At 43.4% G+C, this 70,000-nt stretch overlaps 2 protein-coding genes and 1 long non-coding RNA gene across 14 annotated transcripts in view; 2 read left to right on the top strand and 1 right to left on the bottom strand.

Annotated features, from left to right (window-relative positions):
* The window catches only part of LOC110519104 (myotubularin-related protein 4), a 112,415-nt gene extending 91,066 nt beyond the window's left edge, over positions 1-21,349 (top strand). For 9 of the 11 annotated variants that reach the window (XM_036989589.1, XM_036989583.1, XM_036989584.1 and 6 more), the window contains 7 exons: positions 254-439; positions 11,229-11,399; positions 13,397-13,551; positions 14,466-16,047; positions 17,457-17,594; positions 17,928-18,016; positions 20,646-21,349. In XM_036989589.1, coding sequence (XP_036845484.1) covers positions 254-439; positions 11,229-11,399; positions 13,397-13,551; positions 14,466-16,047; positions 17,457-17,594; positions 17,928-18,016; positions 20,646-20,823 — 2,499 coding nt within the window. In that variant the 3' untranslated portion in view covers positions 20,824-21,349. The remainder of the gene's footprint in view (positions 1-253; positions 440-11,228; positions 11,400-13,396; positions 13,552-14,465; positions 16,048-17,456; positions 17,595-17,927; positions 18,017-20,645) is intronic. The other 2 variants (XM_036989587.1, XM_036989592.1) reach the window with 1 other exon arrangement.
* Positions 21,350-31,828: 10,479 nt separating this feature from the next.
* On the top strand, positions 31,829-48,413 carry LOC110534837 (carbonic anhydrase 4). Of its 2 annotated transcripts, none has more exons than XM_036989581.1 (8): positions 31,829-31,986; positions 40,819-40,863; positions 41,413-41,577; positions 41,869-42,014; positions 42,500-42,592; positions 44,324-44,390; positions 45,227-45,390; positions 46,162-48,413. In XM_036989581.1, exons 1-8 carry the CDS (start codon positions 31,923-31,925, stop codon positions 46,339-46,341), a joined length of 924 nt encoding a protein of 307 aa, XP_036845476.1. In that variant the 5' UTR covers positions 31,829-31,922; the 3' UTR covers positions 46,342-48,413. The 2 variants fall into 2 exon arrangements, with proteins under 2 accessions (XP_036845476.1, XP_036845475.1); XM_036989580.1 differs by lacking the exon at positions 31,829-31,986 and adding an exon at positions 32,903-33,331.
* LOC118966697 lies at positions 44,109-45,228 on the bottom strand. Its single transcript, XR_005053554.1, has 2 exons — positions 44,733-45,228; positions 44,109-44,678 (listed from the first exon to the last, which is right to left on the bottom strand). It is a non-coding gene; the product is annotated as an uncharacterized LOC118966697 (long non-coding RNA).
* Positions 48,414-70,000: the final 21,587 nt, after the last annotated feature.

The raw sequence follows: 70,000 nt of genomic DNA, 5'->3' as shown, positions 1-70,000 counted from the left end.
TACTGTGATGCAATGATGAAAACGGTGTGCTTGACTTTAACACTGATGAAGCAGGTTGTCAGGTTTTCTGTTCTGATAGTATGTTGACGGTATAACCAGTTTCACACATCCCATTTGAATTTACCAACAACAAACAGTGGTTTTATTTACACATGTTACAATGGAGCACTTTGTCAGTTTACAATAAAAGAGGGAGGGAGGGAGGGAGGGAGCTGTATAGTGTTGAATCCGACTTGTCCTCCCTCCTCTTCAGGGTTTCCAGGTACTGGTGGAGACGGAGTGGTTGGACTACGGTCATAAGTTTGGCGACCGCTGTGGTCACCAGGAGAATGCTGCCGACGTGAGTGAGCAGTGCCCGGTCTTCCTCCAGTGGCTGGACTGTGTTCATCAGCTGTTCAAACAGTTCCCATGCCTCTTCGAGTTCAACGAAGCCTTCCTGGTACGTACACTACACCTTGACTTTACCATCTCTCTCTCTCTCTCTCTCTCTATATATCTCTTTATTTGTCAATCTCTCTTTTCTTCACACATTCACACTCTCTCTCTCTCTCCCTCTCTCTCGTTCTCTTTCCCCCTCTCTCTCTCTCGTTCTTTCCCTCTCTCTTTCGTTCTCTTTGCTCTTGCCTAATCTCTCTTTCTCTCCTACACACGGTCTGTTTGGAGAGGCAGCCACAATTTACTAGTCTTTTGTTGGCATATAAGACCTTTCTTAAAGATCATTTAAGGTTTCTACATGAAATAGATATGACTGTAACCTTTGAACACAGTGTTTGTGTGTGGTATGTAATGAATTTGACAATTGTAAAGACCTATCTGTGTGTGACTGTTCTGTGTAGTAGTTTAGTACTGTTACTGTGTAGTAGTTTAGGAGTGTTACTGTTACTGTGTAGTAGTTTAGGAGTGTTACTGTTACTGTGTAGTAGTTTAGGAGCGTACTGTTACTGTGTAGTAGTTTAGGAGTGTTACTGTGTTCTGTGTAGTAGTTTAGGAGTGTTACTGTGTTCTGTGTAGTAGTTTAGGAGCGTACTGTTACTGTGTAGTAGTTTAGGAGCGTACTGTTACTGTGTTGTAGTTTAGGAGCGTACTGTTACTGTGTAGTAGTTTAGGAGTGTTACTGTGTAGTAGTTTAGGAGTGTTACTGTGTAGTAGTTTAGGAGTGTTACTGTGTAGTAGTTTAGGAGTGTTACTGTGTAGTAGTTTAGGAGTGTTACTGTGTAGTAGTTTAGTAGTGTTACTGTGTAGTAGGTTAGGAGTGTTACTGTGTAGTAGTTTAGGAGCGTACTGTGTTCTGTGTAGTAGTTTAGGAGTGTTACTGTGTTCTGTGTAGTAGTTTAGGAGTGTTACTGTGTTCTGTGTAGTAGTTTAGGAGCGTGCTGTGTTCTGTGTAGTAGTTTAGGAGTGTTACTGTGTAGTAGTTTAGGAGTGTTACTGTGTAGTAGTTTAGGAGTGTTACTGTGTAGTAGTTTAGGAGTGTTACTGTGTAGTAGTTTAGGAGTGTTACTGTGTAGTAGTTTAGGAGTGTTACTGTGTAGTAGTTTAGGAGTGTTACTGTGTAGTAGTTTAGAATTGTTACTGTGTAGTAGTTTAGGAGCGTTACTGTGTTCTGTGTAGTAGTTTAGGAGCGTTACTGTGTTCTGTGTAGTAGTTTAGGAGCGTTACTGTGTTCTGTGTAGTAGTTTAGGAGTGTTACTGTGTAGTAGTTTAGGAGTGTTACTGTGTAGTAGTTTAGGAGTGTTACTGTGTAGTAGTTTAGGAGTGTTACTGTGTAGTAGTTTAGGAGTGTTACTGTGTAGTAGTTTAGTAGTGTTACTGTGTAGTAGTTTAGGAGTGTTACTGTGTAGTAGTTTAGGAGTGTTACTGTGTAGTAGTTTAGGAGCGTTACTGTGTTCTGTGTAGTAGTTTAGGAGTGTTACTGTGTTCTGTGTAGTAGTTTAGGAGTGTTACTGTGTATATTAAGGAATGTATAAAGGCCTACCGTGTGTTTAGTTTAGGAGTGTTACTGTGTAGTAGTTTAGGAGTGTTACTGTGTAGTAGTTTAGGAGTGTTACTGTGTAGTAGTTTAGGAGTGTTACTGTGTAGTAGTTTAGGAGTGTTACTGTGTAGTAGTTTAGGAGTGTTACTGTGTAGTAGTTTAGGAGCGTTACTGTGTTCTGTGTAGTAGTTTAGGAGCGTTACTGTGTTCTGTGTAGTAGTTTAGGAGTGTTACTGTGTTCTTTGTAGTAGTTTAGGAGCGTTACTGTGTTCTGTGTAGTAGTTTAGGAGTGTTACTGTGTTCTTTGTAGTAGTTTAGGAGCGTGCTGTGTTCTGTGTAGTAGTTTAGGAGCGTTACTGTGTTCTGTGTAGTAGTTTAGGAGTGTTACTGTGTTCTGTGTAGTAGTTTAGGAGTGTTACTGTGTATATTAAGGAATGTATAAAGGCCTACCGTGTGTTTAGTTTAGGAGTGTTACTGTGTAGTAGTTTAGGAGTGTTACTGTGTAGTAGTTTAGGAGTGTTACTGTGTAGTAGTTTAGGAGTGTTACTGTGTAGTAGTTTAGGAGTGTTACTGTGTAGTAGTTTAGGAGTGTTACTGTGTAGTAGTTTAGAATTGTTACTGTGTAGTAGTTTAGGAGCGTTACTGTGTTCTGTGTAGTAGTTTAGGAGCGTTACTGTGTTCTGTGTAGTAGTTTAGGAGTGTTACTGTGTTCTGTGTAGTAGTTTAGGAGTGTTACTGTGTAGTAGTTTAGGAGTGTTACTGTGTAGTAGTTTAGGAGTGTTACTGTGTAGTAGTTTAGGAGTGTTACTGTGTAGTAGTTTAGGAGTGTTACTGTGTAGTAGTTTAGTAGTGTTACTGTGTAGTAGTTTAGGAGTGTTACTGTGTAGTAGTTTAGGAGCGTACTGTGTTCTGTGTTCTGTGTAGTAGTTTAGGAGTGTTACTGTGTTCTGTGTAGTAGTTTAGGAGTGTTACTGTGTTCTGTGTAGTAGTTTAGGAGTGTGCTGTGTTCTGTGTAGTAGTTTAGGAGTGTTACTGTGTAGTAGTTTAGGAGTGTTACTGTGTAGTAGTTTAGGAGTGTTACTGTGTAGTAGTTTAGGAGTGTTTACTGTGTAGTAGTTTAGGATTGTTACTGTGTAGTAGTTTAGGAGTGTTACTGTTTAGTAGTTTAGGAGTGTTACTGTGTTCTGTGTAGTAGTTTAGGAGCGTTACCGTGTTCTGTGTAGTAGTTTAGGAGTGTTACTGTGTTCTGTGTAGTAGTTTAGGAGTGTTACTGTGTTCTGTGTAGTAGTTTAGGAGTGTTACTGTGTTCTGTGTAGTAGTTTAGGAGTGTTACTGTGTAGTAGTTTAGGAGTGTTACTGTGTAGTAGTTTAGTAGTGTTACTGTGTAGTAGTTTAGGAGTGTTACTGTGTAGTAGTTTAGGAGTGTTACTGTGTAGTAGTTTAGGAGCGTTACTGTGTTCTGTGTAGTAGTTTAGGAGTGTTACTGTGTTCTGTGTAGTAGTTTAGGAGTGTTACTGTGTATATTAAGGAATGTATAAAGGCCTACCGTGTGTTTAGTTTAGGAGTGTTACTGTGTAGTAGTTTAGGAGTGTTACTGTGTAGTAGTTTAGGAGTGTTACTGTGTAGTAGTTTAGGAGTGTTACTGTGTAGTAGTTTAGGAGTGTTACTGTGTAGTAGTTTAGAATTGTTACTGTGTAGTAGTTTAGGAGTGTTACTGTGTTCTTTGTAGTAGTTTAGGAGTGTTACTGTGTTCTGTGTAGTAGTTTAGGAGCGTTCTGTGTAGTAGTTTAGGAGTGTTACTGTGTAGTAGTTTAGGAGTGTTACTGTGTAGTAGTTTAGGAGTGTTACTGTGTAGTAGTTTAGGAGTGTTACTGTGTAGTAGTTTAGGAGTGTTACTGTGTAGTAGTTTAGGAGTGTTACTGTGTAGTAGTTTAGGAGTGTTACTGTGTAGTAGTTTAGGAGTGTTACTGTGTAGTAGTTTAGTAGTGTTACTGTGTAGTAGTTTAGGAGTGTTACTGTGTAGTAGTTTAGGAGCGTTACTGTGTTCTGTGTAGTAGTTTAGGAGTGTTACTGTGTTCTGTGTAGTAGTTTAGGAGTGTTACTGTGTATATTAAGGAATGTATAAAGGCCTACCGTGTGTTTAGTTTAGGAGTGTTACTGTGTAGTAGTTTAGGAGTGTTATTGTGTAGTAGTTTAGGAGTGTTACTGTGTAGTAGTTTAGAATTGTTACTGTGTAGTAGTTTAGGAGCGTACTGTGTTCTGTGTTCTGTGTAGTAGTTTAGGAGTGTTACTGTGTTCTGTGTAGTAGTTTAGGAGCGTGCTGTGTTCTGTGTAGTAGTTTAGGAGTGTTACTGTGTAGTAGTTTAGGAGTGTTACTGTGTAGTAGTTTAGGAGTGTTACTGTGTAGTAGTTTAGGAGTGTTACTGTGTAGTAGTTTAGGAGTGTTACTGTGTAGTAGTTTAGGAGTGTTACTGTGTAGTAGTTTAGGAGTGTTACTGTGTAGTAGTTTAGGAGTGTTTACTGTGTAGTAGTTTAGGGTTGTTACTGTGTAGTAGTTTAGGAGTGTTACTGTTTAGTAGTTTAGGAGTGTTACTGTGTTCTGTGTAGTAGTTTAGGAGCGTTACCGTGTTCTGTGTAGTAGTTTAGGAGTGTTACTGTGTTCTGTGTAGTAGTTTAGGAGTGTTACTGTGTTCTGTGTAGTAGTTTAGGAGTGTTACTGTGTTCTGTGTAGTAGTTTAGGAGTGTTACTGTGTAGTAGTTTAGGAGTGTTACTGTGTAGTAGTTTAGTAGTGTTACTGTGTAGTAGTTTAGTAGTGTTACTGTGTAGTAGTTTAGGAGTGTTACTGTGTAGTAGTTTAGGAGTGTTACTGTGTAGTAGTTTAGGAGCGTTACTGTGTTCTGTGTAGTAGTTTAGGAGTGTTACTGTGTTCTGTGTAGTAGTTTAGGAGTGTTACTGTGTATATTAAGGAATGTATAAAGGCCTACCGTGTGTTTAGTTTAGGAGTGTTACTGTGTAGTAGTTTAGGAGTGTTACTGTGTAGTAGTTTAGGAGTGTTACTATGTAGTAGTTTAGGAGTGTTACTGTGTAGTAGTTTAGGAGTGTTACTGTGTAGTAGTTTAGGAGTGTTACTGTGTAGTAGTTTAGGAGCGTTACTGTGTTCTGTGTAGTAGTTTAGGAGCGTTACTGTGTTCTGTGTAGTAGTTTAGGAGTGTTACTGTGTTCTTTGTAGTAGTTTAGGAGTGTTACTGTGTTCTGTGTAGTAGTTTAGGAGCGTGCTGTGTTCTGTGTAGTAGTTTAGGAGTGTTACTGTGTAGTAGTTTAGGAGTGTTACTGTGTAGTAGTTTAGGAGTGTTACTGTGTAGTAGTTTAGGAGTGTTACTGTGTAGTAGTTTAGGAGTGTTACTGTGTAGTAGTTTTCGAGTGTTACTGTGTAGTAGTTTTCGAGTGTTACTGTGTAGTAGTTTTCGAGTGTTACTGTGTAGTAGTTTAGGAGTGTTACTGTGTAGTAGTTTAGGAGTGTTACTGTGTAGTAGTTTTCGAGTGTTACTGTGTAGTAGTTTTCGAGTGTTACTGTGTAGTAGTTTAGGAGTGTTACTGTGTAGTAGTTTAGGAGCGTTACTGTGTTCTGTGTAGTAGTTTAGGAGTGTTACTGTGTTCTGTGTAGTAGTTTAGGAGTGTTACTGTGTATATTAAGGAATGTATAAAGGCCTACCGTGTGTTTAGTTTAGGAGTGTTACTGTGTAGTAGTTTAGAAGTGTTACTGTGTAGTAGTTTAGGAGTGTTACTGTGTAGTAGTTTAGGAGTGTTACTGTGTAGTAGTTTAGGAGTGTTACTGTGTAGTAGTTTAGGAGTGTCACTGTGTAGTAGTTTAGGAGTGTTACTGTGTAGTAGTTTAGGAGTGTTACTGTGTAGTAGTTTAGGAGTGTTACTGTGTAGTAGTTTAGGAGTGTTACTGTGTAGTAGTTTAGGAGTGTTACTGTGTAGTAGTTTAGAATTGTTACTGTGTAGTAGTTTAGGAGCGTTACTGTGTTCTGTGTAGTAGTTTAGGAGCGTTACTGTGTTCTGTGTAGTAGTTTAGGAGTGTTACTGTGTTCTGTGTAGTAGTTTAGGAGTGTTACTGTGTAGTAGTTTAGGAGTGTTACTGTGTAGTAGTTTAGGAGTGTTACTGTGTAGTAGTTTAGGAGTGTTACTGTGTAGTAGTTTAGGAGTGTTACTGTGTAGTAGTTTAGGAGTGTTACTGTGTAGTAGTTTAGGAGTGTTACTGTGTAGTAGTTTAGGAGTGTTACTGTGTAGTAGTTTAGGAGTGTTACTGTGTAGTAGTTTAGGAGTGTTACTGTGTAGTAGTTTAGGAGTGTTACTGTGTAGTAGTTTAGGAGTGTTACTGTGTAGTAGTTTAGGAGTGTTACTGTGTAGTAGTTTAGGAGTGTTACTGTGTAGTAGTTTAGGAGTGTTACTGTGTAGTAGTTTAGGAGTGTTACTGTGTAGTAGTTCAGGAGTGTTACTGTGTAGTAGTTTAGGAGTGTTACTGTGTAGTAGTTTAGGAGTGTTACTGTGTAGTAGTTTAGGAGTGTTACTGTGTAGTAGTTTAGGAGTGTTTACTGTGTAGTAGTTTAGGAGTGTTACTGTGTAGTAGTTTAGGAGTGTTACTGTGTTCTGTGTAGTAGTTTAGGAGCGTTACCGTGTTCTGTGTAGTAGTTTAGGAGTGTTACTGTGTTCTGTGTAGTAGTTTAGGAGTGTTACTGTGTTCTGTGTAGTAATTTAGGAGTGTTACTGTGTTCTGTGTAGTAGTTTAGGAGTGTTACTGTGTAGTCGTTTAGGAGCGTTACTGTGTTCTGTGTAGTAGTTTAGGAGTGTTACTGTGTTCTGTGTAGTAGTTTAGGAGTGTTACTGTGTAGTAGTTTAGGAGTGTTACTGTGTTCTGTGTAGTAGTTTAGGAGTGTTACTGTGTTCTGTGTAGTAGTTTAGGAGCATACTGTTAATGTGTAGTAGTTTAGGAGTGTTACTGTGTATATTAAGGAATGTATAAAGGCCTACCGTGTGTTTAGTTTAGGAGTGTTACTGTGTAGTAGTTTAGGAGTGTTACTGTGTAGTAGTTTAGGAGTGTTACTGTGTAGTAGTTTAGGAGTGTTACTGTGTTCTGTGTAGTAGTTTAGGAGCGTTACCGTGTTCTGTGTAGTAGTTTAGGAGTGTTACTGTGTTCTGTGTAGTAGTTTAGGAGTGTTACTGTGTTCTGTTTAGTAGTTTAGGAGTGTTACTGTGTTCTGTGTAGTAGTTTAGGAGTGTTACTGTGTAGTAGTTTAGGAGCGTTACTGTGTTCTGTGTAGTAGTTTAGGAGTGTTACTGTGTTCTGTGTAGTAGTTTAGGAGTGTTACTGTGTAGTAGTTTAGGAGTGTTACTATGTAGTAGTTTAGGAGTGTTACTGTGTTCTGTGTAGTAGTTTAGGAGCGTACTGTTAATGTGTAGTAGTTTAGCAGTGTTACTGTTAATGTGTAGTAGTTTAGGAGTGTTACTGTGTTCTGTGTAGTAGTTTAGGAGTGTTACTGTGTTCTGTGTAGTAGTTTAGGAGTGTTACTGTGTTCTGTGTAGTAGTTTAGGAGCGTTACTGTGTAGTAGTTTAGGAGTGTTACTGTGTTCTGTGTAGTAGTTTAGGAGTGTTACTGTGTTCTGTGTAGTAGTTTAGGAGTGTTACTGTGTTCTGTGTAGTAGTTTAGGAGTGTTACTGTGTTCTGTGTAGTAGTTTAGGAGCGTTACTGTGTAGTAGTTTAGGAGTGTTACTGTGTTCTGTGTAGTAGTTTAGGAGTGTTACTGTGTTCTGTGTAGTAGTTTAGGAGTGTTACTGTGTTCTGTGTAGTAGTTTAGGAGTGTTACTGTGTAGTAGTTTAGGAGTGTTACTGTGTTCTGTGTAGTAGTTTAGGAGTGTTACTGTGTAGTAGTTTAGGAGTGTTACTGTGTAGTAGTTTAGGAGTGTTACTGTGTTCTGTGTAGTAGTTTAGGAGTGTTACTGTGTTCTGTGTAGTAGTTTAGGAGTGTTACTGTGTATATTAAGGAATGTATAAAGGCCTACCGTGTGTTTAGTTTAGGAGTGTTACTGTGTAGTAGTTTAGGAGTGTTACTGTGTAGTAGTTTAGGAGCGTACTGTGTTCTGTGTAGTAGTTTAGGAGTGTTACTGTGTAGTAGTTTAGGAGTGTTACTGTGTAGTAGTTTAGGAGTGTTACTGTGTAGTAGTTTAGGAGTGTTACTGTGTAGTAGTTTAGGAGTGTTACTGTGTAGTAGTTTAGGAGTGTTACTGTGTAGTAGTTTAGGAGTGTTACTGTGTAGTAGTTTAGGAGTGTTACTGTGTAGTAGTTTAGGAGTGTTACTGTGTAGTAGTTTAGGAGTGTTACTGTGTAGTAGTTTAGGAGTGTTACTGTGTAGTAGTTTAGGAGTGTTACTGTGTAGTAGTTTAGGAGTGTTACTGTGTAGTAGTTTAGGAGTTTCACTGTGTAGTAGTTTAGGAGTTTCACTGTGTAGTAGTTTAGGAGTGTTACTGTTACTGTGTAGTAGTTTAGGAGTGTTACTGTGTTCTGTGTAGTAGTTTAGGAGTGTTACTGTGTTCTGTGTAGTAGTTTAGGAGTGTTACTGTGTTCTGTGTAGTAGTTTAGGAGTGTTACTGTGTAGTAGTTTAGGAGTGTTACTGTGTAGTAGTTTAGGAGTGTTACTGTGTAGTAGTTTAGGAGTGTTACTGTGTTACTGTGTAGTAGTTTAGGAGCGTTACTGTGTAGTAGTTTAGGAGCGTTACTGTGTAGTAGTTTAGGAGTGTTACTGTGTTCTGTGTAGTAGTTTAGGAGTGTTATTGTGTTCTGTGTAGTAGTTTAGGAGTGTTACTGTGTTCTGTGTAGTAGGTTAGGAGCGTACTGTGTTCTGTGTAGTAGTTTAGGAGTGTTACTGTGTTCTGTGTAGTAGTTTAGGAGTGTTACTGTGTTCTGTGTAGTAGTTTAGGAGTGTTACTGTGTTCTGTGTAGTAGTTTAGGAGTGTTACTGTGTAGTAGTTTAGGAGTGTTACTGTGTAGTAGTTTAGGAGTGTTACTGTGTAGTAGTTTAGGAGTGTTACTGTGTAGTAGTTTAGGAGTGTTACTGTGTAGTAGTTTAGGAGTGTTACTGTGTTACTGTGTAGTAGTTTAGGAGTGTTACTGTGTAGTAGTTTAGGAGTGTTACTGTGTAGTAGTTTAGGAGCGTTACTGTGTAGTAGTTTAGGAGCGTTACTGTGTAGTAGTTTAGGAGTGTTACTGTGTTCTGTGTAGTAGTTTAGGAGTGTTATTGTGTTCTGTGTAGTAGTTTAGGAGTGTTACTGTGTTCTGTGTAGTAGGTTAGGAGCGTACTGTGTTCTGTGTAGTAGTTTAGGAGTGTTACTGTGTTCTGTGTAGTAGTTTAGGAGTGTTACTGTGTTCTGTGTAGTAGTTTAGGAGTGTTACTGTGTTCTGTGTAGTAGTTTAGGAGTGTTACTGTGTAGTAGTTTAGGAGTGTTACTGTGTAGTAGTTTAGGAGTGTTACTGTGTAGTAGTTTAGGAGTGTTACTGTGTAGTAGTTTAGGAGTGTTACTGTGTTACTGTGTAGTAGTTTAGGAGTGTTACTGTGTAGTAGTTTAGGAGTGTTACTGTGTAGTAGTTTAGGAGTGTTACTGTGTAGTAGTTTAGGAGTGTTACTGTGTAGTAGTTTAGGAGTGTTACTGTGTAGTAGTTTAGGAGTGTTACTGTGTAGTAGTTTAGGAGTGTTACTGTGTAGTAGTTTAGGAGTGTTACTGTGTAGTAGTTTAGGAGTTTCACTGTGTAGTAGTTTAGGAGTTTCACTGTGTAGTAGTTTAGGAGTGTTACTGTTACTGTGTAGTAGTTTAGGAGTGTTACTGTGTTCTGTGTAGTAGTTTAGGAGTGTTACTGTGTTCTGTGTAGTAGTTTAGGAGTGTTACTGTGTTCTGTGTAGTAGTTTAGGAGTGTTACTGTGTAGTAGTTTAGGAGTGTTACTGTGTAGTAGTTTAGGAGTGTTACTGTGTAGTAGTTTAGGAGTGTTACTGTGTAGTAGTTTAGGAGTGTTACTGTGTTACTGTGTAGTAGTTTAGGAGTGTTACTGTGTAGTAGTTTAGGAGTGTTACTGTGTAGTAGTTTAGGAGTGTTACTGTGTTCTGTGTAGTAGTTTAGGAGTGTTACTGTGTTCTGTGTAGTAGTTTAGGAGTGTTACTGTGTATATTAAGGAATGTATAAAGGCCTACCGTGTGTTTAGTTTAGGAGTGTTACTGTGTAGTAGTTTAGGAGTGTTACTGTGTAGTAGTTTAGGAGCGTACTGTGTTCTGTGTAGTAGTTTAGGAGTGTTACTGTGTAGTAGTTTAGGAGTGTTACTGTGTAGTAGTTTAGGAGTGTTACTGTGTAGTAGTTTAGGAGTGTTACTGTGTAGTAGTTTAGGAGTGTTACTGTGTAGTAGTTTAGGAGTGTTACTGTGTAGTAGTTTAGGAGTGTTACTGTGTAGTAGTTTAGGAGTGTTACTGTGTAGTAGTTTAGGAGTGTTACTGTGTAGTAGTTTAGGAGTGTTACTGTGTAGTAGTTTAGGAGTGTTACTGTGTAGTAGTTTAGGAGTGTTACTGTGTTACTGTGTAGTTGTTTAGGAGCGTTACTGTGTTCTGTATAGTAGTTTAGGAGTGTTACTGTGTAGTAGTTTAGGAGTGTTACTGTGTAGTAGTTTAGGAGTGTTACTGTGTTCTGTGTAGTAGTTTAGGAGTGTTACTGTGTAGTAGTTTAGGAGTGTTACTGTGTTCTGTGTAGTAGTTTAGGAGTGTTACTGTGTTCTGTGAAGTAGTTTAGGAGTGTTCTGTGTAGTAGTTTAGGAGTGTTCTGTGTAGTAGTTTAGGAGTGTTACTGTGTAGTAGTTTAGGAGTGTTACTGTGTAGTAGTTTAGGAGTGTTACTGTGTAGTAGTTTAGGAGTGTTACTGTGTTCTGTGTAGTAGTTTAGGAGTGTTACTGTGTTCTGTGAAGTAGTTTAGGAGTGTTCTGTGTAGTAGTTTAGGAGTGTTCTGTGTAGTAGTTTAGGAGTGTTACTGTGTAGTAGTTTAGGAGTGTTACTGTGTAGTAGTTTAGGAGTGTTACTGTGTAGTAGTTTAGGAGTGTTACTGTGTTCTGTGTAGTAGTTTAGGAGCGTGCTGTGTTCTGTGTAGTAGTTTAGGAGTGTTGCTGTGTATATTAAGGAATGTATAAAGACCTACCGTGTGTGTTTTTGTTCCTCTCCCCCAGGTCAAGCTGGTGCAGCACACGTACTCGTGTCTGTACGGGACGTTCCTGTGTAACAACGGGCGGGAGAGAGAGGTCCGCAACATCCACAACCGCACCTGCTCCGTCTGGTCTCTGCTCCGCTCCGGCAACAAGAACTTCCAGAACTTCCTCTTTATCCCCGGTCATGATATGGTACCCACTACTGTCCCTTCTCCTCTCCTCTCTTCTCCTCTCTTCTCTTCTCCTCTCCTCTCTTCTCCTCTCCTCTCTTCTCTTCTCCTCTCCTCTTCTCCTCTCCTCTCCTCTCTTCTGTCTTCTCTCCTCTCCTCTCTCCTGTCTTCTCCTCTCCTCTTCTCCTCTCCTCTCCTCTCCTCTGTCTTCTCTCCTCTCCTCTCTCCTGTCTTCTCCTCTCCTCTCTTCTCTTCTCTCCTCTCCTCTCTTCTCTCCTCTCCTGTCTTCTCCTCTCCTCTCTTCTCTCCTCTCCTGTCTTCTCCTCTCCTCTCTTCTCTCCTCTCCTGTCTTCTCCTCTCCTCTCTTCTCCTCTCTTTTCCTCTCTTCTCCTGTCAAATTCTCTCTTTTCCTCTCTTCTCCTGTCCTGGTTATTAACAGAGGGATCAGGTGTGCTTCACATGTCACAGTAGCAAAAAAATAGGACCCCTCTGTGGAAAGGTGAGACTCTCTCCACCACGTTTTGCTCTAGGAACGCCGAACAGGCCTCACAAGGACTCTTCTGAAGGTCCCCCGGTACTAGTTGAAAACATGAATGGAAGTATATATGGAGACTGTTTAGTAGCAAAAAAATTAAGGGTTTAAATACATATTAATAAGAAATATTTCCTGTTTCTTCTTACATCTCTCAGATATAGGACAGACACTTCAGAAACAAACTTCCTTTACTTTACATTTCTTTGGGGGGGGGGCGGGTCTGTTGTTCCATGTAGTGAATCTGTTACTCAATGTGTTTGTATAGGCTAGTAGCAGTGAGGACCCCAAAAATATATATATTTATGATGCTTCAAGGGATCAAATATTTTAATTGTCCTTGGTATGACCTTTTTCAAACAATTCCATTTAGTTTAGTATAACCCCTCGTCCAGTTTTATCTGCTAAGGGTTAATAAAGAAGGAAAGATGTACTCATCCAATATATTCAGTGGATGAGCACCAATAGCTCATATGTATGTATGTATGTATGTATGTATGTGTGTGTGTGTATATATATATATATATATATATATATATATATATATATATATATATATATATATATATATATATATATATATATATATATATATATATATATATATATATATATATATATTTAATAGCATACATATATTATTAGTACTATTTTCATTTTTATTTATTTATTATTTACTATACGGGTGCATTGTCATGCTGAAACAGGGAAGAACCTTCCCCAAACTGTTGCCACAAAGTTGGAAGCACAGAATCTTCTAGAGTGTCATTGAATGTTGTAACGTTAAGATTTCCCTTCAATGGAATTATTCTTCCTCCGCCAAACTTTACAGTTGGCACTAATGCATTCGGGCAGGTAACGTTCTCCCGGCATCGGCCAAACCCAGATTCGTTTGTCGGACTGCCAGATGGTGATGCGTGATTCATCACTCCAGAGAATGCGTTTCCAACTGCTCCGGAGTCCAATGGCGGCGAGCTTTACACCGCTATAGCCGGCTGCTCGGCCATGTAAACCCATTTCATGAAGCAATTTTTACGCGCTTCAACGCTTGGCGGTCACGTTTGTGAGCTTGTGTGGCCTACCACTTCGCGGCGTAGCCGTTGTTTCTCCTAAACGTTTACGTCTTAACAATAACAGCAGTTGACCGGGGAAGCTCTAGCAGGGCAGAAATTTGACGAACTGACTAGGTGGAAAGGTGGCAACCTATGACAGTGCCACGTTGAAAATCACTAAGCTCTTCTGTACGGGCCATTCTAATGCCAATGTTTGTCTATGGAGATTGCATGGTTGTGCGTTCGATTTTATACACCTGTCAGCAACGGATGTAACTGAAATAGCCAAATCCACTAATTTGAAGGGGTGTCCACATACTTTGGGCCATGTAGTGTATATCAGCAACAATTTAAATGGCTTTACTGAGACAAAAAGTTATTTGTGTTTTTTTTATTGACCTCTGATCTCTGCTCCTACCTGTCCCCTGTGTCCAGGTGTTGCAGCCTGTGTGCCACACCCGGGCCCTGCAGCTGTGGACGTCCGTCTACCTACCCACCTCCTCCCCCTGCACCTCTGCCGAGGACGCCATGGAGCTCTACCTGTCCCCCAGCGTACAGGGAGACGAGCTCACCTCACGGTCCCTGGACAGGTGGGGCTATCCACTCACTCTATTCTACTATCTCTGTCCACTCTCTCTATTCTTCTCTCTCTGTCCACTCTCTCTATTCTACTATATCTGTCCACTCTCTCTATTCTTCTCTCTCTGTCCACTCACTCTATTCTTCTCTCTCTGTCTCTTAGTGCATTTGTAAAAACCATTGACTTAATTATATCTCCTTTTATCTCTTGAGCTCTTGTCTTTTCAAGGATTTATTTTAGTTATTGATTTAAGGATTTACTCACAGTGGGGGTAAATCAAGATGAACAGGCTCATGGTGAAAACTGCATGTGGGGCTCTGTATCTACAGCTCTAGTGTTTTTAGAAAAGGCTCCTCAACAGCTTCTACCACCAAGCCATAAGACTGCTAAACAATGAGTCAAATGGCCACCCAGACTATTTACATTGACACTCTATTTGTTTTGTGCACTGCTGCTACTCGCTGTTTATTATCTATGCATAGTCACTTCACCCCTACCTACATGTACAAATTACCTCAACTAACCTGTACCCCCGCACACTGACTCGGTACTGGTACAGCAGGGAAGCTCACCTGCCTGCCCTCTAGTGGTACAGAAGGGAAGCTCACCTGCCTGCCCTCTAATGGTACAGCAGGGAAGCTCACCTGCCTGCCCTCTAGTGGTACAGCAGGGAAGCTCACCTGCCTGCCCTCTAGTGGTACAGCAGGGAAGCTCACCTGCCTGCCCTCTAGTGGTACAGAAGGGAAGCTCACCTGCCTGCCCTCTAGTGGTACAGAAGGGAAGCTCACCTGCCTGCCCTCTAGTGGTACAGAAGGGAAGATCACCTGCCTGCCCTCTAGTGGTACAGAAGGGAAGCTCACCTGATTTAATGAAGCTCCACTACTTTCATTAACTTGAGATTTGTATTCATACCCCTCTGTGCAGGCTTCCTAAAACTCGCTCCATGGACAACCTGGTGTCTGCCTTTGAGAACGGGGTGGCCCTCACCCGCACCTCCAGCGACCCCAACCTCAACAAGCACTGTCAGGAGGGCCGTACTGCCCATGGCCTGGAGCCTATGGCTTCTGTAGGAGGAGGGGCCGCACCCGACAGCCCCGAGGACGTCAGCCCTGACACGGGATTGGAAAGCGACGACTCGGAGGTGGAGCCTGTCACTCAGACTCCTCCTACCACACCCGTGGAGATGGAGCAGAGGGAAGAGGGCTTCGAGGAGGCGGAGATGAGAGAGGAGATCTGTCTCACCACCCAGCCCCTCCCCCCCATTTGTCTGGAGCAGGGCAACCCCCACTTCCCCCCTCTCCCCCTGCTCACACCCCTCCTCCACCAGGCCCTCTCCCAGACCACTAACCCCCCAGTTCCTCCCCCTCGACTGCCACATCAGACGGCTGACAGTCACTCCAGGACTACCTCGGTCACTACCCGTCCTGCCTGCATACCATCACCACCTGCCTGGAAGGGCCCGCTACCGGCAGCCGTTCTGAACGGGCCTATCACCAACGGCCTCCAGAACGCCCCCTCCGCTTCTGCAGAGATGCCGGCACTCGAGCAGCTAGTTCCCACGTTCCCTACGGCCATGGAGGACTCCACCGAGACGCTCACGGACGAAGCAGAGGTCCCACCAACGCTGCCCCCTAGAATCAGAGAAAGTCTAGGCCAACCCAAAGCCACAGAATGGGCCTTACCCGAGACCCAGGGAGAGGAGAGCGAGGGGAAGAGGACCGAGAGTGTGTGTGGTAGAAACTTAGTGCCTCTGAGAGAGTGTGTGGTAGCAGTACCAACATCAAAAGAAGCAGCATCCTCCGCCTCCACAGTGCCCCCTGTTGACAACAGCCAGGCTGTGGCATTGCGACGCCCGGTCTCCCAGAACCAACTGCGTGTCAGTGAGGAGCTGTCTCTGCTGGGCTCTCACTGGGACAGTGTCCAGGGCATGGTCCAGTCTGCCTGCAGCACTGCGGCCAGCCACTCTGGCCTCTCAGCCAACCTCTCGACAGGCTTCTGTCGTGCCCTTCAGCCCACGGCCTACCAGAGCCGACGCCTGGCTGGCAAGCTACTGCGCACCCAGGGCATGGCCGTGCCTAACGGGGGTTGGCAGTACGGCCGAAGGGAGAGGGAGGAAAGGGTTCGCTCCTCGGCTCCAGCCCCAGTCAGCTCCAGCCCTGTCAAGTCAGGGTCCAGCTGGCTCTCTGCAGTCAGAAGCAGCTCGGGCTACGCTGCCATCATGGGCCCAACCACCACCAGCTCACCCTCTACCTTTTCAACCTGCCAACTCCTCCCAGCCTCTCCTTGCTCCTCAGCCTCCCCCCAGCCCCACCCGGCCTACCTGGATGATGATGGTCTGCCGGTGCCTGTGGACGCCGTGCAGCAGCGCCTCAGGCAGATGGAGGCGGGGTATAAACAGGAAGTGGAGGTGCTGAGAAGCCAGGTGCGCCAGCTGCAGATGAGGCTGGAGAGGAAACAGTACAGCACGCCGCCCTCCGAGCCTGACGTCGACTACGAGGACGACATTGTGAGTAGCTGTCCTACCTGGACTTTGAACAGTACCTCAATGTGTTATTATTGTGTTGTGAAAGGATATGCATGTAGGACATTACTAAATACTTCATAATTACAACCCAAATGTCAACTCTGGTGGAATTACACTTCAATAGAGAGAGTAATAGCCAGTAACCAAAACGGTGCACGTCACCCTCCTTCCCTCCCTCTCGTCACCCTCCCTCACTCCCTCCCTCCCTCTCGTCACCCTCCCTCCCTCCCTCTCGTCACCCTCCCTCCCTCCCTCTCGTCACCCTCCCTCCCTCCCTCTCGTCACCCTCCCTCCCTCCCTCTCACGTCACCCTCCCTCCCTCCCTCTCGTCACCCTCCCTCCCTCTCGTCACCCTCCCTCCCTCCCTCCCTCTCGTCACCCTCCCTCTCGTCACCCTCCCTCCCTCCGTCTCGTCACCCTCCCTCCCTCTCGTCACCCTCCCTCCCTCTCGTCACCCTCCCTCCCTCTCGTCTCGTCACCCTCCCTCCCTCCCTCTCGTCTCGTCACCCTCCCTCCCTCCCTCTCGTCTCGTCACCCTCCCTCCCTCCCTCCCTCTCGTCTCGTCACCCTCCCTCCCTCCCTCTCGTCTCGTCACCCTCCCTCCCTCCGTCTCGTCACCCTCCCTCCCTCCCTCCGTCTCGTCACCCTCCCTCCCTCCCTCCGTCTCGTCACCCTCCCTCCCTCCCTCCGTCTCGTCACCCTCCCTCCCTCCGTCTCGTCACCCTCCCTCCCTCTCGTCACCCTCCCTCCCTCCCTCTCGTCTCCCTCCCTCTCGTCTCGTCTCCCTCCCTCTCGTCTCGTCTCCCTCCCTCCCTCTCGTCTCGTCTCCCTCCCTCTCGTCTCGTCTCCCTCCCTCCCTCTCGTCTCGTCTCCCTCCCTCCCTCCCTCTCGTCTCCCTTCCTCCCTCTCGTCTCGTCACCCTCCCTCTCGTCTCGTCACCCTCCCTCCCTCCCTCTCGTCACCCTCCCTCCCTCCCTCTCGTCACCCTCCCTCCCTCCGTCTCGTCACCCTCCCTCCCTCCGTCTCGTCACCCTCCCTCCCTCCTTCTCGTCTCCCTCCCTCCCTCCCTCTCGTCACCCTCTCGTCTCGTCTCCCTCCCTCCCTCCCTCTCGTCTCCCTCCCTCCCTCCCTCTCGTCACCCTCCCTCCCTCCCTCCCTCTCGTCTCGTCTCCCTCCCTCCCTCCCTCTCGTCTCCCTCCCTCCCTCTCGTCTCGTCACCCTCCCTCCCTCCCTCCGTCTCGTCACCCTCCCTCCCTCCCTCTGTCTCGTCACCCTCCCTCCCTCCGTCTCGTCACCCACCCTCCCTCCTTCTCGTCTCCCTCCCTCTCGTCACCCTCCCTCCCTCTCGTCTCCCTCCCTCTCATGTTGACCTGTGTCCTCTCCGTCTCCAGACTTGTCTGCGTGAGTCAGACGACAGTGATGAGGAGGACAGTCTGTCAGACCACAGCGAGGACCGTTTCTCAGAGGGCAGCTGGGACAGAGTGGAGCAGAAGGACACAGAGGTCAGCGTTCCTCATAGTCTACTGCAGGTTTCTCTCTCTACTGCTTCTTATATATAACCATACCACAATACCCCACCCCCCCAATACCATACCACAATACCCCACCACCCCAATACCATACCCCAATACCCCACCACCCCAATACCATACCACAATACCCCACCACCCCAATTACCTAACCCCAATACCCTACCTCATTACCTAACCAACCCCCTAATCCCAACACCTAACCCCTACCTCTAACCTTATACTACATTGAACACTACAGCCCCTCCCACTCTCCTTTTACCTTTCTGCCCCAGATGCCCATCTGCCGCACACTGTTCTAATGTCAGTGTGTGTGTGTGTGTGTGTGTGTAGGTCACGAGGTGGGTGCCTGATCACATGGCCTCTCATTGTTTCAACTGTGACTGTGAATTCTGGATGGCCAAGAGACGTCATCACTGCAGGTTTGTTAAGCGTCAATCAAGAAGTCGAGATGTCTCTAGATAAGAGATGTCTCTGGATAAGAGATGTCTCTGGATAAGAGATGTCTCTGGATAAGAGATGTCTCTGGATAAGAGATGTCTCTGGATAAGAGATGTCTCTGGATAAGAGATGTCTCTAGATAAGAGATGTCTCTAGATAAGAGATGTCTCTAGATAAGAGATGTCTCTAGATAAGAGATGTCTCTGGATAAGAGATGTCTCTGGATAGGAGATGTCTCTGGATAGGAGATGTCTCTGGATAGGAGATGTCTCTGGATAGGAGATGTCTCTGGATAGGAGATGTCTCTGGATAGGAGATGTCTCTGGATAGGAGATGTCTCTGGATAAGAGATGTCTCTGGATAAGAGATGTCTCTGGATAGGAGATGTCTCTGGATAGAATAAGAGATGTCTCTAGATAGGATAAGAGATGTCCCTGGATAGGATAAGACATGTCTCTAGATAGGATAAGAGATGTCTCTAGATAAGAGATGTCCCTGGATAGGATAAGAGATGTCTCTAAATAGGATGAGATGTCCCTGGATAGGATAAGAGATGTTTCTAAATAGGATGAGATGTCCCTGGATAGGATAAGAGATGTCTCTAGATAGGATAAGAGATGTCCCTGGATAGGATAAGAGATTTCTCTAGATAAGAGATGTTTCTAGATAAGAGATGTCCCTGGATAGGATAAGAGATGTATCTAGATAGGATAAGAGATGTCCCTGGATAGGATAAGAGATGTCTCTAGATAGGATAAGATATGTCTCTGGATAGGATAAGACATGTCTCTAGATAGGATAAGAGATGTCTCTAGATAAGAGATGTCCCTGGATAGGATAAGAGATGTCTCTAGATAGGATAAGATATGTCTCTGGATAGGATAAGACATGTCTCTAGATAGGATAAGAGATGTCCCTGGATAGGATAAGAGATGTCCCTGGATAGGATAAGAGATGTCTCTAGATAGGAGATGTCCCTGGATAGGATAAGAGATGTCTCTAAATAGGATGAGATGTCCCTGGATAGGATAAGAGATGTCTCTAGATAGGATAAGAGATGTCCCTGGATAGGATAAGAGATTTCTCTAGATAAGAGATGTCCCTGGATAGGATAAGAGATGTCCCTGGATAGGATAAGAGATGTCTCTAGATAGGAGATGTCCCTGGATAGGATAAGAGATGTCTCTAAATAGGATGAGATGTCCCTGGATAGGATAAGAGATGTCCCTGGATAGGATAAGAGATGTCCCTAGATAGGATAAGAGATGTCTCTAGATAGGATAAGAGATGTCTCTAGATAGGATAAGAGATGTCCCTGGATAGGATAAGAGATGTCCCTGGATAGGATAAGAGATGTCCCTGGATAGGATAAGAGATGTCCCTGGATAGGATAAGAGATGTCCCTTGATAGGATAAGAGATGTCTCTAGATAAGAGATGTCCCTGGATAGGATAAGAGATGTTCCTTGATAGGATAAGAGATGTCTCTAGATAGGATAAGAGATGTCTCTGGATAGGATAAGACATGTCTCTAGATAGGATAAGAGATGTCTCTAGATAAGAGATGTCCCTGGATAGGATAAGAGATGTCCCTGGATAGGATAAGAGATGTCTCTAGATAAGAGATGTCCCTGGATAGGATAAGAGATGTCTCTAAATAGGATGAGATGTCCCTGGATAGGATAAGAGATGTCTCTAGATAGGATAAGAGATGTCCCTGGATAGGATAAGAGATTTCTCTAGATAAGAGATGTCCCTGGATAGGATAAGAGATGTCTCTAAATAGGATGAGATGTCCCTGGATAGGATAAGAGATGTATCTAGATAGGATAAGAGATGTCCCTGGATAGGATAAGAGATGTCTCTAGATAAGAGATGTCCCTGGATAGGATAAGAGATGTATCTAGATAGGATAAGAGATGTCCCTGGATAGGATAAGAGATGTCTCTAGATAGATAGGATAAGATATGTTTCTAGATAAGAGATGTCCCTGGATAGGATAAGAGATGTACCTGGATAGGATAAGAGATGTCCCTGGATAGGATAAGAGATGTCTCTAGATAGATAGGATAAGATATGTTTCTAGATAAGAGATGTCCCTGGATAGGATAAGAGATGTCCCTGGATAGGATAAGAGATGTCCCTGGATAGGATAAGAGATGTCTCTAGATAGATAGGATAAGATATGTTTCTAGATAAGAGATGTACCTGGATAGGATAAGAGATGTCCCTGGATAGGATAAGAGATGTCTCTAGATAGATAGGATAAGATATGTTTCTAGATAAGAGATGTCCCTGGATAGGATAAGAGATGTCCCTGGATAGGAGATCAAATGTATGCTCCTGTAAAGTGTAGGATACTAAACATAGTCCATACTTTCAACGCTCAGCAGATATTATACCGCACCTGCTAGGAATTTTAGATTTTAAAAAGCACTTAGCTGCACGAACGACAGCTCCTGTTTTGCGAAAAAAGTTTTAAAAAATATATATATTTTCTAGGATTTGTTTTACCGACCTTAGTTAAAAGTACTCTCTGGATAAGGAGCGTCTGTTAAATTACTGAAATGTGAATCTAGTTGACTCTGTCCTCTGACTCTGTCCTCCTCAGGAACTGTGGCAATGTGTTCTGTAAAGACTGCTGCCACCTGAAGCTGCCCATCCCAGACCAGCAGCTGTATGACCCTGTGTTGGTGTGTAACGTCTGCTGTGACCTGCTGCTGGAGGCTAGGAACAGAGAGATCCGCAGCCAGCAGCTCAAGAAGCCCATCGCCACAGCCTCCAGCTGAGAGACCAGAGAGAGAGAGAGAGAGAGAGAGCCCTTTACTGAATGGCTCAGTCTGGCCTGGCTTGGCTCGGTTCAGTTAGGACCTGGATCAGCACCATCTTGGGTCAGCTTTGGACAGATATGAGCCAAGTGCCCCATTCCCACTACCCTAACATGGTCTGGTCTTGGCTGTGGGGGAGGGGGGGGGGGGGGGTGGAGATGAGAAGGACTTGTTGCTCTGTGGGAGGGAGGCAAAGCTTGAGAATGGAGAGAGGCCATTGACTGCTGGGGATGAGAGACACTGACTGGAGTAGAAGAGGGGATGGTAGTGAATGAAATGTAGGAGGAAGAGGAGCAGATGTTCTCCCATTGAGTTCAACCCCTTTTGGTCAAACACATACAGCTTAGAAGGAAGGTTTCAGTGTCCTGTCCTGCCCTGTCCTGTCCTACCCTGTCCTGCCTTGCCCTGCCCTGTCCTGCCCTGACCTGCCCTGTCCTGCCCTGACCTGTCCTGTCCTGCCCTGTCCTGTCCTGCCCTGTCCTGTCCTGTCCTGTCCTGCCCTGTCCTGCCCTGCCCTGCCCTGTCCTGTCCTGTCCTGTCCTGCCCTGTCCTGCCCTGCCCTGTCCTGTCCTGTCCTGCCCTGTCCTGCCCTGTCCTGCCCTGCCCTGCCCTGCCCTGCCGTGCCCTGCCCTGCCCTGCCCTGCCCTGCCCTGCCCTGTCCTGTCCTGCCCTGTCCTGCCCTGCCCTGCCCTGCCCTGCCCTGCCCTGCCCTGCCCTGCCCTGTCCTGTCCTGTCCTGTCCTGTCCTGACCTGTCCTGTCCTGCCCTGCCCTGTCCTGTCCTGTCCTGTCCTGACCTGTCCTGTCCTGTCCTGTCCTGTCCTGGGGCTGTTGTCCTCCAGTGATGCATCATAACCCCCCTAACCCTGTAACCTACTGGGAGATGTTCCATCAACCCCCCCCCCCACACACACACACACACACACACACACACACACACTCTAGTGCACCTGTCATACACCAACAAGCCACTCTATGATGTGCCCCCCCCCCCCATACACACACACACACACACACACTCTAGTGCACCTGTCATACACCAACAAGCCACTCTATGATGTACCCCCCCCCCCCATACACACACACACACACACACACTCTAGTGCACCTGTCATACACCAACAAGCCACTCTATGATGTACCCCCCCCCCCATACACACACACACACACACACACTCTAGTGCACCTGTCATACACCAACAAGCCACTCTATGATGTACCCCCCCCCCCCATACACACACACACACACACACACTCTAGTGCACCTGTCATACACCAACAAGCCACTCTATGATGTGCCCCCCCCCCCCATACACACACACACACACACTCTAGTGCACCCGTCACACACCAACAAGCCACTCTATGATGTACCCCCCCCCCCCATACACACACACTCACACACCCCTACTCTCCTCAGAGGACAATCTCTCGCCCTCCTTAGTGTGGGGCATTCCAACGCCTTCACCTGTTCTACTGGTGACTTACGACAACTTTAAAAAGCAAAATGCTGCTACATTATCTAAAAGTCTCATATTTTTTGTATTATTATTTTGTGCACTACAAGAAATTTGAGACCAAACCCGAGTGAGAAAGGGAGGAGAGAAGAGAAAGAAAAAAAATGTTCTGTTTACTTGCGGTCGTATCTTTTATTGTAAAGCGTTTGAAGTTGAATGGACAAGTCTTAAAGTAACTGGAAGCCTGATGATGATGATGATGATGATGATGATGATGATGATGATGATGATGATGATGGTCTTTATGTTCATTAGGTCGGTTATGTACTTGTTCATTCCTGTGAGGTTTATTTAAAATAAAATAAAAAATAGATTTAAAAAATAATAATAATTAAAAAAATAATTATATGCACAGTTAATGTGGTTCTGTCTTTGTCAAGTGTAGCCCTGACAACGTTTAGAAAATCAGAGGTATCCCGCTATCTGTGTGGACAAAAGGTTCATTAAGATCAGATCTAGAATTGTCATCTGATCGGACGAGTCTCTTCAAAATAAACATTTTAATGAATCTGCTAAAGCAACCAGACCAGACAAAACTGTTTGCCATGAATCCAAATCAGAGTGTTGTCCTGCGATGTTGTCGTACACAGTATCACTTACAGTGCAAAGGTCACCCTGGAGAGTACTTGGCGGTCGTTCGTTGATGGGTTGAGGAGAGGGTTTGAATTAACGGAGTTTATACTTCTACACTGATGCGAGAGAGGCTTGATGTTGATGTACAGTAACATAGTTCTGCTTTTAACTGTTCAGACTTCCTCTTTAAATCAAACATTCTTGTCAGCTTCCTGTCCAAGAATGTCAATGCCTGGCACTTAAAATAACTCTGGAGAAAGTACTAAAGTGCTATGAATTTCCTTTTCAAAAATGTTATTTTCTTCCTGTACCGTAGGGGGGAGTTTGGCTAGCCTTGTATCTAAACGGAGTTTACCGTGTTACCAAACAGAAGTGAAACTTCAGGTAGGATGCCATGCTAGAGTTTGGTTGTGGATCCTAGAAATTGTCCTTATGGCAAAAAAATGAAAAATAAGTAGATTTTTGTTTCCGTCTAATCGGTCAGTTTTTTTAGTTTTTGTTCCTTGAGACAGAAGTGCCAATATTGTCTTTTTATTTCTCAAACCTTTTTCTCATGGAGACGACAGCAGGTCACTAACTGAACTGGCCAGTACTTGGTTTGTTTTAATGGGAGCTGCTTTAAAAATAAATACAAATAATGATGTAAAGAGTCGAACGTTAGATGAAGAGGTGATGAGATGATTTGTTAATAAATGTATGAACTGAAGATTTAAATGAGACGGTGAGCCTGTACGGTTGTCACGGTTACCCATTGCCCAATAACATTGGTTGTTTTTTTTGGGGGGGGGGGGGGGGCAAATCTGAATGAGGAAGTGGTGGAACCCAGATATGCAATGTAATGTAATATATAATTGTCTGATTCAGTACTGGTGGCTAAAACCTGTCACTTAGCGAATAATTGTGTAAAGGAAACAAATGCACTGTAAAAGAGATCCTATTGGTTAAAATAAACAAATATTATCTATCTCGTGTGTCATCTTCATTCTGTTTTTTTTTTATGTTATTATGTAATATTGTCCAACCATGTACTGTTTTCTTTTCTTCAAAGCTTCTCAGTGCATGTTTGGGACTTTTGGGGGGGGGGGGGGGGTTTAGAACAAATAAAAATCAATCATGCACATAACAGGCTTTTGAGTTCAGACCAGTAAAACCTGTCCCTCTTACCTATCCAGGACAGGAAGCTTGGCTGTACACCAATCACAGGACAGGAAGCTTGGCTGTACACCAATCACACTGAGACCACCCCCCCCCCCCCCCCCCCCCCCCCCCCCCCCCCCCCCCAACACTCTTCCCTCCACATGCCAACCCAGGAAGTAGAGCAGGTGGATTGGAGATCTCCTGCAATGCCGTCCCCCCAAAAGCAGGCTCAATCCGACTGCGGACTCTCCAATATCGAAGTTACCCTTCCCTGCTCTGACGGTTACGATATCAAGGACATGATCATGCATAGCCATCATGAACTGTAGTTTATTTTTCTTCCAGACAGTTAACCTCGTGTTGTAATGGCTTTAGCCTCAGACTTTGGTAAGATGGCCTGACGGAGGGGATCCAATGGGATGTTGGGGCAGCAGGTAGCCTAGTGGTTAGTGTTGGACTAGTAACCAGCAGGTAGTCTAGTGGTTAGAGTGTAGGGGCAGCAGGTGGCCTAGTGGTTAGAGTGTAGGGGCAGCAGGTAGCCTAGTGGTTAGAGTGTAGGGGCAGCAGGTGGCCTAGTGGTTAGAGTGTAGGGGCAGCAGGTAGCCTAGTGGTTAGAGTGTAGGGGCAGCAGGTGGCCTAGTGGTTAGAGTGTAGGGGCAGCAGGTAGCCTAGTGGTTAGAGTGTAGGGGCAGCAGGTGGCCTAGTGGTTAGAGTGTAGGGGCAGCAGGTGGCCTAGTGGTTAGAGTGTAGGGGCAGCAGGTGGCCTAGTGGTTAGAGTGTAGGGGCAGCAGGTGGCCTAGTGGTTAGAGTGTAGGGGCAGCAGGTGGCCTAGTGGTTAGAGTGTAGGGGCAGCAGGTGGCCTAGTGGTTAGAGTGTAGGGGCAGCAGGTGGCCTAGTGGTTAGTGTTGGACCAGTAACCAGCAGGTAGCCTCGTGGTTAGAGTGTTGGACCAGTAACCAACAGGTAGCCTAGTGGTTAGAGTGTTGGACTAGTAACCAGCAGGTGGCCTAGTGGTTAGAGTGTTGGACTAGTAACCAGCAGGTGGCCTAGTGGTTAGTGTTGGACTAGTAACCAGCAGGTGGCCTAGTGGTTAGTGTTGGACCAGTAACCAGCAGGTAGCCTAGTGGTTAGAGTGTTGGACTAGTAACCAGCAGGTAGCCTAGTGGTTAGAGTGTTGGACTAGTAACCAGCAGGTGGCCTAGTGGTTAGAGTGTAGGGGCGGCAGGTAGCCTAGTGGTTAGAGTGTTGGGCCAGTAACCAGCAGGTAGTCTAGTGGTTAGAGTGTTGGACTAGTAACCAGCAGGTGGCCTAGTGGTTAGAGTGTTGGACCAGTAACCAGCAGGTGGCCTAGTGGTTAGAGCGTTGGACTAGTAACCAGCAGGTAGCCTAGTGGTTAGTGTTGGACTAGTAACCAGCAGGTGGCCTGGTGGTTAGTGTTGGACTAGTAACCAGCAGGTAACCTAGTGGTTAGTGTTGGACTAGTAACCAGCAGGTGGCCTAGTGGTTAGTGTTGGACTAGTAACCAGCAGGTGGCCTAGTGGTTAGTGTTGGACTAGTAACCAGCAGGTGGCCTAGTGGTTAGAGTGTTGGACTAGTAACCAGCAGGTGGCCTAGTGGTTAGAGTGTTGGACTAGTAACCAGCAGGTAGCCTAGTGGTTAGTGTTGGACTAGTAACCAGCAGGTAGCCTAGTGGCTAGAGCGTTGGACAATTAACCAGCAGGTAGCCTAGTGGCTAGAGCGTTGGACTAGTAACCAGCAGGTGGCCTAGTGGTTAGAGCGTTGGACTAGTAACCAGCAGGTAGCCTAGTGGCTAGAGTGTTGGAACAGTAACCAGCAGGTAGCCTAGTGGTTAGAGCGTTGGACTAGTAACCGAAAGGTTGCTAGATCGAATCCCCGAGCTGACAAGGTAAAAATCTGTCATTCTGCCCCTGAACAAGGCAGTTAAACCCACTGTTCCTAGGCCGTCATTGTAAATAAGAATTAGTTCTTAACTGACTTGCCTAGTTAAATAATGGTTCATTCAAGATTAAATAAATTGTGGGGTGCCATTAATAACAGAACAATAGATCATAGATGCATTGGCAGTGTAAAGTTGATGAATAATGACCCTCTGCTATTGGTTCTTCATTTCACATGGATCCTGATGGAGGTTCCCTGGCGAGACGCCCTAAAACCACGGCCACGGCTACGACCGGAAGTGACTTCGTAGCATTTTTCCTATTTCCTGTTACGTTAATTCTCCTAACCTCTTGCGTAAATTCTCCGAGCCAGCAACGTTAGTTCTCCTAGCCTGCTACGAAAAGGCACTTATAATTGTAGCTGTATCCAGCTAGTGTGTTTTTTAGTGAATCTCGTCCCCCAGGCAATGGCACATCCTAGTGAGAAATAACTTCCTGTAGTTTCCAAATTTGACCACACGGTGGTAGTGTTTTGAAGTTAATAATTTTATTCTATATGCCACAGTATAATATAGTCACAGTGCAGCAGTAAAGCCCCCCCGTGGGGCCAGGACACAGACAGGCTCTTCTTCATCAGAAAGCTTTCTCAGAAATGACTTCATGCCATGACGGTGTGTTGGAGGTAGGGGTCATTCATATTCATACATTAGATACACCCCTCTATCTGAACGCACAGACATGTAGGAGGACCACAGTTTCTCCCTGACAGTAATAAACAAAGCTGCTTCCTCTCTGTAACCAGGAGGAGGTGAAAGGCTTCTCCTCTATGACCAAGAGGAGGTGAGAGGCTTCTCCTCTATGACCAGGAGGAGGTGAGGCTTCTCCTCTATGACCAGGAGGAGGTGAGGCTTCCCCTCTCTGACCAGGAGAAGGTGAGGCTTCCCCTCTATGACCAGGAGGAGGTGAGGCTTCCCCTCTATGACCAGGAGGAGGTGAGGCTTCCCCTCTATGACCAGGAGGAGGTGAGGCTTCTCCTCTATGACCAGGAGGAGGTGAGGCTTCCCCTCTATGACCAGGAGGAGGTGAGGCTTCTCCTCTATGACCAGGAAGAGGGGAGAGGCTTCCCCTCTCTGACCAGGAGGAGGTGAGGCTTCCCTTCTGACCAGGAGGAGGTGAGAGGCTTCCCCTCTATGACCAGGAGGAGGTGAGAGGCTTCCCTACTGACCAGGAGGAGGTGAGAGGCTTCCCCTCTATGACCAGGAGGAGGTGAGAGGCTTCCCTACTGACCAGGAGGAGGTGAGAGGCTTCCCCTCTATGACCAGGAGGAGGTGAGAGGCTTCTCCTCTATCACCAGGAGGAGGTGAGAGGCTTCCCCTCTATGACCAGGAGGAGGTGAGAGGCTTCTCCTCTATGACCAGGAGGAGGTGAGAGGCTTCCTCTCTATGACCAGGAGGAGGTGAGAGACTTCCCCTCTATGACCAGGAGGAGGTGAGAGACTTCCCCTCTATGACCAGGAGGAGGTGAGAGGCTTCCCCTCTATGACCAGGAGGAGGTGAGAGACCAGGAGGAGGTGAGAGGCTTCCTCTCTATGACCAGGAGGAGTTGAGAGGCTTCCCCTCTCTGACCAGGAGGAGGTGAGAGGCTTCCCCTCTATGACCAGGAGGAGGTGAGAGGCTTCCCCTCTATGACCAGGAGGAGGTGAGAGACCAGGAGGAGGTGAGAGGCTTCCTCTCTATGACCAGGAGGAGTTGAGAGGCTTCCCCTCTCTGACCAGGAGGAGGTGAGAGGCTTCCCCTCTATGACCAGGAGGAGGTGAGAGACTTCCCCAATTTGACCAGGAGGAGGTGAGAGAATTCCCCTCTGTGACCAGGAGGAGGTGAGAGGCCAAGGTGGACAAACAGGTCAGGAGGGGCAACATACGACAGAGATGGGGAGAACAGGAGAAAGTGTAATCATTTTGTAATGTTCTGATCCATGTTGTTGCTGTGGGAAACCCTAGTGGTACAGTACCATGGAAACCCTAGTGGTACAGTACCATGGAAACCCTAGTGGTACAGTACCATGGAAACCCTAGTGGGACAGTAGCATGGAAACCCTAGTGGTACAGTACCATGGAAACCCTAGTGGTACAGTACCATGGAAACCCTAGTGGGACAGTACCAAGGAAACCCTAGTGGGACAGTAGCATGGAAACCCTAGTGGGACAGTACCATGGGAATCCTAGTGGTACAATACCAAGGAAACCCTAGTGGTACAGTACCATGGAAACCCTAGTGGTACAATACCATGGAAACCCTAGTGGTACAGCACCATGGAAACCCTAGTGGGTACAGTACCATGGAAACCCTAGTAGTACAGTACCATGAAAACCCTAGTGGTATGGAGGGGGACAGTACCATGGAAACCCTAGTGGTACAGTACCATGGAAAGCCTAGTGGTACAGTAGAATGGAAACCCTAGTGGTACAGTACAATGGAAACCCTAGTGGTACAGTACCAAGGAAACCCTAGTGGTACAGTACCATGGAAACCCCAGTGGGACAGTACCATGGAAACCCTAGTGGTACAGTACCATGGAAACCCTAGTGGTACAGTACCAAGGAAACCCTAGTGGTACAGTACCAAGGAAACCCTAGTGGTACAGTACCATGGAAACCCCAGTGGGACAGTACCATGGAAACCCTAGTGGTACAGTAGCATGGAAACCCCAGTGGTACAGTACCATGGAAACCCTAGTGGTACAGTACCAAGGAAACCCTAGTGGTACAGTAGCATGGAAACCCCAGTGGTACAGTACCATGGAAACCCTAGTGGTACAGTACCAAGGAAACCCTAGTGGTACAGTACCAAGGAAACCCTAGTGGTACAGACTCAAGGAAAACCTAGTGGTACAGTACCATGGAAACCCTAGTGGTACAGTACCATGGAAACCCTAGTGGTACAGTACCATGGAAACCTTAGTGGTACAGTACCATGGAAACCCTAGTGGTACAGAGGGGGACAGTACCATGGAAACCCTAGTGGGACAGTACCATGGAAACCCTAGTGGTACAGTACCAAGGAAACCCTAGTGGTACAGTACCATGGAAACCCTAGTGGTACAGTACCAAGGAAACCCTAGTGGTTCGGGGGGGGAAACAGATTCATGTTCAGGGTTGTAACGGGTAGACTCTTATAAAATGCAAAGTCATGCGAATGAATGAGAGTTTGTGCAGATCAATAATATTCATTTGAATCAATTTTATGTTATTTTAAGATTATTGATATAAAATAATAATAACTGTTGTGATGGTGATGTAAAAGCCTTTCCAAGTACTATTCAGCATATTTGAAGAGGGGTTGAATATGAAAACGATAAACATAATGAAACCTGTCTATTAAGTGCTTCAAATATTACAATAATGTCACAGTACTGAGCCCAATCTAGCCGACCCCAACCTAGCCAAGATTTACTGTGCTTGACCTGCTTACCAGTCCTCCATAGGTCATTTTCAGCACAGTAGCAACTATCGGAGCAGCACAGCTTGGGTCAGGCATATTGTGCTAACGTGTGTCCATGGTTGAGAGGTATTCCCCCTCTGGAAAGAGCATGTTACTGGGTTTCAGGCAGGTTATAGAATAGCAACCTGTAACTCAGTACCATGCTCATTTCAGAGGGGGAATACCTCTCAACCATGAACACACACACACAGAGACACTGGCCTGCTGGATGTTTATCAATTTTCTGTCATCTTTCTGAGGTATCCACTAGGACAGTAGTATTTAAAGTCAGGGTCACGACCAGGGGAACTGCAGTGGGGGTCGGACAAATATACAGTATATACAGTGGGGCAAAAAAGTATTTAGTCAGCAACAAATTGTGCAAGTTCTCCCACTTAAAAAGATGAGAGAGGCCTGTAATTTTCATCATAGGTACACTTCAACTATGACAGACAAAATGAGAGAAAAAAAATCCAGAAAATCACATTGTAGGATTTTAAATTAATTAATTTTCAAATTATGGTGGAAAATAAGTATTTGGTCACCTACAAACAAGCAAGATTTCTGGCTCTCACAGACCTGTAACTTCTTCTTTAAGAGGCTCCTCTGTCCTCCACTCATTACTTGTATTAATGGCACCTGTTTGAACTTGTTATCAGTATAAAAGACACCTGTCCACAACCTCAAACAGTCACACTCCAAACTCCACTATGGCCAAGACCAAAGAGCTGTCAAAGGACACCAGAAACAAAATTGTAGACCTGCACCAGGCTGGGAAGACTGAATCTGCAATAGGTAAGCAACTTGGTTTAAAGAAATCAACTGTGGGAGCAATTATTAGGAAATGGAAGACATACAAGACCGCTGATAATCTCCCAAGATCTCACCCCTTGGGGTCAAAATGATCACAAGAACGGTGAGCAAAAATCCCAGAACCACACGGGGGGACCTAGTGAATGACCTGCAGAGAGCTGGGACCAAAGTAACAAAGCCTACCATCAGTAACACACTACGCCGCCGGGGACTCAAATCCTGCAGTTTTATTTATTTATTTTATTTATTTCACCTTTATTTAACCAGGTAGGCTAGTTGAGAACACCTTTATTTAACCAGGTAGGCAGGTTGAGAACACCTTTATTTAACCAGGTAGGCAGGTTGAGAACACCTTTATTTAACCAGGTAGGCCAGTTGAGAACAAGTTCTCATTTACAATTGCGACCTGGCCAAGATAAAGCAAAGCAGTTCGACACATACGACACATAGTTAGTTACACATGGAGTAAAACAAACATACAGTCAATAATACAGTATAAACAGTATAAACAAGTCTATATACGAGTGCCAGACGTGTCCCCCTGCTTAAGCCAGTACATGTCCAGGCCCGTCTGAAGTTTGCTAGAGAGCATTTGGATGATCCAGAAGAAGATTGGGAGAATGTCATATGGTCAGATGAAACCAAAATATAACTTTTTGGTAAAAACTCAACTCAGCGTGTTTGGAGGACAAATAATACTGAGTTGCATCCAAAGAACACCATACCTACTGTGAAGCATGGGGGTGGAAACATCATGCTTTGGGGCTGTTTTTCTACAAAGGGACCAGGACGACTGATCCGTGTAAAGGAAAGAATGAATGGGGCCATGTATCGTGAGATTTTGAGTGAAAACCTCCTTCCATCAGCAAGGGCATTGAAGATGAAACGTGGCTCGGTCTTTCATCATGACAATGATCCCAAACACACCGCCCGGGCAACGAAGAAGTGGCTTTGTAAGAAGCATTTCAAAGTCCTAGAGTGGCCTAGCCAGTCTCCAGATCTCAACCCCATAGAAAATCTTTGGAGGGAGTTGAAAGTCTGTGTTGCCCAGCAACAGCCCCAAAACATCACTGCTCTAGAGAAGATCTGCATGGAGGAATGGGCCAAAATACCAGCAACAGTGTGTGAAAACCTTGTGAAGACTTACAGAAAACGTTTGACCTCTGTCATTACCAACAAAGGGTATATAACAAAGTATTGAGATAAACTTTTGTTATTGACCAAATACTTATTTTCCACCATAATTTGCAAATTAATTTCATTTCTCTCATTCTGTCTGTCATAGTTGAAGTGTACCTATGATGAAAATTGTTTGTGATATGCTGCTTTAAGTAAATCAGAGGTGGTCAGTTGTCACTTTATATTATCAGATATCTCTACCTGCATGGTGTTCGTTTAGTGGCAGTTGTTTAACACGCCTTCTCGTATACAATTGTTTGATTAGAAAAGATGTTATCGGTTGGGGATGTTCAATAGAAGTAATATCCGAAAGGGGAGGGGCCAGGGGTGGGCTGTTTCTTTCCTGTTGAGTAGGATGATAGATAAGTATAAGACCCTCTTGGAAGAAGAATGCGATCACATTGAAAAATAAATAACTCATTGTGTTGCCCTGCGCCGCTCGAACCTGACAGAGACGCTCTCCAAAATGCAGCAACATCTTATCCTATCTATTTTTCTGGCATTCTTTTTAAAAATCTGCACCGGTGCAGGTGAGTCGATTTTTGATTAATTGTATTCTGAACTTGGAAGGAAAGGTGTATTATCTGTATGAACTATACTTTCGTTCAATAAATCCTATTTGTGAATCTATTTTTCATAAATAAGGGGAAACTAAAAAAATATATTAATAAGTAGGAATTTACTTACTGTATAGTAAAAAAAAAATGATATACTAGGTCTATAAATATATATGTAAAAAAAATAATTTGTAGCCAAACGTATCCAATGTAAGTAAACAGGCGACAACGTACTAATTTCCTACCATTCAAAGCTTTGAGGTAAATGAATATTGTACTGGCTGCATTTCAAAGATTACATCAGCTTAGTGAGATCACATTACATCCTCTGGTCATCCTATGAGTAGCCTATTTATTCGTGATACACCTGATCATTATTTTCCATTTACATTGTTGATGTTGTAATTGAGGGTTTACATTTTTTAAATTATTATTTTATTAAACGGTAACAAATATATTTATATCGTATTTGATCGGCTTTCAAGCATAGGTTTATTAAAATATTACAAGTAGACCAATAACACATTAAAAACAACTGGTTGAAGTCAGTTTTTAGCTGTTATATTTTTGGTATAAATTCTTTGAAGTTGAATTACCTTTCATTAGGAAAGGTCCTGTTTGGCTTTTAAAAATCCCGTGTCAGCAAGCCGCCTCTCAGATATCATCCAATGTTATATTTGAGCATCTATGAAATTGAAAACACTTCTCAGGATAACTTGATATAAATAAAAAAACGTATTAGGGTACTTACTACCTTAAGATCACAACTAGCCTCAAACATGAACGAGCTGCTTCCGTCCCGCACCGCATATCATCACCCCAAACGCGCGCGTAAATGCTATTCAACACCTGACATGTGCATCATAGAGATTTCCCACGCAATGCTGGCAGGCAGATCCACAGCTCTCCAACCCCTTACCATGAAAGCACTGTGGCACAGTAAGTTCAAAGACATACAGTGAAACTCAAGTGTCTCTGTCTGTCAACAAATCAATGTGCCAAAGGTGTCGGCTTTTAGGTGTTAACATGATGACCGGTAGATTATGCTGGTCAACTATTAAAAGAAAACGAACAGAGAAGCCCATCATATCGTTTTCGGAATTGGATTTTGAAAACAGCTCTGTTATATCAAGCAATCCCCATTCATTCTTCCACGTGCACCTGCACCCAATACGGAGTTCAGCACGAGCCAATGAGAGAGACTTGCGTGCTTGTCGCAACGAGAAGCAGCATGAGCTCCAACAACAAACTGCGGAAAACGGTCAATCTCTACAAACGTTTTCGGGGAGAAACACACGAGAACTCAGATCTCATACAGGTAGGTCTAACGGTTTAATTGACAAAAATGCATTATCTGTTGGCTTTCCCCAGTCCTGAAATGGGTAACGCGCTCACGAGCTATAGGCTGCATTAGACTGCCTGCTCTGCGGATGTAGAGAACATCGTGATGTCCCCACTGAGAACGAAATTGGATACCATACTATTTGGATGAAGATATCAGCCACAAAAGTAAATAACATCATGCTACGTTGCTTTTGCATCTGGTCAAAGAAGATGCATTTGACCTTGAGCTTCACTATTTGAATCCACACAAAAAAAAATCCCCATATGCCAATTGACCAATTCCTAGCTGCATGACATTGTATAAAACCTATTTTCTCAAGTGGACAAATGCAGATGGTTGAACTGGTCGGTTTAAACACTTGTGCACTGTCTGATGTCACCCCTGCTCTTTGGGGATCAAGAGTGGCGCAGCTGCTAAGGCACTGCATCTCAGTGCTTAGAGACGTCATTACATACACCCTGGTTCGAATCCAGGCTGTATCACAACCAACCGTGAATGGGAGTCCCATAGGGCGGCGCACAATTGGCCCAGCGTCGTCAGGGTTTGGCCGCTGTAGGCCGTCATTGTAAATAAGAATGGGTTCTTAACGGACTTGCCTAGTTAAATAAAGGTTAAATTAAAAAATAATAGGGGAGTTGTTCTCTTTGCATCCCAAAAGACACACTGACCTCATGCCAACCACTTGGACATCACCGTAGCCCCATTTCCTATATATCCTCTGTAAATATTTTATTATCATGGTTCTTTCATATCCCCTTGTAATTCAGCCTGGTCTCATAGACTAAACGTAACATAGTACATGTAAAACCGAGATGTTCAAATTAGTATGATATGTAGGGTGGTTGGTCGGGTGGTTGGGTGTATAACACAAACACCTAGTAACCCAAAGGTTGCGAGTTTGAATCTCATCACAAACAACGTTATCAGTTTAGATAGTTTTCAACTTTTCAACTACTTACTACCTTTTAGCTACTTTGCCACTACTTAGCATGTTAGCTAACCCTTCCCCTAGCCTTAACCCTCTTACCTAACCCTTCCCCTAGCCTTAACCCTCTTAGCTAACCCTTCCCCTAGCCTTAACCCTCTTAGCTAACCCTTCCCCTAGCCTTAACCCTCTTAGCTAACCCTTGCCCTAGCCTTAACCCTCTTAGCTAACCCTTCCGCTAGCATTAACCCTCTTAGCTAACCCTTGCCCTAGCCTTAACCCTCTTAGCTAACCCTTCCGCTAGCCTTAACCCTCTTAGCTAACCCTTGCCCTAGCCTTAACCCTCTTAGCTAACCCTTCCCCTAGCCTTAGCCCTCTTAGCTAACCCTTCCAATAGCCTTAACCCTCTTAGCCTTACCCTAACCCTTTAACCTAACACATATTGTAAACTTAATTCTAACCTTAACCCCTAACCCCTAGCCTAGCTAATATTAGCCTGCTAGATAATGTTAGCTAACCTACCCCACCTAGCTAGAATTCATAACATATCATACGTTTTGTAAATTTGTAACATATTGTACGTTTCCAAATTCGTAACATATTGTATGATTTACAAATTCGTAATATATAATACGAATTGTAATTTGTAACATATAATACGAATTGTCATTTGTAACATACTGTATGAAATGGGTGATGAACATCTACAAATGAATACATACCATACATAACATATCATACAAAATGGAGTGTGGCAAATTTACATACAGAATAATACGAAATGCTCTGAGACCAGGTTGCGTAATTAAGTCTATATCTAGTCTAGAGTAAGTCCCCTATACAACCTATAGGCCTACAGGCCGTGATATGTGTGGAGAGGGGTTGTGTACGGCATAGAGCACACCATGACACATCTCAGATCTCTCTCTCTCTCTCTCTCGCTGTCTTTGTTTAACACGTCCTAATATCCTAATGATGTTTGCAAATGTGCAGACAGACTTATTTTTCTTTCGTTGCCTTTTGTTTCTCTTTGACAGTTTCCTATTTCTCGGCTGCTCAAAAACCCTCGCTCCCCTGGGAGTGTGCACTCAGCTCAAAGCCATTTGAGAACCCATTGTTCAATGTTACTTTGCCCTGCATTGGTATAAAGATCAGAGCAGAGTCGAGGGCTGCCTATCAGCAGATCAGCTATTGGTCACACAGGAATTGTGAACACGGAAATCTGATTTAGATGCCAATTTAACAGAAGCAGGCTTTGTTTGTAGGATAATTGATTGACATTAAGGACTGTGTAAGTTTTTAAAATGCACTATTCCACTCTGGCATGGTTTACAAATGCCTTTTAAAATGCACTATTCCACTCTGACATGGTTTACAGCATATTTATATATTTTTTGTTGGACAATAGTGAAAAGAGAACGGTTCTGATGGTGCTGCTTGGTAACGGACACGAAGTCATCCAGGAAGTTTAACTCCTAGAACTAATTCTACAGGTGGAAGTTGGGGTAGGGATTACGTAGGCCAGGGTAGAAGGGAGGCTACTTGGCCAATGAAGGCATTAGCCGATAGGCGTTAGTGTACAGTGCCTTGCAAAAGTATTCGGCCCCCTTGAACTTTGCGACCTTTTGCCACATTTCAGGCTTCAAACATATAGATATTAAACTGTATTTTTTTGTGAAGAATCAACAACAAGTGGGACACAATCATGAAGTGGAACGACATTTATTGGATATTTCAAACTTTTTTAACAAATCAAAAACTGAAAAATTGGGCGTGCAAAATTATTCAGCCCCCTTAAGTTAATACTTTGTAGCGCCACCTTTTGCTGCGATTACAGCTGTAAGTCGCTTGGGGTATGTCTCTATCAGTTTTGCACATCGAGAGACTGAATTTTTTTCCCATTCCTCTTTGCAAAACAGCTCGAGCTCAGTGAGGTTGGATGGAGAGCATTTGTGAACAGCAGTTTTCAGTTCTTTCCACAGATTCTCAATTGGATTCAGGTCTGGACTTTGACTTGGCCATTCTAACACCTGGATATGTTTATTTTTGAACCATTCCATTGTAGGTTTTGCTTTATGTTTTGGATCATTGTCTTGTTGGAAGACAAATCTCTGTCCCAGTCTCAGGTCTTTTGCAGACTCCATCAGGTTTTCTTCCAGAATGGTCCTGTATTTGGCTCCATCCATCTTCCCATCAATTTTAACCATCTTCCCTGTCCCTGCTGAAGAAAAGCAGGCCCAAACCATGATGCTGCCACCACCATGTTTGACAGTGGGGATGGTGTGTTCAGCTGTGTTGCTTTTACGCCAAACATAACGTTTTGCATTGTTGCCAAAAAGTTCAATTTTGGTTTCATCTGACCAGAGCACCTTCTTCCACATGTTTGGTGTGTCTCCCAGGTGGCTTGTGGCAAACTTTAAACAACACTTTTTATGGATATCTTTAAGAAATGACTTTCTTCTTGCCACTCTTCCATAAAGGCCAGATTTGTGCAATATACGACTGATTGTTGTCCTATGGACAGAGTCTCCCACCTCAGCTGTAGATTTCTGCAGTTCATCCAGAGTGATCATGGGCCTCTTGGCTGCATCTCTGATCAGTCTTCTCCTTGAATGAGCTGAAAGTTTAGAGGGACGGCCAGGTCTTGGTAGATTTGCAGTGGTCTGATACTCCTTCCATTTCAATATTATTGCTTGCACAGTGCTCCTTGGGATGTTTAAAGCTTGGGAAATCTTTTTGTATCCAAGTCCAGCTTTAAACTTCTTCACAACAATATCTCGGACCTTCCTGGTGTGTTCCTTGTTCTTCATGATGCTCTCTGCGCTTTCAACGGACCTCTGAGACTATCACAGTGCAGGTGCATTTATACGGAGACTTGATTACACACAGGTGGATTGTATTTATCATCATTAGTCATTTAGGTCAACATTGGATCATTCAGAGATCCTCACTGAACTTCTGGAGAGAGTTTGCTGCACTGAAAGTAAAGGGGCTGAATAATTTTGCACGCCCAATTTTTCAGTTTTTGATTTGTTAAAAAAGTTTGAAATATCCAATAAATGTCATTCCACTTCATGATTGTGTCCCACTTGTTGTTGATTCTTCACAAAAGAAATACAGTTTTATATCTTTATGTTTGAAGCCTGAAATGTGGCAAAAGGTCGCAAAGTTCAAGGGGGCCGAATACTTTCGCAAGGCACTGTATTTTAATTATGACTTAGCCCACACATTGAAAGGCTTTTCAACTTGCAAACCCTGGTCCGACTCCAGGACCAGCGGTCGCTTAGGGCCCCTGTCAACTATCTTAGGAACTCAGTCGGGGTTTGAACTTACTATTGAGACTAAGAGTAATACAATACACCAGGTGCAATTTAGAAGTTTATCTATTGTTACGTCAGTCACTAACAGTCAATCAATTAGCCATGTCAGCTAACAATGTTTAGATTGGTAGTTAGCCTAGTCGGCTAACAATGTTTAGATCGGTAGTTAGCCTAGTCGGCTAACAATGTTAAAGATTGGTAGTTAGCCTAGTCGGCTAACAAAGTTTAGATCGGTAGTTAGCCTAGTCGGCTAACAATGTTTAGATTGGTAGGTAGCCTAGTCAGCTAACAATGTTTAGATTGGTAGGTAGCCTAGTCAGCTAACAATGTTTAGATTGGTAGGTAGCCTAGTCGGCTAACAATGTTTAGATCGGTAGTTAGCCTAGTCAGCTAACAATGTTTAGATTGGTAGTTAGCCTAGTCGGCTAACAATGTTTAGATTGGTAGGTAGCCTAGTCGGCTAACAATGTTTAGATTGGTAGGTAGCCTAGTCAGCTAACAATGTTTAGATTGGTAGGTAGCCTAGTCAGCTAACAATGTTTAGATTGGTAGGTAGCCTAGTCGGCTAACAATGTTTAGATCGGTAGTTAGCCTAGTCAGCTAACAATGTTTAGATTGGTAGTTAGCCTAGTCGGCTAACAATGTTTAGATTGGTAGGTAGCCTAGTCAGCTAACAATGTTTAGATCGGTAGTTAGCCTAGTCGGCTAACAATGTTAAAGATTGGTAGTTAGCCTAGTCGGCTAACAAAGTTTAGATCGGTAGTTAGCCTAGTCGGCTAACAATGTTTAGATTGGTAGTTAGCCTAGTCGGCTAACAAAGTTTAGATCGGTAGTTAGCCTAGTCGGCTAACAATGTTTAGATTGGTAGTTAGCCTAGTCGGCTAACAATGTTTAGATCGGTAGTTAGCCTAGTCGGCTAACAATGTTTAGATTGGTAGGTAGCCTAGTCGGCTAACAATGTTTAGATTGGTAGTTAGCCTAGTCGGCTAACAATGTTTAGATTGGTAGTTAGTCTAGCTAGCTATCTGGACTTGTAGTAATCATGGTCGAATACTGACCGGGCTAACAGGGTAAGTGCCCAGGGCCCAGACCTCCATGGGGCCTCTATTGATTGTGTTAGTCATTCACACTCAGACATCATATTAACATGGCATAAGTCATGGCAAAACGTGTAGAATTGCAACAAATTAGCTTTAAAACGGCAAAAATATATCTCCACCCCATGGCAAAATGGATAGAATTGCAGGAAATTAGCTGTAAACCTGAAGAAAATAAATATTTCTCTGCCTCATGGCAAAATGAGTAGAATTGTCTGAAATGTGTTCTAAAATTACAGAATCTTGTTTGCACGCAATTGTAAAATGTGTAGAATTGCAGGAAAATAGTCTTAAAATGCAAAGTTGATTTTCAATTCTACACATTTTGCCATGGTGTGTAAAGAAAATGTCAAGCAAATTTAAAGCAAGTTTTCTGCAATTGTAGACATTTTGCAATTTTGCATTTTGCAAACCAACAATTTTAATGCCACTTAGCACCTATTTGTGGTTATAATTTTTCATTTGTTTTGTACTATTCTCATACCAGAGCATATGTGGTTGTTTTGGAGTACCCAAAGTGCTCCTGTTACTTATTTCTTCCTCCCTTTATGGTGCTGGCTCTTTTCTATGATCAGCTTGAAGGTTATTTATTCATTGAAAACAATATATTAATAATGGCACCACATGGGTACACTCTGTGACCTTCCAAGTCTAGACCCCCTGCAGAGTTTATTTGTGCTTTTAAAAAAAATGATAGCCATGATCACACCAGTACAGAAGGAAATGGGCTTACCAACCAAACGGTGGCAAAGAAAGAAACCAGGAACCAGCACTTCCTTCAGCTCCGGGAGGAGAAACTCTTCCACTCCAGTACTAATAACACTGTATATTCCATTTTTTTGTATTTCCCATAAATATTCGATCTGCGAGACAGCAGTAGATATTTGTCTCAGAGCAAGAGCCAGTCCCATTGTGAAATATTAATAAACTTTCAAAACAAGCGTGAGAAGTTGTCCTTTGATGTTAAATATTATTATTATATTTTGTATATATTCTGATAGAGCGTAAACTTGTTAGTGTGCCTTTGTGTACTTGAACAATAGAAAACACAATTCCTGTGTATTAAGGGCATTTGTATAACCGGTAATAACAGTTGACTTTAAGCAGAACTTGAACAATTCATTGTTTGCGGAAAAGCGAAAATAAACGAACTATTGATAATGGGCAGATTTGATAAATATCTTTGAATTCTTGCGGATGCGGTTTCTGGTCATTCTCCAGAATCACTGCTGTTTGTAACATCCATCCTCCTCCCTCCCCTTTTAGTTCTCAAAATAGACTGCAGTACAGAATGTTGTTAACTGCTGTGAGGGTTAACAATATGATGAGGGTACAAACATTCTTTACTCAGGTGATAACTGCCTCCGTCCAGAACGAGATGTATAAATGGAGTGTATGGGGCCGTAGCATTAGAATGTATGGGGACATAGGATTAAAATGTATGGGGCAGCCGTAGGATTAGAATGTATGGGGCAGCCGTAGGATTAGAATGTATGGGGACATAGGATTAAAATGTATGGGGCAGCCGTAGGATTAGAATGTATGGGGCAGCCGTAGGATTAGAATGTATGGGGCAGCCGTAGGATTAGAATGTATGGGGCAGCCGTAGGATTAGAATGTATGGGGCAGCCGTAGGATTAGAATGTATGGGGACATAGGATTAAAATGTATGGGGCAGCCGTAGGATTAGAATGTATGGGGCAGCCGTAGGATTAGAATGTATGGGGACATAGGATTAAAATGTATGGGGCAGCCGTAGGATTAGAATGTATGGGGCCGCCGTAGGATTAGAATGTATGGGGCCGATGATGACATCAGACCCTAGCCCCTCCCCTTCTACTCTCCTCCCTGAAATACTCTCCATTGGTTTCAGATCTTTACAGTTTCAATCTGTGGCAACAACTCACATAGTTTATTTTAGGAACATTTATTCATATCAAGGTCATTCCTCACCACTGTTTTCACAGAAGGATATTTGCTTTGAAGTGATTGATGTTTGATTCTGACTTTAACATTATATTACAGGGAAACAACAACAGATTGTGTGATTTAGATGCTGTTTGTTACGCGCTAAATATTCTGATCATGTACTATTTACTGATATTTGTCATGTTTCAGATTGGTGCTACCAGTCCCAACATACCTGTGACACCCCTTGTAATGGTGAGTTTGAAACACAGTGATGAACAAGACATGTCATGTTAAATCTGTCCAAACCTGTCCATCTGTCCAAACCTGTCCATCTGTCCAAACCCCTCCCTCCCTCCTTCCCTCCTTACCTCCATCCCAGCTCACCCCTCCCTCCCTCCTCTCCCTGCTCTCCCTTCCTCCCAGCTCTCCTCTCCCCTCCCTCCTTCCCTCCCTCCCTTCCAGCTCTCCTCTTCCCTCCCTCCCTCCCTCCCTCCCTCCCTCCCTCCCTCCCTCCCTCCCTCCCTTCCAGATCTCCTCTTCTCTCCCTCCCTCCCTCCCTCCCCTCCCTCCCTCCCTCCCTCCCTCCCTCCCTCCCTCCCTCCCTCCCTCCCTCCCTTCCAGATCGACTCTTCTCTCCCTCCGTCCCTCCCTGCTCTCCCCTCCCTCCCTCCCTCCCTCCCTCCCTCCATCCTAATGAAACACTTACCCACTCCTCAAAACAATTGTACTCAGACAGATATAATACACATGAACATTCCTGGTGTGTATCTTGCTGTCTTTTTTATCCTCACTGTTCTACAGGACCTGAGAAGTGGGATCATGTTAACAGAGTCTGTGCAGGTGATAACCAATCCCCCATCAACATCGTCCACAGGAAGACCGTACCAGACATACGCCTCACACCCTTCCAGTTTAAACAGTACCAGGATTCCTTCCAAGGCGCGATCAAAAACAATGGACACTCTGGTATGTTTCATTAAGGCCCGATCAAAAACAATGGACACTCTGGTGTGTTTCATGAAGGCCCCTGAACAGTCTTTCCTCATGCCTACCTGAACTTGATCTAAATTATGTAAAAGATGCTTTTATTTATTGAAACTGTTTACATTGAAAGACAAAACATGTTGTTGTTGATCCCAATAACCCGCCACTTCCCCTCCAGAAGCATGTCGTTTCCTAGCAACAAACATCTAGAAAGATCTATATAGCATCTATATTTTTTTGTTAATGTAATTTCCACTGTGTTATCCCCTCCAGTGCAGGTGAACGTGCCTCACGATGCCTATGTGATTGGTGGAGACCTGGAGACGCCCTATAAGGCAGTGCAGTTCCACCTGCACTGGGGCAAGAACGGAGGACCGGGGTCAGAACACACCATCGACGGAGAGCAGTACCCCATGGAGGTAATGTTACGTAGGACAGCTACTGTCTGACACGTACGCACGCACACACACACGCACACACACTCACACACTCACACTCACACTCACACTCACACTCACACTCACACACTCACACTGTGCCGCTCTGTCATTGCTCATCCATATATGTATACATTCTTATTCCATTTCTTTACTTAGATTTGTGTGTATCAGGTCGTTGTTGTGGAATTGTTAGATATTACTGCACTGTCGAAAGCACAAGCATTTCGCATCACTATCAATAATAACTGCTAACCGTGTGTGTGTGTGTGTGTGTGTGTGACCAATAAAGTTTGATTTTTGATTTCGACACACACGAAACACACTTTTTATATTTTGTTTGTTTAAATGTTCTTATCAGTGTCACATCCATAACAGAGGATCACAGTCCAATTGAAAATGAGCTGAAACGGAGTTCAGAGGAAAGTGATAGTGATGATACGGACTTTCTATTTACTTTTCTACAGCTGCATATTGTTCACATGAAACAGCAGCACTCCAACTTGGGAGATGCCCTGAAAGATCCATCCGGAGTTGCAGTTCTGGGATTTTTCTACGAGGTTAATTAACATTTCAATATGTTTGAATGGTCTTTGCCGTAGCCGGTCAGTCTTTGAGTAGACTTCTTAATGCACGTATCCGTGGCAACACTTCTAAATGAAATGACATCATAGCACTGTGCAATTTGTCTTGTATGTGATATACTGTGTGTTTATATATTGGCGTTTATTCATGTGTGTATATATATATACTGTATATATAGATGGATAGATATAGATAGATAGATAGATAGATATAGAGCATTCAGAAAGTATTCACACCCCTTGACATATTCTACATTTTGTCGTGTTAAAGCCTGAATTCAAAATGGATTACATTGTTGTTGTTTTTCTCACCCATCTACACACAATACCCCATAATGACAAAGTGAATTCATATTTTTTTTTAGAAAAGTTAGCAAATTTATTGTCAATTAAATACATAAATATCTAACTTACATTAATATTTACACCCCTGAGTCAATACTTTGTAGAAGCACCTTTAGCAGCAATTACTGCTGTAAGTCTGTCTGGGTAAGTCTCTAAGAGCTTTTTCCACACCTGGATTGTTCAACATTTGCCCATTATTCTTTTCAACATTCTTCAAGCTCTGTCAATTTGGTTGTTGATCATTGCTAGACAAGCAATTTCAGGTCTTGCCATAGGTTTTGGATAGGGTTTTGCCTGTGCTTAACTTTATTCCATATATTTTTTATCCTGCAAAACTCCCCCGTCCTTAACAATTACAAGCATACCCATAACATGATGCAGCCTCCGCTATACTTGAAATATGGAGAATGGTACTCCGTAATGTGTTGTATTGGATTTGACACAAACATAACAGTGAATTGCTTTGGCACATTTTTTACAGTATTACTTTAGTGCCTTGTTCCAATCAGGATGCATGTTTTGGAGTATTTGTATTCTGTACAGGCTTCCCTATTTTCACTCTGTTAATTAGGTTACTTCTCAACACTAACTACAATGTTGTTTATCCATCCTCAGTTTTCTCCTATTACAGCCATTAAACTCTGTAACTATTCTAAAGTCACCATTGGCCTCATGGTGAAATCCCTGAGCGGTTTCCTTCCTCTCTGGCAACTGAGTTAGGAATGCAGTTAGGAAGGACACCTGTATCTTCTCGTTACTGGGTGTATTGATACACCATGTAATTAATAACTTCACCATGCTCAAAGGGATATTCAATGTCTGCTTTTTTTTTATATATATATTTTTTTACCCATTTACCAATTGGTGCCCTTCTTTGCAAGGCATTGGAAACCTCTCTGGTCTTTGTGGTTCAATCTGTGTTTGAAATTCACTGCCTGACTGAGGGACCTTACAGATAATTGTATGTGTGGGGAACAGAGATGAGGTAGTCCTTAAAAAAAAACATGTTAAACACTATTATTGCACACAGAGTGAGTCCATGCAACTTATAATGTGACTTGTTAAGCAAATGTTTACTCCTGAACTTATTTAGGCTTGTCATAACAAAGGGGTTGAACACTTATTGACTCAAGCTTGTTGTTTTTTAAAATGTATTATTAATTAAATGAAATCGAAAAACTGAATTCCACTTTGACATTATGGGGTATTATGCATAGGCCAGTGACACAACATCTAAATGTAAATCCGTTTTTCAATTCAGGCTGTAACACAGCAAAGTGTGGATAAGGTCAAGGGGTGTGAATACTCTCTGAAGGCCCTGTATGCTTGAGTCATGATTCTTATTTTTGTACCACTTGTCAGGAATCTCTCAGTGAAAACCGAAAATATGACCCCATTGTAAAAGCTCTCCAGAGCATCAAGACGACTCGTGAGTATATTTTATAGACTAATGTTAGATCTCTCCAGAGCATCAAGACGACTCGTGAGTATATTTTATAACCTAATGTTAAATCTCTCCAGAGCATCAAGACGACTCGTGAGTATATTTTATAACCTAATGTTAGATCTCTCCAGAGCATCAAGACGACTCGTGAGTATATTTTATAACCTAATGTTAGATCTCTCCAGAGCATCAAGACGACTCGTGAGTATATTTTATAACCTAATGTTAGATCTCTCCAGAGCATCAAGACGACTCGTGAGTATATTTTATAACCTAATGTTAGATCTCTCCAGAGCATCAGGACGACTCGTGGGTATATTTTATAACTGATGTATGGGTTATTCAGATCCATCTTGCTAAAGATATGGCATGTATCATAAATTAGATTTACGAAGCTGAAAACAATCTCACATCTTTGTACATGTGATAATGTGCACGATACGTTCTGTTCTGCTCCTGTATAGCAGATACTGTTCATCCTCACAGTTTCATTTAATTGACATGTAACGAGAGAGACTGAGGAGATTTGATGTCTTCCCTAATGTCTTCAATGCTTTCCTCTGTGTCTTGTCCTATCTTCCTCCAGATGCCAAATATTTTCATGAGTTCATGCCAAGATTAATGTACCCTTTTGTATGTAACTTGTGCATCGCAGATACAATTTGGTTCAATGCTCTATATTCATCCCATGTCTTGTCCTGTTGGCATGTACCAACACCAATGTTTTGCTAAGATTAATATAAGTTCTGTGTAGCATATACAATTTGTCTCCTTTTGTTTCAGGGCTCAATGTTTCTGATTGTAATGCTGTGCTGTTGCAGATGCTCAAGCCACTCTGAGTGCTGTGTCTCTGGAGCAGCTGATTCCTCCCCAGCAGAACCTGACCAACTACTACCGTTACAAAGGCTCCCTCACCACCCCCAACTGCACTGAGTCCGTGGTCTGGACCGTGTTTGAGAAGCCCATTCCTCTCAGCAAAAACCAGGTAGAGCAGCCGTTTAACCCAACGTCTTGTTGGTACATTAGGAAACACTCTGAAAGCAGAACCGTTGTGTGGTGGAGAACCGTAGCATTCAGAACCGTTGTGTGGTGGAGAACCGTAGCATTCAGAAGAGGTTGTGTGGTGGAGAACCGTAGCATTCAGAAGAGGTTGTGTGGTGGAGAACCGTAGCATTCAGAACCGTTGTGTGGTGGAGAACCGTAGCATTCAGAACCGTTGTGTGGTGGAGAACCGTAGCATTCAGAAGAGGTTGTGTGGTGGAGAACCGTAGCATTCAGAAGAGGTTGTGTGGTGGAGAACCGTAGCATTCAGAACCGTTGTGTGGTGGAGAACCGTAGCATTCAGAAGAGGTTGTGTGGTGGAGAACCGTAGCATTCAGAACCGTTGTGTGGTGGAGAACCGTAGCATTCAGAAGAGGTTGTGTGGTGGAGAACCGTAGCATTCAGAAGAGGTTGTGTGGTGGAGAACCGTAGCATTCAGAAGAGGTTGTGTGGTGGAGAACCGTAGCATTCAGAACCGTTGTGTGGTGGAGAACCGTAGCATTCAGAACCGTTGTGTGGTGGAGAACCGTAGCATTCAGAAGAGGTTGTGTGGTGGAGAACCGTAGCATTCAGAACAGTTATAGAGTAGTTATTTGAGTAGATGAACAAACCCTACCAGTAGATACACTGTTCGTTTGATATGATGCTACTCATTGTTACTATTAGTATCAGCTCCGTGACCTTTGTGTGTCTGCCTGTTGGTTCTGTCTTCCAGCTGCGTAAGTTTTCAGAACTCCAGTTTAAGGACGGCAAGGACATGGTGGACACCTTCCGGCCGGTGCAGCCCCTGAACCGCCGCGTAGTGTACAGGTCTGGAGGCGCAGTGGCACTGGCTAGCGCCGCGCTCCTCATGGCTTCCGTCGCCATGGCGATGGGACTGTCACAGCCCAACTAGAGGAAGGCAGAGCGAGCCGCACCACCACCACCACCACCACCAGCATGAACACCATGAGTTCTCAGAACCAACCGCCAAATAAACGAACTAAACTAAACTACAGCATCAATCAACCAACATCCATGCCCTAACCTTTGAAAACTCTCAGCCTGAAAACCAACATGCCCCCAGACCCCTTTACAATGACCTATAGGGATTAATTCCTTCTCAAACTTAAGTATTAGAGTCTTACAGTTCTACAGTTCTACAGTTCTAAAGTTCATAAGTTCATAAGTTCATAAGTTCATAAGTTCATAAGTTCAACATCCCTCCCTGTTCAATGTTGGGTCAATTTAGAGTCCTCAGTCTAAAGTTACAATACAAAATGTGAGGACCCTCTGCTCTGTGTTCAGGTGGTCGGGCTGCTGCTATAGGCTTAACATAGAGGCCTATACATCCATGACCTGATTGGCACTGGACTCGCAAGTGATCATGTTCCTGAATGGAACGTGTGGATGGTGGCTAGTCGCTATTAATAGCTAGCAGTCATAAATACTTTCCAGTCTCCAGATTAAAACCGAGGAGAAGAGAGAAATGCCATGGCCTGATCTTTCCGTCTGCATTGCCAAGTCCATGAACTCCCGTTATCACAACCACCGTCACCGGTTAGGTGAGCATTCTATTGCCACCCACCACGGGCCCCGGGGCAACATTATCTAAGGGGTAAGGAGGACGGAGGTCCCCATAGCAACACGTGAATCACTCACCCAGGGGCCCAGGGGTAACTAAAAGACACAGGCTGACCCATGAGGAACGCAACACACCATAGTGAGTGTTAAAGTGTTCAGAGGCTGGACTGTCCCTGTCCCGACTCCCAACCCCCCCCCCCCCCCCCAGTCACACATGAGCTCCACCAGGAGGAGGTGGAGGAAGATGATGATGCGGAGTTGGAGTGATGAGCTTTCCGGCTCACTCCAAAACTGCTCTGACAATAGGTCATGAGGCGATTGACAGCGGCAAATTTGAACACACAGAAGAAGACTAGAAGCTGAACACACAGAAGAAGACTAGAAGCTGAACACACAGAAGAAGACTAGAAGCTGAACACACATAAGAAGACTAGAAGCTGAACTAGGGAGTGGACACAGTGAATATTTAAAATAACCAACTAATTGATAGATAGATAGATTAATTGATTGATTTATTGATTGACAGATAGATTAATTGATTGCTTGATTGATTGACAGATTGATTGATACTTATTTGACCAAATGTCATTTATAGTTTCATGACCAATTATCCATATCCAAATGTTTAGCATGGACCTGCATGTTGTCTCTCTCTCTCATGCTGTAACAGAGCAAGAGAACCACAGAGACTGTACACACTTTCCACCTAAGCCACTTCAGAAACTGTATACTTCTCCACCAGCTCGGCCAATCAAACTGTCCCTTTTGAGAACACAAGACTTGTGTTCACAGGCTTATACTACGGGGTCTCGAATGCACTGAATGTTACCTACTGTGAATTATTTACTCCGATAGGATCAAGACAAGACTGATGTACAGATTGAACTAGGAATATTAATTATATAAATGTTCCGTTTGTTTCATAGCGTACCAATGTTATATTACATTTATATACTGTGTAATGTGTACACGTATTTGTGTACTGTATGTGTATTGATATATATATATATATATATATATAAGGACATACTGTTGATGTTATTTATATACAGCTTGGTGTTTAAAAGTTTATATAGAATGATTGTTTCTGCCTTGGCCAAGTCTCCCTTGAAAAAAAGAGACTCTGGGTCTCAATGGGCTTTTCCTGGTTAAATAAAAGTTCAATAAATAAACAACTATCTATATATATATGTCAGAAAGAAAACCAATCCCCCCCCAAAAGGGGAAATGGATTACATTAGCAAGTTGTTTCCGACCAATTAAAAATATGTTTTACTCTTGAAATGAGATATGTTCAAAAGTATTGAACAATATAGTTTGTTTGGTTGTAATGCTTGACAATGTTATACGTGATGTGGAGAATGGTGTTCCGATTGAATAAACTACTGACATGCCTTTTTCTAATGAGTTGGTCTATCTGGTTCATTGGGCAATCAATGCTTCTACGGGTATGTCAGATTTGGCATGAGCAATAAGTACGTGTGCTCTTTGAATTCAATTACAAACACAGGTTTCTGTCTCTGCTTCTGAATTACTGCCCCCCCCCCCCCCCCCCCCCCCGGTGTACCCTGAAGGTGCTAATCTAAGATCAAGTGTTCTGTCTCTCCCTGGCTCTCTTTATCTTGAGGTTCAAACCTCTGTGGATTGGATAGACTTCTCAGTTTCCTGTTAGCCTCCTGGTCTAGTTGGTCGGTCCGACGGTCTGATGGATCTCTAATCCTTTTCTAATTGACTTGTTCTGGATATATTTTTTTTTTTTTGGGGGGGGGGGGGGGGGGGGGGGGGGGATATTCTTGGCCTGAGTAATCACACACACACACACACACACACACACACACACACACACACACACAAAATGCACGCGCATACCACGCTCGGAGACAGGGCAATCTTACGGCACTCTAGACAGTAGACACCCTAATCTACAAGGCTTGGAACAGCTTCCTGTACTGTAGATTCAAGGCGGGGGGGGGGGGTTCCCCAACAGACAGATATACAGGTGTCCGGTAAACTCATTCACCCCCCCCCGCCCCCCGCCTTTCTCGTCGTTTAGGAATTAAAAGCCTCAACGTGACAGAAAGCTCCTTCCAGAGTGACCATACAGAATACACATGCTCTAATGCTCTAATGACAGACATCTTGTTTTGATCCCCATAGACACTGACAGTACTTTATTTCTTGTTAGTCCTCACTACTTTCTCTTCACTTAAAGAGGTACAGTGCCTTGCGAAAGTATTCGGCCCCCTTGAACTTTGCGACCTTTTGCCACATTTCAGGCTTCAAACATAAAGATATAAAACTGTATTTTTTGTGAAGAATCAACAACAAGTGGGACACAATCATGAAGTGGAACGACATTTATTGGATATTTCAAACTTTTTTTAACAAATCAAAAACGGAAAAATTGGGCGTGCAAAATTATTCAGCCCCTTTACTTTCAGTGCAGCAAACTCTCTCCAGAAGTTCAGTGAGGATCTCTGAATGATCCAATGTTGACCTAAATGACTAATGATGATAAATACAATCCACCTGTGTGTAATCAAGTCTCCGTATAAATGCACCTGCACTGTGATAGTCTCAGAGGTCCGTTAAAAGCGCAGAGAGCATCATGAAGAACAAGGAACACACCAGGCAGGTCCGAGATACTGTTTTGAAGAAGTTTAAAGCCAGATTTGGATACAAAAAGATTTCCCAAGCTTTAAACATCCCAAGGAGCACTGTGCAAGCGATAATATTGAAATGGAAGGAGTATCAGACCACTGCAAATCTACCAAGACCTGGCCGTCCCTCTAAACTTTCAGCTCATACAAGGAGAAGACTGATCAGAGATGCAGCCAAGAGGCCCATGATCACTCTGGATGAACTGCAGAGATCTACAGCTGAGTTGGGAGACTCTGTCCATAGGACAACAATCAGTCGTATATTGCACAAATCTGGCCTTTATGGAAGAGTGGCAAGAAGAAAGCCATTTCTTAAAGATATCCATAAAAAGTGTTGTTTAAAGTTTGCCACAAGCCACCTGGGAGACACACCAAACATGTGGAAGAAGGTGCTCTGGTCAGATGAAACCAAAATTGAACTTTTTGGCAACAATGCAAAATGTTATGTTTGGCGTAAAAGCAACACAGCTCATCACCCTGGACACCCTATCCCCACTGTCAAACATGGTGGTGGCAGCATCATGGTTTGGGCCTGCTTTTCTTCAGCAGGGACAGGGAAGATGGTTAAAATTGATGGGAAGATGGATGGAGCCAAATACAGGACCATTCTGGAAGAAAACCTGATGGAGTCTGCAAAAGACCTGAGACTGGGACGGAGATTTATCTTCCAACAAGACAATGATCCAAAACATAAAGCAAAATCTACAATGGAATGGTTCAAAAATAAACATATCCAGGTGTTAGAATGGCCAAGTCAAAGTCCAGACCTGAATCCAATCGAGAATCTGTGGAAAGAACTGAAAACTGCTGTTCACAAATGCTCTCCATCCAACCTCACTGAGCTTGAGCTGTTTTGCAAGGAGGAATGGGAAAAAATTTCAGTCTCTCGATGTGCAAAACTGATAGAGACATACCCCAAGCGACTTACAGTTGTAATCGCAGCAAAAGGTAGCGCTACAAAGTATTAACTTAAGGGGGCTGAATAATTTTGCACGCCCAATTTTTCAGTTTTTGATTTGTTAAAAAAGTTTGAAATATCCAATAAATGTTGTTCCACTTCATGATTGTGTCCCACTTGTTGTTGATTCTTCACAAATAAATACAGTTTTATATCTTTATGTTTGAAGCCTGAAATGTGGCAAAAGGTCGCAAAGTTCAAGGGGGCCGAATACTTTCGCAAGGCACTGTAGATGAGGGATTGGGAGGTGGAGGGATGCTGAATGTGGGATAGGGCTATAAGAAAGCACTATTAAACTTCTATCCCATGATCCTCCTCTTTCCTCTCATCTTTGCCATTCTATCAATCAATCCAATGTATTTATTTACATCAGCTGATGTGGCACAAAGTGCTGTACAGAAATCCCAGCCTGAAAACGGAGGTTCTAGTCCAAAACCCCCTGTCGACAGCTCACAAACATCCCCATGTGCAGTATCTTCACTAACTCCAAATAGACCTGTCGCCGTGGTCCAGAGGACAAAGAGTTCCATTCTTCCAAGGCAGAGAGGAACCAGAGGCATCCTCAATCTCAATGCGTGTGATTGGCCATGTTGTGCCCAATGGGGATTGAGGGGAAAAAAACTCTGTAAAGGTTGTCAGTCACCAAAAGAACTGTGTTTAAAATGCACTTCCTTGATACACATTTACACAGATCTTGTTTGGACTCAGTTGAGAATAACTGGTAACTTGGTATTATCATGTGCCATTCTCTGGCACTGAGAGCAGTTATTTTGTTTGTATGTAGCCTACCCAATAGTCCAGTCAGTTAATCAACACAGCAGCAGCCTGCAGAAGCTGTGAATGCGTAATGTGGTAATGTACAGTAACTGTCATTTTAATAGATGTGCAAACAATCCCTTGATACAATTTGTGCTGTAATTTGTAATCTGGTAGTTTTGGCCAGTGATTTACAGTGTCTTCAGAAGGTATTCAGACCCCTTGACTTATTCCACAGTTTGTTGTGTTACAGCCTGAATTCAAAATGGATTAAATTAACTAAAAATATCTCACCCATCGACACACAAAACCTCATAATGAAGCTGAAAACATGTTTTATACATAAATAAAAATAAAAAATGACGAAATATCTAATTTAGTAGTAAGTATTCATTTTTTATTTTACCTTTTTATTTATTAAGAACAAATTCTTGTTTACAATGACGGCCTAGGAACAGTGGGTTAACTGCCTTGTTCAGGGGGCAGAACTACAGATTTCTACCTTGTCAGCTCGGAGAATCTATCTTGTAAACCTTTCGGTTACTAGTCCAACGCTCTAACCACTAGGCTACCTGCCCCTGAGTCAATACTTTGTAGAAGCACCTTTGCTAGCGATTACAGCTGTGAGTCTTTCTGGGTAAGTCTCTAAGAGCTTGTCCACACCTGGATTGTACAATATTTTCCCAGTCTTCTTGTCAAAATTATTCAAGCTCTGTAAAATAGTTGTTGATCATTGCTGAACAACCATTTTCAGGTCTTGCCAAAGATTTCCAAGTAGATTTAAGTCAAAACTGTTACTTGGCCACTCAGGAACATTCACTGTCTTCTTGGTAACCAACTCCAGCGTAGATTTGTCCTTGTGTTTTAAGTTATTGTCCTGCTGAAAGGTGAACTCATCTTCCAGTGTCTGGTGAAAAGCGGATTGAACCAGGATTTTCTCTAGGATTTTGCCTGTGCTTAGCTCCATTTATCCTTAAAGATTACAAGTATACCCATAACATGATGTAGCCACCACTATGCACACTACAAACAGATCACCGACCATTTCGAATCCCACCGTACCTTCTCCGCTATGCAATCTGGTTTCCGAGCTGGTCATGGGTGCACCTCAGCCACGCTCAAGGTCCTAAACGATATCATAACCGCCATCGATAAGAGACAATACTGTGCAGCCGTATTCATTGATCTGGCCAAGGCTTTCGACTCTGTCAATCACCACATTCTTATCGGCAGACTCGACAAGCTTTGTTTCTCAAATGACTGCCTCGCCTGGTTCACCAACTACTTCTCTGATAGAGTTCAGTGTGTCAAATCGGAGGGCCTGTTGTCCAGACCTCTGGCAGTCTCTATGGGGGTGCCACAGGGTTCAATTCTCGGGTCGACTCTCTTCTCTGTATACATCAATGATGTTGCTCTCGCTGCTGGGGATTCTCTGATCCACCTCTACGCAGACGACACCATTCTGTGTACTTCTGGCCCTTCTTTGGACACTGTGTTAACTAACCTCCAGATGAGCTTCAATGCCATACAACTCTCCTTCCGTGGCCTCCAACTGCTCTTAAATGCAAGTAAAACTAAATGCATGCTCTTCAACCAATCGCTGCCCGCACCTGCTCGCCCATCCAGCATCACTACTCTGGACGGTTCTGACTTAGAATATGTGGACAACTACAAATACCTAGGTGTCTGGTTAGACTGCAAACTCTCTTTCCAGACTCACATTAAACATCTCCAATCCAAAATTAAATCTAAAATCAACTTCCTATTTCGCAACAAAGAATCCTTCACTCACGCTGCCAAACATACCCTCGTAAAACTGACTATCCTACAGATCCTTGACTTCGGCTATGTCATTTACAAAATAGCCTCCAACACTCTACTCAGCAGATTGGATGCAGTCTATCACAGTGACATCCGTTTTATCACCAAAGCCCCATATACTACCCACCACTGCGACCTGCATTCTCTCGTTGGCTGGCCCTCGCTTCATATTCATCGCCAAACCCACTGGCTCCGGGTCATCTGGCTCCCCGTCAAACTGTATAAACTAAGGATTTCTGGGGGTTTTGTACGGCCTGCGTCTCAATCCATCGCATTCACCAATGGCGGCCTTCCGCATCTGCGGTGGAAGGTGGACTAGCTACAGAAATCGGTCTTTTCACAAAACTGTCTGTAGCTTCTGAACAGTGTGGCCTACAAAAATAATATGATCACTCTGGAAAGATGAGACTCTCACAAGACTCTATGACGCCTAAAAGCCTGGTATGAAGGTAGCCTGTCATGAAGGTAGCCTGTCATGAAGGTAGCCTGGTATGAAGGTAGCCTGGTATGAAGGTAGCCTGGTATGAAGGTATTCTGGTATGAAGGTAGCCTGGTATGAAGGTAGCCTGGCATGAAGGTAGCCTGGTATGAAGGTATTATTGTATGAAGGTAGCCTGGTATGAAGGTAGCCTGGTATGAAGGTATTCTTGTATGAAGGTATTATTGTATGAAGGTAGCTTGGTATGAAGGTATTCTTGTTAGAAGGTAGCCTGGTATGAAGGTAGCCTGGTATGAAGGTATTCTTGTATGAAGATATTCTTGTATGAAGGTAGCTTGGTATGAAGGTAGCTTGGTATGAAAGTAGCCTGGTATGAAGGTAGCCTGGTATGAAGGTACTCTGGTATGAAGGTAGCTTGGTATGAAGGTATTCCCGTATGACGGTAGCCTGGTATGAAGGTAGCCTGGTATGAAGGTATTCTTGTATGTAGGTAGCTTGGTATGAAGGTATTCTTGTATGAAGGTAACCTGGTATGAAGGTAGCCTGGTATGAAGGTAGTCTGGTATGAAGGTAGCCTGGTATGAAGGTAGCTTGGTATGGAGGTATTCTTGTATGAAGGTAGCTTGGTATGAAGGTATTCGTGTATGAAGATATGAAGGTAGCTTGGTATGATGGTAGCTTGGTATGATGGTAGCTTGGTATGATGGTAGCTTGGTATGACGGTAGCTTGGTATGATGGTAGCTTGGTATGATGGTAGCTTGGTATGATGGTAGCTTGGTATGATGGTAGCTTGGTATGACGGTAGCTTGGTATGATGGTAGCTTGGTATGATGGTAGCTTGGTATGATGGTAGCTTGGTATGATGGTAGCTTGGTATGAAGGTATTCTTGTTAGAAGGTAGCCTGGCATGAAGGTAGCCTGGTATGAAGGTATTCTTGTATGAAGGTATTATTGTATGAAGGTAGCCTGGTATGAAGGTAGCCTGGTATGAAGGTATTCTTGTATGAAGGTATTATTGTATGAAGGTAGCTTGGTATGAAGGTATTCTTGTTAGAAGGTAGCCTGGTATGAAGGTAGCCTGGTATGAAGGTATTCTTGTATGAAGATATTCTTGTATGAAGGTAGCTTGGTATGAAGGTAGCTTGGTATGAAAGTAGCCTGGTATGAAGGTAGCCTGGTATGAAGGTACTCTGGTATGAAGGTAGCTTGGTATGACGGTAGCTTGGTATGATGGTAGCTTGGTATGATGGTAGCTTGGTATGATGGTAGCTTGGTATGATGGTAGCTTGGTATGATGGTAGCTTGGTATGATGGTAGCTTGGTATGACGGTAGCTTGGTATGATGGTAGCTTGGTATGATGGTAGCTTGGTATGATGGTAGCTTGGTATGATGGTAGCTTGGTATGAAGGTATTCTTGTTAGAAGGTAGCCTGGCATGAAGGTAGCCTGGTATGAAGGTATTCTTGTATGAAGGTATTATTGTATGAAGGTAGCCTGGTATGAAGGTAGCCTGGTATGAAGGTATTCTTGTATGAAGGTATTATTGTATGAAGGTAGCTTGGTATGAAGGTATTCTTGTTAGAAGGTAGCCTGGTATGAAGGTAGCCTGGTATGAAGGTATTCTTGTATGAAGATATTCTTGTATGAAGGTAGCTTGGTATGAAGGTAGCTTGGTATGAAAGTAGCCTGGTATGAAGGTAGCCTGGTATGAAGGTACTCTGGTATGAAGGTAGCTTGGTATGAAGGTATTCCCGTATGACGGTAGCCTGGTATGAAGGTAGCCTGGTATGAAGGTATTCTTGTATGTAGGTAGCTTGGTATGAAGGTATTCTTGTATGAAGGTAACCTGGTATGAAGGTAGCCTGGTATGAAGGTAGCCTGGTATGAAGGTAGCTTGGTATGGAGGTATTCTTGTATGAAGGTAGCTTGGTATGAAGGTATTCGTGTATGAAGATATGAAGGTAGCTTGGTATGATGGTAGCTTGGTATTATGGTAGCTTGGTATGATGGTAGCTTGGTATGATGGTAGCTTGGTATGATGGTAGCTTGGTATGATGGTAGCTTGGTATGACGGTAGCTTGGTATGACGGTAGCTTGGTATGATGGTAGCTTGGTATGATGGTAGCTTGGTATGATGGTAGCTTGGTATGAAGGTATTCTTGTTAGAAGGTAGCCTGGTATGAAGGTATTCTTGTATGAAGATATTCTTGTATGAAGGTAGCTTGGTATGAAAGTAGCCTGGTATGAAGGTAGCCTGGTATGAAGGTACTCTGGTATGAAGGTAGCTTGGTATGAAGGTATTCCCGTATGATGGTAGCCTGGTATGAAGGTAGCCTGGTATGAAGGTATTCTTGTATGTAGGTAGCTTGATATGAAGGTATTCTTGTATGAAGGTAACCTGGTATGAAGGTAGCCTGGTATGAAGGTAGTCTGGTATGAAGGTAGCCTGGTATGAAGGTAGCTTGGTATGGAGGTATTCTTGTATGAAGGTAGCTTGGTATGAAGGTATTCGTGTATGAAGATATGAAGGTAGCTTGGTATGATGGTAGCTTGGTATGATGGTAGCTTGGTATGACGGTATTCGTGTATGAAGATATGAAGGTAGCTTGGTATGATGGTAGCTTGGTATGATGGTAGCTTGGTATGATGGTAGCTTGGTATGATGGTAGCTTGGTATGATGGTAGCTTGGTATGATGGTAGCTTGGTATGACGGTAGCTTGGTATGACGGTAGCTTGGTATGATGGTAGCTTGGTATGATGGTAGCTTGGTATGAAGGTATTCTTGTTAGAAGGTAGCCTGGCATGAAGGTAGCCTGGTATGAAGGTAGCCTGGTATGAAGGTAGCTTGGTATGGAGGTATTCTTGTATGAAGGTAGCTTGGTATGAAGGTATTCGTGTATGAAGATATGAAGGTAGCTTGGTATGATGGTAGCTTGGTATGATGGTAGCTTGGTATGATGGTAGCTTGGTATGATGGTATGATGGTAGCTTGGTATGATGGTAGCTTGGTATGACGGTAGCTTGGTATGACGGTAGCTTGGTATGATGGTAGCTTGGTATGATGGTAGCTTGGTATGATGGTAGCTTGGTATGAAGGTATTCTTGTTAGAAGGTAGCCTGGTATGAAGGTATTCTTGTATGAAGATATTCTTGTATGAAGGTAGCTTGGTATGAAAGTAGCCTGGTATGAAGGTAGCCTGGTATGAAGGTACTCTGGTATGAAGGTAGCTTGGTATGAAGGTATTCCCGTATGATGGTAGCCTGGTATGAAGGTAGCCTGGTATGAAGGTATTCTTGTATGTAGGTAGCTTGATATGAAGGTATTCTTGTATGAAGGTAACCTGGTATGAAGGTAGTCTGGTATGAAGGTAGCCTGGTATGAAGGTAGCTTGGTATGGAGGTATTCTTGTATGAAGGTATTCGTGTATGAAGATATGAAGGTAGCTTGGTATGATGGTAGCTTGGTATGATGGTAGCTTGGTATGACGGTAGCTTGGTATGATGGTAGCTTGGTATGATGGTAGCTTGGTATGATGGTAGCTTGGTATGATGGTAGCTTGGTATGATGGTAGCTTGGTATGAAGGTATTCGTGTATGAAGATATGAAGGTAGCTTGGTATTTTATTTATTTTTTTATTTATTTTACCTTTATTTAACCAGGCAGTTAAGTCAGTTAAGAACAAATTCTTATTTTCAATGACGGCCTGGGTTAACTGCCTGTTCAGGGGCAGAACGACAGATTTGTACCTTGTCAGCTCGGGGGTTTGAACTCGCAACCTTCCGGTTACTAGTCCAACGCTCTAACCACTAGGCTACCCTGCCGCCCCGGTATGACGGTAGCTTGGTATGATGGTAGCTTGGTATGATGGTAGCTTGGTATGAAGGTAGCTTGGTATGAAGGTAGCTTGGTATGATGGTAGCTTGGTATGACGGTAGCTTGGTATGACGGTAGCTTGGTATGATGGTAGCTTGGTATAGCTTGGTATGATGGTAGCTTGGTATGAAGGTAGCTTGGTATGAAGGTAGCTTGGTATGAAGGTAGCTTGGTATGACAGTAGCCTGGAATTGTATATATGGAAGATGTTTAGTGGGTTTATATATGAGTCAAAAAAATCATTTTGATCTCTCTTCTATCTCTCAGTGAAAGGACAGACTTTTAAACAAACTTCATTGTGTTTCTACGGGCTAATAGCAATAACTCTTAAGGATTAAAACAATATTATTGCACACAATGCCAACTCTTTGTGACTTGCTAAGGACCTGTTTACTCCTGAATTGATTTAGACTTGGCAATAACAAAGGGGTTGAATACTTATCGACTCAAGGCATGTCAGATTTTCCATTTTTAATGAATTTGTTAAAAACATAATTGCACTTTGACATGATGGGGTATTGTGTGTAGGTCAGTGACAAATAAAACACTTACATTTAATCACTTTTAAATTCAGGCTGTAACACAACAAAATGTGGAAAAAGTCAAACCGGTGTAAATACTTTCTGAAGGCCCCGTTGGTAGTATAATGTTGGAGATGATGTTACTATCTGTCTGCCGAGTTAGGCAGTCGGTGTGATGCTGATATCTGTCTGCCGAGTAAGGCAGTCGGTGTGATGCTGATATCTGTCTGCCGAGTAAGGCAGTCGGTGTGATGTTGATATCTGTCTGCCGAGTAAGGCAGTCGGTGTGCTGTTACTATCTGTCTGCCGCGTAAGGCAGTCGGTGTGATGTTGATATCTGTCTGCCGAGTTAGGCAGTCGGTGTGATGCTGATATCTGTCTGCCGAGTAAGGCAGTCGGTGTGATGTTGATATCTGTCTGCCGAGTAAGGCAGTCAGTGTGATGCTGATATCTGTCTGCCGAGTTAGGCAGTCGGTGTGATGTTACTATCTGTCTGCCGAGTAAGGCAGTCGGTGTGATGTTGATATCTGTCTGCCGAGTTAGGCAGTCGGTGTGATGTTACTATCTGTCTGCCGAGTAAGGCAGTCGGTGTGATGTTACTATCTGTCTGCCGAGTAAGGCAGTCGGTGTGATGTTGATATCTGTCTGCCGAGTAAGGCAGTCGGTGTGATGTTGATATCTGTCTGCCGAGTTAGGCAGTCGGTGTGATGTTGATATCTGTCTGCCGAGTAAGGCAGTCGGTGTGATGTTGATATCTGTCTGCCGAGTAAGGCAGTCGGTGTGATGTTGATATCTGTCTGCCGAGTTAGGCAGTCGGTGTGATGTTGATATCTGTCTGTCTGCCGAGTAAGGCAGTCGGTGTGATCTTGACATCAGAGGAACATAATCCTTTTGTTAACAGCTAGAGTACTGTTGAAGTCGATACTATACAACAGCCTTGTGTTTATGCAGATAGGGATCTAAAGGAAGCAATCGAAAAAGAGCCAAAGGTTGACTTCCCCTCTCATGAAAGTCAGGGGAGATTTAAGGTTGACTTCCCCTCTCATGAAAGTCAGGGGAGATTTAAGGTTGACTCCCCCTCTCATGAAAGTCAGGGGAGATTTAAGGTTGACTCCCCCTCTCATAAAAGTCAGGGGAGATTTAAGGTTGACTCCCCCTCTCATGAAAGTCAGGGGAGATTTAAGGTTGACTCCCCCTCTCATGGAAGTCAGGGAAGATTTAAGCAGATCAGAGACCTGCTGGCACACACAGAGGGGTGAGTACACCCCTTTAAAAACACATGGGACCTGTAATAGAGGCCCCTATTGAAGACCTAGGCTGTTCATCACAGCACCTTGGTGCTATTGGCTATTCTTGCCTTACAAAATACTACACTGAAACTCTCAGAGACAAGGGCCCAGTCCTTAACACGCTGCAGAAATAGTTTTCACCAACATATTTGTAGGGATTCTCTTGTAGGGAATGGACTCATTTTGAATTCACTCTCTCTGACAGGATGTGAAATATTAGGTTACCATGGTAACATGTCAGAGTGTTCATATCTTCCTGTGTGGTGGTAATGGGGTTACCTTGGTAACATGTCAGTGTTCATACCTTCCTGTGTGGTGGTAATGGGGCTACCATGGTAACATGTCAGAGTGGTCATACCTTCTTGGGTGGTGTCCTGTATACAACAGGAGTTCCCTGATCCTGGGGCAGAATACACAGGGTTTCTCACTCTACATATTGACTGCTACAGTGCCTTGCGAAAGTATTCGGCCCCCTTGAACTTTGCGACCTTTTGCCACATTTCAGGCTTCAAACATAAAGATATAAAACTGTATTTTTTTGTGAAGAATCAACAACAAGTGGGACACAATCATGAAGTGGAACGACATTTATTGGATATTTCAAACTTTTTTAACAAATAAAAAACTGAAAAATTGGACGTGCAAAATTATTCAGTTAATACTTTGTAGCGCCACCTTTTGCTGCGATTACAGCTGTAAGTCGCTTGGGGTATGTCTCTACCAGTTTTGCACATCAAGAGACTGACATTTTTTTCCCATTCCTCCTTGCAAAACAGCTCAAGCTCAGTGAGGTTGGATGGAGAGCATTTGTGAACAGCAGTTTTCAGTTCTTTCCACAGATTCTCGATTGGATTCAGGTCTGGACTTTGACTTGACCATTCTAACACCTGGGTATGTTTATTTTTGAACCATTCCATTGTAGATTTTGCTTTATGTTTTGGATCATTGTCTTGTTGGAGGACAAATCTCCATCCCAGTCTCAGGTCTTTTGCAGACTCCATCAGGTTTTCTTCCAGAATGGTCCTGTATTTGGCTCCATCCATCTTCCCATCAATTTTAACCATCTTCCCTTTCCCTGCTGAAGAAAAGCAGGCCCAAACCATGATGCTGCCACCACCATGTTTGACAGTGGGGATGGTGTGTTCAGGGTGATGAGCTGTGTTGCTTTTACGCCAAACATAACATCTTGCATTGTTGCCAAAAAGTTCAATTTTGGTTTCATCTGACCAGAGCACCTTCTTCCACATGTTTGGTGTGTCTCCCAGGTGGCTTGTGGCAAACTTTAAACAACACTTTTTATGGATATCTTTAAGAAATGGCTTTCTTCTTGCCACTCTTCCATAAAGGCCAGATTTGTGCAATATACGACTGATTGTTGTCCTATGGACAGAGTCTCCCACCTCAGCTGTAGATCTCTGCAGTTCATCCAGAGTGATCATGGGCCTCTTGGCTGCATCTCTGATCAGTCTTCTCCTTGTATGAGCTGAAAGTTTAGAGGGACGGCCAGGTCTTGGTAGATTTGCAGTGGTCTGATACTCCTTCCATTTCAATATTATCGCTTGCACAGTGCCCCTTGGGATGTTTAAAGCTTGGGAAATCTTTTTGTATCCAAATCCGGCTTTAAACTTCTTCACAACAGTATCTCTGACCTGCCTGGTGTGTTTCTTGTTCTTCATGATGCTCTCTGCGATTTTAACGGACCTCTGAGACTATCACAGTGCAGGTGCATTTATACGGAGACTTGATTACACACAGGTGGATTGTATTTATCATCATTAGTCATTTAGGTCAACATTGGATCATTCAGAGATCCTCACTGAACGTCTGGAGAGAGTTTGCTGCACTGAAAGTAAAGGGGCTGAATAATTTTGCACGCCCAATTTTTCAGTTTTTGATTTGTTAAAAAAGTTTGAAATATCCAATAAATGTCGTTCCACTTCATGATTGTGTCCCACTTGTTGTTGATTCTTCACAAAAAAATACAGTTTTATGTCTTTATGTTTGAAGCCTGAAATGTGGCAAAAGGTCGCAAAGTTCAAGGGGGCCGAATACTTTCGCAAGGCACTGTACCTGATCCTGGGGCAGAACACACAGGGTTTCTCTCTCTACATATTGACTGATACCTGATCCTGGGGCAGAATACACAGGGTTTCTCCCTCTACATATTGACTGATACCTGATCCCGGGGCAGAACACACAGGGTTTCTCCCTCTACATATTGACTGATACCTGATCCTGGGGCAAAATAAACAGGGTTTCTCCCTCTACATATTGACTGATACCTGATCCCGGGGCAGAACACACAGGGTTTCTCCCTCTACATATTGACTGATACCATTACAGTCAACATATATTTTTAAAGACAATACAAATCAAAGTTGTGTCTAGTAAAATCTTAATGCCAAGTACCAGGTCTTTCTCCGTTCAGAGACGTCAGTATCGAGTCAGTATTTATGTCCTGGCTCCATACATGTTTCTGTGAACACATACACACATAGTCACTGTTGTATTACCAACGGCAGTTAGGATAGGTGATATCTGACACACAAAAAACAGGTTCTATGTTGAAGTTTGAACAGGTCAGGTTAAACCAACTTAAAATTCTGTTCTCCCCATTGACGACCGTTGGTGAGCAGGCAAGAGGTGAGGCTGGAGGGTGAGGCTGGAGGGTGAGGTCTTTACAGAGCTCTATTAATTGACATACACACATAGAGATTACATTATCAATGGTGGTTGTGAACACAGTGATCGGCCTGGTTCCACCAGGCTAGGTTACGCCCCGGACATTATACTGTATTTGCATCTAAGAAGTACAAACATTTGACAAATAATGTCAGTTTACATAAACTATGTTTCACAATTGGATATTAAAATGTATCAAAGTAATGAAGTGGGTTATCTTCAGCGTTTGTTCAAAGTAATGAAGTGGGTTATCTTCAGCGTTTGTTCAAAGTAATGAAGTGGGTTATCTTCAGCGTTTGTTCAAAGTAATGAAGTGGGTTATCTTCAGCGTTTGTTCAAAGTAATGAAGTGGGTTATCTTCAGCGTTTGTTCAAACGATGAGCCCTTGAAAGCTGTTGTCGCCGACAGGTGAAGGTTGCTGGCCGGATAATTGCCAAACATGTGGCCGAAGCTTTGAGGTTTTCCAACAAATTGTGTCGAAAATAAGTTCATTACTCGAGGCTTTGATTTAATGCAATGTACACTAGTGGCACCTGCTGGTCAAAAGAGTTTAGAGCAGCCAAATTATTATAGATGACGTCCCACACGCTGTAGCATGTGCACAGAGTAGGCTTTTTGTCTTCTACCCAATCAATCAGATGGTTGTTTGACAAAACAAAGCTTCAGATGTCATTGATCACGTTCATCTGAAAAAGTGATACAGGCATTGCACACTGGGCAGTGGGGCGATTTGTACGTGGAGCTTGGCAAAAGGGGGGAATGATTTGTTGACATATTTGTAATCCAAATCCAACCGTCATTTACTCATTGTGCCGCACTGAGGTTTCAAGCTCAGTTTTAGACGAGAATTACTTTATGACCAAAATTATAAGAATCGGGCTGCTTGTGTGAACGCAGCTATAAAGGCCCTAGCTTTGGGAAAGTGATCTGGATTTGTGTAAGTCTGAGATACTGTCTTTACAAAATAGATTGCCGTTTAGAAACTATTTCAGCTATTTCTTGGTCAAAGGTAGCGAGATATTTCGAATAGCTTCCTACAATAAAAAATTGATATCAAGTGTGCATTTTGACGCACAAGGTCAGTTGTTGTGTGTGACCGGATAAATGGTTGAAACTTTGCCCCTCATGGAAGGCCATCCACAGATAAGAGCGTGAATAAATAAATAACTTAATAAATTGAAGAAGAAAAAAACAGACACAATTAACTCTGGGCAGGGACACACAACACAACAATCGTCCTGGCACCGAGGTGTCACGGCGACCTGAATACAGACTGAGGGAGGAGACAGATGAGGTAACTAGATCAACAGGAAGCTATGCCGGCCGAGGCAGGGGTGAAAGATGGCTCTCTCTAACCACAAACAAAGGTATCTGGAGTACCGACACTCACAAAAGGGACGTGGGTGCAGTAGGAGTTCAAATTCTTTCTATTTTTGACAGCATTGTTTCACAGACCGTGGCATGAATTCTTGAAGGGTTGAAGGGTCAAAAGAAGGTTGATAAAATGTAAACTTCAAGGAGCCAAAGATTCCAACGTGAACATGGCCCAGTTTATTCAATATTCCTGTCAAATCCCATACAGGTAATCATCAAAATTGTGTTGTTCTTTCATATTTCCTAGCTGTTGCCAACTTGCCGTGCACAGCAACATCTCCTTAATTTAGGCGAGTCAAAACATATTTTTAGTTATTCCTTAAGGACTACAAGGATGCTCTTCTAAAAGGATCGGCTAGGTCCTATTTCTATTTCTGGATGTAATTTCTGACACATCTAATTCATCTATCTCCTGAGCTCAGGCGAGGAAGAACCTTTTCTGAATTTCCATTTTCTAAATTCAATCACACAAGTCATATCTTCCAGCCGCTGCAGTGACAGTAAGATCTAACCTTGAACCTACAATCAGACAACTGGGGGGGGGGGGGGGGGTAAAAAGCCTGTGTAACCCCCATCACTACCCTCCATCCCCTGTCTCCATCCCCTCAGCTTTATCTCCAGCCCCCCCATCCCGTTTTCCTGCCTTCAGCCCACCCTCCCTCTCACCCCCCTGAAGTTTTCCCAGTACAAATGGACACTCATTGAAAACAAAGTCAAACAAAGGCTAATGGGGAACGTAAACAGGCACGCCTGTTTTGATTCGCCCTCCAGAACAATTTTATGACGCAGCGAAAGAAAAATGTGGTAATATTTAGATTTTTTGAAGGAAGCAAGTTCATTGCCAAATACGACAAATCAATGGGATGATGGAACTGTGAAGGTAGACAGACAAACGATGTCCTTGAGTTTATTTCCTAGCTTTCATCTAGTCTGTGTACACTACTTCAGAGGGAGAACGTGAAGTGGAATATAATTCCATTTCTCTTATCTTCAACTTAATATCACAGTGTGACTGACTGACTGCTCCGAATATAGGTCTGTCTTCCCTGACTGAGACAAATTAACATCTGTGTCACCTACAACAAATCTAGCCAAACTAGTACATTGAGTCCTAAGGTCTCAGTATAATTTGTTGAGGTCCTAAAGCCTCAGTATAATTCATTGAATCCTAATGCCTTAATGTCTTACACAAACAAGCAATAAAAATAAAAGCCATTTTAAAAATGTGTTCATCAATCACGAAGTTCATCACCAAGACATGGGTTCATAAGGTTTGCATCAGGTGTTTGTCCTGAACAGACCTGACTAGGGAAATCTCTGGGCCCATGTTATAGCCTATCACGTAATTAGGGAAATCTCTGGGCCCATGTTATAGCCTATCACGTAATTAGGGAAATCTCTGGGCCCATGTTATAGCCTACCTATCATTTAAGCGGGGAAATCTCTGGGCCCATGTTATAGCCTATCACGTAACTAGGAAAAACTCTGGGCCTGTGTTATAACCTACCTATCATTTAAGCGGGGAAATCTCTGGGCCCATGTTATAGCCTATCACGTAACTAGGAAAAACTCTGGGCCTGTGTTATAACCTACCTATCATTTAAGTAGGGAAATCTTAGGGCCCATGTTATAGCCTATCATGTAACTAGGAAAAACTCTGGGCCTGTGTTATAACCTACCTATCATTTAAGCGGGGAAATCTCTGGACCCATGTTATAGCCTATCATGTATATAGGAAAAACTCTGGGCCTGTGTTATAGCCCATCATGTAACTAGGAAAAAACGATCTGGCCTGTGTTATAGCCCATCATGTAATTAGGGCCCAGAGTTTCCCTCGTCAGGAACAAACTCCTGGCCTAGTTGACGTGTAATCATATGTGTGTGTGTGTGTGTGTGTGTGTCAAGGGTACGTACTGCGTGTCTAGTCACGTGGCTCAACACAGGAAACTGTATAGAGCAGATAGTCTTTATTTATACCAACGAAGGCATCATGGCTACGACTTAACAGCTTTTAGGTAATAAACCCACTCTCGGGCCTTTTATGCTTAATATATCGTTCCGTTAGTCACCACTTCATCAACTAAGGTTGTGCTGCAGCACTTTGCTGTGCATTCAACAGCTATACCGATCACAATTGCAATCAGCTACCTAATTAATCCATCTTCACTTGTCCTTATCGGTACGTGGTTGGAATATAAACAGTGAGATTTGACTGCAGGGGGGACATCTGGATAAGAGAATGTTAATAATTCTGTGTATCCCAATTAGCTCAAACCATTATCATAAAACTATAGATTTAGATTGTCTTTTCGTACTGATGTTATATTTCATCTTTATTTTACCATTTTTTTGTTGTTGTCCAATTATCTTCAAAAAAAATACCTATTTTTTTTCCAATGGACTTACTGTCCATCAACACATCAACATCTGGGGAGGCGCACCATTGGCCCAGCGTCGTCCGGGTTAGGGTTGTTTGGCCGGGATAGGCCGTCATTGTAAATAAGAATTTGTTCTTAAGCGACTTGCCTAGTTAAATAAAGGTTAAATAAAAATCAACCTACTGTACACCCCAGGTCAAAATATTCAGAAACATCCATTATAGCCCTGTGAAATGCAGTACGACAGAATACCAATAATTTTAGTACATTTCAAGACCGTTTACACTGAGTGCACAAAACGTTAAGGACACCTTTCCGAATATTGAATTGCAGCCATTTTGCCCTCAGAACAGCCTCGATTTGTTGGGGCATGGACTCTCACAAGGAGCTTCCCACGGTTATGTCAAGTTGGCTGGATTGTCACACTTTGATCTGTTTCATTTGTCCTTGTGCTTGTCTCCACCCCCTCCAGGTGTCACCCATCTTCCCCCATTGTCCCCTGGGTATATATCCCTGTGTTTTCTGTCTCTCTGTGCCAGTCCGTCTTGTATGTTTCCAAGTCCACCAGTGGTTTTCCTGTGCTCCTGCCTTTTCTGTTCTCTTTTTCTAGTCCTCCCGGTTTTGACCCTTGACCCTGTTTTCTGGACTCTGTACCCGCCAGCCTGACCATTCTGCCTGGCCTGACCTCGAGCCTGCCAACCTGTTTTACCTGCCCTGACCTCGAGCCTGCCTGCCACTCTGTACCTGCCTTGACCTCGAGCCTGCCTGCCACTCTGTACCCGCCAGCCTGACCGTTCTGCCTGGCCTGACCTCGAGCCTGCCTGCCACTCTGTACCACCTGGACTCTGAACTGGTTTTGACCTTTTTTGCCTGACCACGGCTATACTCTCACCTACTGTTTTTGGATTATTAATAAATATCAAAGACTCAAACCATCTGCCTCCCGTGTCTGCATCTGGGTCTCGCCTTGTGCCCTCATATGGATGCCCGTTGGGTGGCGGACCACTCTTGATACGCGGGGAAACTGTTGAGTGTGGAAAAAACCCATCAACGTTGTCATTCTTGACACAAAACGGTGCGCCTGGCACCCACAACCATACCACGTTCAAAGGCACTTAAATATTTAGTCTTGCCCGTTCACCTTCTGAATGGCACACGTACGCAATCCATGTCTCAAGGTTTAAAAATCCTTCTTTAACCCGTCTCCTTCACTTCCTCTACACTAATTGAAGTGGATTTAACAAGTGACATCAATAAGGGCTGGGTTCACCTGGTCAGTCTGTCATAGAAAGAGCAGATGTCCTTAATGTTTTGTACACTAAGTGAACGGTACTGTACTTATTAAGAATCGGCTTGACAATGTTTATTTATTTCATATATTTTAGCTTCTACCTTGAGACTTACCTGCTCACAATTTTCAGTTCTTATGTAATTTCTGGCCAGTTCTAGACAGGTCTAACCAGTTCTAGACAGTTCTAACCAGTTCTAGACAGTTCTAGACAGTTCTAACCAGTTCTAAGACAGTTCTAGACAGTTCTAACCAGTTCTAACCAGTTCTAGACAGTTCTAGACAGTTATAACCAGTTCTAGACAGTTCTAACCAGTTCTAGACAGTTCTAACCAGTTCTAGACAGTTCTAGACAGTTCTCGACAGTTCTAACCAGTTCTAGACAGTTCTAGACAGTTCTCGACAGTTCTAACCAGTTCTAGACAGTTCTAGACAGTTCTAACCAGTTCTAGACAGTTCTAAACAGTTCTAACCAGTTCTAGACAGTTCTCGACAGTTCTAACCAGTTCTAGACAGTTCTAAACAGTTCTAACCAGTTCTAGAGAGTTATAGACAGTTCTAAACAGTTCTAACCAGTTCTAGACAGTTCTAGACAGTTCTAGACAGTTCTAAGACAGTTCTCGACAGTTCTAACCAGTTCTAGACAGTTCTAGACAGTTCTCGACAGTTCTAACCAGTTCTAGACAGTTGTAGACAGTTCTCGACAGTTCTAACCAGTTCTAGACCGTTGTAACCAGTTCTGTGTTTTATGCATTGTGAATGGTTTTCTTCTTGTTCTATCAATATAATTACTGTACAGACTGTAATGGACTGACTGTTTCAGTTAAGGATATGACTTCCCTACAGTATGTAGTGCATTACTGCTCTAGTCAAACGTAGTGCACCACATAGGGAATAGGGTGCTATTCTAGTCAAATGTAGTGCACCACATAGGGAATAGGGTGCCATTCTAGTCAAACGTAGTGCACTACATAGGGAATAGGGTGCCATTCTAGTCAAACGTAGTGCACCACATAGGGAATAGGGTGCCATTCTAGTCAAACGTAGTGCACCACATAGGGAATAGGGTGCTATTCTAGTCAAACGTAGTGCACTACATAGGGAATAGGGTGCTATTCTAGTCAAACGTAGTGCACTACATAGGGAATAGGGTGCTATTCTAGTCAAACGTAGTGCACTACATAGGGAATAGGGTGCCATTTTGGATACAGTCTGGTAAAATTCCATTCTCTCTAATCACATGGATCAGAGAATGATTAATTACTTGTTTGGCCTACATATAGACATTTACACCCTGGCCTATATATAGACATTTACACCCTGGCCTACATATAGACATTTACACCCTGGCCTATATATAGACATTTACACCCTGGCCTACATATAGACATTTACACCCTGGCCTACATATAGACATTTACACCCTGGCCTATATATAGACATTTACACCCTAGCCTATATATAGACATTTACACCCTGGCCTATATATAGACATTTACACCCTGGCCTATATATAGACATTTACACCCTGGCCTATATATAGACATTTACACCCTGGCCTATATATAGACATTTACACCCTGGCCTATATATAGACATTTACACCCTGGCCTATATATAGACATTTACACCCTGGCCTACATATAGACATTTACACCCTGGCCTATATATAGACATTTACACCCTGGCCTATATATAGACATTTACACCCTGGCCTACATATAGACATTTACACCCTGGCCAATATATAGACATTTACACCCTGGCCTACATATAGACATTTACACCCTGGCCTATATATAGACATTTACACCCTGGCCTATATATAGACATTTACACCCTGGCCTATATTTAGACATTTACACCCTGGCCAACATATAGACATTTACACCCTGGCCTACATGTAGATATTTACACCCTGGCCTACATATAGACATTTACACCCTGGCCTACATGTAGATATTTACACCCTGGCCTATATATAGACATTTACACCCTGGCCTATATATAGATATTTACACCCTGGCCTACATATAGACATTTACACCCTGGCCTATATATAGACATTTACACCCTGGCCTACATATAGACATTTACACCCTGGCCTATATATAGACATTTACACCCTGGCCAACATATAGACATTTACACCCTGGCCTACATATAGACATTTACACCCTGGCCAACATATAGACATTTACACCCTGGCCTACATATAGACATTTACACCCTGGCCTATATATAGACATTTACACCCTGGCCTATATATAGACATTTACACCCTGGCCTACATATAGACATTTACACCCTGGCCTACATATAGACATTTACACCCTGGCCTATATATAGACATTTACACCCTGGCAAACATATAGACATTTACACCCTGGCCTATATATATACATTTACACCCTGGCCTACATATAGACATTTACACCCTGGCCTACATATAGACATTTACACCCTGGCCTACATATAGGCATTTACACCCTGGCCTATATATAGACATTTACACCCTGGCAAACATATAGACATTTACACCCTGGCCTATATATAGACATTTACACCCTGGCCAACATATAGACATTTACACTCTGGCCTACATATAGACATTTACACCCTGGCCTATATATAGACATTTACACCCTGGCCAACATATAGACATTTACACTCTGGCCTACATATAGACATTTACACCCTGGCCTATATATAGACATTTACACCCTGGCCTATATATAGACATTTACACCCTGGCCTACATATAGACATTTACACCCTGGCCAACATATAGACATTCACACCCTGGCCTACATATAGACATTTACACCCTGGCCTATATATAGACATTTACACCCTGACCTATATATAGACATTTACACCCTGGCCTACATATATACATTTACACCCTGGCCTATATTTAGACATTTACACCCTGGCCTGTATATAGAC

The sequence above is a fragment of the Oncorhynchus mykiss genome, chromosome 10 (genome assembly GCF_013265735.2).
Source record: "Oncorhynchus mykiss isolate Arlee chromosome 10, USDA_OmykA_1.1, whole genome shotgun sequence".
NCBI classification, from domain to species: Eukaryota; Metazoa; Chordata; class Actinopteri; order Salmoniformes; family Salmonidae; genus Oncorhynchus; species Oncorhynchus mykiss.
The sequence above is the reverse complement of the archived record's forward strand: the minus strand, read 5'-3'. Positions and strand labels throughout refer to the sequence as shown.

Coding starts and splice junctions, on each gene's coding strand:
- LOC110534837 (XM_036989580.1), top strand. CDS start 33,007: ATGTGCCAAAGGTGTCGGCTTTTAGGTGTTAACATGATGACCGGTAGA. Junction 41,578..41,868: donor CAAAAACAATGGACACTCTG/GTATGTTTCATT, acceptor TATCCCCTCCAG/TGCAGGTGAACGTGCCTCAC. Junction 44,391..45,226: donor CCAGAGCATCAAGACGACTC/GTGAGTATATTT, acceptor GTGCTGTTGCAG/ATGCTCAAGCCACTCTGAGT.